Genomic DNA, 52,670 nt, shown 5'->3' with positions numbered 1-52,670 from the left:
CCTCATCCACCACCAAATGGTGCGCATACCTGGTTGATACAACTGTGCACAGCTGCCATTGGAGAGAATAGAGAAAACAATAGCTGCTGTCATATTCAGAGAGATTGTCAAATTATTCCTTATAGATGGTACCTATGTCTGTCAGTCCACTGAGTGTCCGTACAGAGTGGTGTTCTTGTACTGCTAGAAATTACCCTTGACCTGCTGTCAGGCTGCTTGCCTGCCTGAGAACTCCTTCTCAAACAAGTAGCTGACAGGTATTCTGGAAACAATACAACTCAATCTTTAAAAATATATTTCCCAAAAACTTCTGTGGCTGTTTTTATCTCAACGTCCTTTCTTACTCTAATACTTTCCCATTCCAATTGTAAAAAATAAAAAGTTTTCAGCAAAAGTCTATTTCTCAAGCAAGAATTTTGCTAGGACTGTCTGGGAGTGGTCTGAGTGAGGAGCCTAATTGGAGGGGCCAAATGGGAGGGATATGTAACCTGAAAACGATGGTGTTATTGGCAGAGGTTTCGAATTCTCTTTGTTATTGGTCTATGAACTTATACTGCCTGGGGATGTCACCCATCAAGCCAAAACTCCACACATGCCAAACATACAGGATTAGAAGGTCCTGTGTAAATTATATTTTCAACCAGCAACTATCAGGAAATAACACTGATCACATTTTTCACACATTTAGTGTTAGTAACATGTATGTGATACAAATCACAGGAAAACCCCATTTGATTGCACTGGGCCTTTAAAGAGTACTTCTGTCATCTATCCTATGCTGTCTGTCTGTCTCACTTTGTGTTGCAAGCCACTTTATTCACCCAAATGCTTTTCTATGTTGTCATTTCATGAAAGCAGTTCCAGTTGGACAACTCTTCCCGCTGACACAATCTGCAGTGTGTACAGATTCCTCACATTACCATTTCCTGAAAGACACACATTTCTTGAAATTTCTAATGTAAAAGTTATGAAAGAACAAAGCATGACTAATAATGACTATACTTCCTGGGCTGTTTTCCCAGACACCGATTAAGACTAGTCCTGGAATGCACTTTCAATGAAGATTCTCCATCGAAAATGATTTTTATTTTTTAATTTGACCTTTATTTAACCAGGCAAGTCAGTTAAGAACACATTCTTATTTTCAATGATGGCCTGGGAACAGTGGGTTAACTGCCTGTTCAGGGGCAGAATGACAGATTTGTACCTTGTCAGCTCGGGGGTTTGAACTCGCAACCTTCCGGTTACTAGTCCAATGCTCTAACCACTAGGCTACCCTGCCGTCCAGGACTATAGGCTTAACCTGGGTCTGGGACATCATCTCCAGTAGTTTTACAAATGATATCCTTTGTAGTGGACTTCAAGTACAGTGCAGCCTTGAGGTCCTGCAATACTGAGTTTTATAAAACATCACAGGAAAAATGCGAAAAATGCTTGGAAGAAAAAGCTTACTCCATTACTGGGCATCCTTTACCATAACCAGGAGTTATATTGACGGAGGAAAGGTGACGTTTCCAACACCTTCTATTTCTGAAAACTATTATGAAAGAGTTATTTCCTGCCTAAAGCCTACCAGTGTTTCCCAAATGGATCAGTCAGGAGCCAGCCAGCCAATTCCTCTTGGGTCCTCCTGGTTTGGGTGTGGCAAGAAATATGGTTAGAGAACCACTGACCTAGTCCCACTTTGATCTTCTATATACCGTTACCAAAGTTCATTGTGAAAATTGTGCCTTGGTTTATGATTAGAAATGATTCAATTTCTAGGACATAGGGTAATCTATAGCCTGGTCCCAGATATGTTTGTGCTCCATGACAAGGAGTTGACATTATTGCACGAACAGATGTGGGATCAGATTAGGTAATCTAGTGTTAAAAAATAGTGATGAGTTCTTATTAAACAGAAGGGGAAATGTCTGCAAGTGCAACCAATGATCCAAGGAGAACCCTCTTTATTCTAACATCCAGTCATTATTCAACTTCTTTATCATGCCCTGGATTTATTATTTTCCTATTAGATTGTAGCCTAATATTTCCGGGGCTGTACTTTTCATTGCGTATGTCACACTGCGCTTCAACCCACTCCAATGCCATAGTCGGATGGGCCCAGCATACATTTATTGGAATGCAATGGCTCCTTTAACCTATTCCATTGATTGGTGAGTGTCTCCCATTAAAGCTCAGAAGTGTGTCCACTGAGAAAGGAATAAGAAGTCCCTCAATGCCGGCCTGCCTCCCTACCAGGCCCTTGGCCCTGCCCTCAGGGAGTGGCGGCTTCACCAGCGCTTCATTTAGGCCTGTGTTCTCTTAGCCACCTTATTTGCTGTAAATAGCAGCTCATTATCGCGGGGCAGACAAGTGCACTGTCGTTACAGCTCGATGCCTGCGTTCAGCCCGTCTGCGATTCTGGACTGGGGGGGGTCTAGGGGGTTGAGGGTGCAGGGAGTGGGGGATGGTGTCCCGTGGGGCCCTATCTTGGGCTCTCAAACTGTCAGGGTTCAATGCGAGAGTTTAGTTTGAGGATTTAAAACATTTTGTCACCCTATCCTGTTGCATCCCGGCAAATGACCTTTGCAGTTGTCATTTAGTTAGAGACAGATGTGGTCGCAGTTTCCTTAAGTCACCCATAGTCCTGTGTGATGCAATTCATCCAACAGAGTTTTATACTTCTTTAACTAATAGCCTAGTCACCCTATTTTGTGACATCAATAAAATAATCTCCCCATCTCCCTTTGTATCCTGTTGGAACATGTCTCACATACTGCTGATGTGATATGTGACACAATGGATTAGACAAGGTAATGGAAACCTCCCATGTTTCTAAGCATTCTCTGTAAAGTTATGTCAAGATGTCTTCACCAATACATTGTCTGACGAGATATTCCAACTTCTTACACAGAGTAGTCTAGCTAGTATCTTCTACAAGTAATCCTATGCCTATCTTTATCATGAGTGGCAAAACCTTTAAAATATATAGCACAAACTAGCATAGAGGTAGGTGTACAGTAATGTGTATAAACTGTGATCAAACATCTACAGCAAGTCTTTGTGTCTGGGTATAACATCCCTTATTCATCAATGAGCCAATTCTGTGTAAAAAGTGGTAAATGTCAAATGTATTTACATTGCAATTATATTACAGCATAGGTACACATAATTACAGTGCAGGTATACTGTAGGCCTATTTACATTGTTACTGTACACATAGTAGATCTGTAGGCCTTTTAGAAGCCCCTTTTCCATAGGCAAGGTTCCAAAGAGTGTGCAAAGTTACTGTGGAAATTAAATAGGTCCATTTTTTTCAATTGCTCTACAGCTAGTGATACTGGTAATACATAAATATCATGTGAGCAGTGTTAGGGAAGGTACTCTGAAAATATACACTGAACAAAAATATAAACGCAACATGTAAAGTGTTGGTCCCATGTTTCAAAAGCTCCTTGAAATGTGCCATATGCACAAAAAGCGTATTTCTGAGGCCCATTGTGAGGCCTTTTTTTTTTTAAAGGTATATGTGACCAACAGAAGCATTCATTGTTCTTCACCTTTATATAACTTTGTAAGCAAGTCAGTTATGAACAAATTCCTATTTACAATGACGACCTACACCAGCCAAACCCTCCCCTTACCCGGACGACGCTGCGCTCAAGGCTGGTTGTGAAACAGCCTGGGATCAAACCAGGGTCTGTAGTGACACCTCTAGCACTGAGATGCAGTGCCTTAAACCACTGCGCCACTCGGGAGACCCTAGAATGTATTACCAGTTGTTTTTTGTTTTTTTCACCTTTATTTAACCAGGTAGGCTAGTTGAGAACAAGTTCTCATTTGCAACTGCGACCTGGCCAAGATAAAGCATAGCAGTGTGAACAGACAACACAGAGTTACACATGGAGTAAACAATTAACAAGTCAATAACACAGTAGAAAAAAAAGTCTATATACAGTGTGCAAAAGGCATGAGGTAGGCGAATAATTACAATTTTGCAGATTAACACTGGAGTGATAAATTATCAGATGGTCATGTGCAGGTAGATACTGGTGTGCAAAAGAGCAGAAAAGTAAATAAATATAAACAGTATGGGGATGAGGTAGGTAAATTGGGTGGGCTATTTACCGATAGACTATGTACAGCTGCAGCGATCGGTTAGCTGCTCAGATAGCAGATGTTTGAAGTTGGTGAGGGAGATAAAAGTCTCCAATTTCAGCGATTTTTGCAATTCGTTCCAGTCACAGGCAGCAGAGAACTGGAACGAAAGGCGGCCAAATGAGGTGTTGGCGTTAGGGATGATCAGTGAGATACACCTGCTGGAGCGCGTGCTATGGGTGGGTGTTGCCATCGTGACCAGTGAACAGAGATAAGGCGGAGCTTTACCTAGCATGGACTTGTAGATGACCTGGAGCCAGTGGGTCTGGCGACGAATATGTAGCAAGGGCCAGCCGACTAGAGCATACAGGTCGCAGTGGTGGGGGGTATAAGGTGCTTTAGTAACAAAACGGATGACACTGTGATAAACTGCATCCAGTTTGCTGAGTAGAGTATTGGAAGCTATTTTGTAGATGACATCGCCGAAGTCGAGGATCGGTAGGATAGTCAGTTTTACTAGGGTAAGTTTGGCGGCGTGAGTGAAGGAGGCTTTGTTGCGGAATAGAAAGCCGATTCTAGATTTGATTTTAGATTGGAGATGTTTGATATGAGTCTGGAAGGAGAGTTTATAGTCTAGCCAGACACCTAGGTACTTATAGATGTCCATATAGTCTAGGTCGGAACCATCCAGGGTGGTGATGCTAGTCGGGCGTGCGGGTGCAGGCAGCGAACGGTTGAAAAGCATGCATTTGGTTTTACTAGCGTTTAAGAGCAGTTGGAGGCCACGGAAGGAGTGTTGTATGGCTTTGAAGCTCGTTTGGAGGTAAGATAGCACAGTGTCCAAGAACGGGCCGGAAGTATACAGAATGGTGTCGTCTGCATAGAGGTGGATCAGGGAATCACCCGCAGCAAGAGCAACATCATTGATATATACAGAGAAAAGAGTGGGCCCGAGAATTGAACCCTGTGGCACCCCCATAGAGACCGCCAGAGGACCGGACAGCATGCCCTCCAATTTGACACACTGAACTCTGTCTGCAAAGTAGTTGGTGAACTAGGCAAGGCAGTCATCAGAAAAACCGAGGCTACTGAGTCTGCCGATAAGAATATGGTGATTGAAAGAGTCGAAAGCCTTGGCAAGGTCGATGAAGACGGCTGCACAGTACTGTCTTTTATCGATGGCGGTTATATCGTTTAGTACCTTGAGCGTGGCTGAGGTGCACCCGTGACCGTCTCGGAAAACAGATTGCACAGCGGAGAAGGTACGGTGGGATTCGAGATGGTCAGTGACCTGTTTGTTGACTTGGCTTTCGAAAACCTTAGATAGGCAGGATGGATATAGGTCTGTAACAGTTTGTGTCCAGGGTGTCTCCCCCTTTGAAGAGGGGGATGACTGCGGCAGTTTTCCAATCCTTGGGGATCTCAAGACAATATGAAAGAGAGGTTGAACAGGCTGGTAATAGGGGTTGCGACAATGGCGGCGGATAGTTTCAGAAATAGAGGGTCCAGATTGTCAAGCCCAGCTGATTTGTACGGGTCCAGGTTTTGCAGCTCTTTCAGAACATCTGCTATCTGTGAAATCCAGAGATTAGGGCCTAATCCTAATTTATTTATTTATTTCAATTGACTGATTTCTTCACATGAACTCAGTAATATCAATTAAATTGTTGCATGTTGAGTTTATATTTTTGTTCAGTATGGTTTACCAAGCTATCTATCAAATGTATTTATAAAGCCCTTTTTATATCAGCCGATGTCACAAAGTGCTATATAGAAACCCAGCTTAAAACACCAAACCACAAGCAATGCAGATGTAGAAGCACAGTGACTAGGGAAAACTGCCTAGAAAGGCAGGAACCTAGGAAGAAACCTAGAGAGGAACCAGGCTCTGAGGGGTGGCCAGTCATCTTCTGGCTGTGCTGGGTGGAGATTATAACAGTACACGGCCAAGATGTTCAAACATTCATAGATGACCAGCAGGGTCAAATAATAATAATCACAGTGGTTGTAGAGGGTGCAGCAGGTCAGCACCTCAGGAGTAAATGTCAGTTGGCTTTTCATAGCCGATCATTCAGAGTTAGTGACAGCAGGTGCGGTAGAGAGAGTCGAAAACAGCATGTTCGGGACAAGGTAGCACATCTGGTGAACAGGTCGGGGTTCCATAGCCGCAGGCAGAACAGTTGAAACTGGAGCAGCAGCACGACCAGGTGGAATTGGAGTCATCAGGCCAGGTAGTCCTGAGGCATGGTCCTAGGGTTCAGGTCCTCAGAGAAGAGGGAGAGAGAATTACCAATTACTTTACACTGAAAGAAGTCTAGCTACACTAAATCTACCCTTAAAAAGTGACAGTTCCGGATTTATCTACTTCCCCAGAGTTAGATGAACTCACAGATACCATGTTTATGTCTCTACATCCAGTAATAAGGAAGTTAGAAATAGTTGTGTGAGCCAATGCTAACTAGCGTAAGCACAATGACTGGAATTCTGTTATCTACTAGCATGCTAGCAATTACTATAGAATCAGTAATTGCGCGAACGCCAGTTAACAACTTCCTACAAACTGCAGGCAGTGACATAAACATGGTATCCAAGCATTCATCAGACTGAAGTACATACACAAAGGGCTTCATTGCCAAAATCCAAACGTATCAGTTTAATAAAAAAGATAATTTACTTAACCAAAGTTACTTTGAAAAAGGAAGTTCACTAGATTCAAACTACTTCGTGAAAAACTCATATGTAAATCTTAAATGTCATAGACTACAAATTGCAAGAACATATCACTTTGGGGTCATATGTTAACAATGTATTAAACACTAAAACAATGTGTCAAGTGGGAATTTGGCAGGTCTGATGTCGAAAAAGAAAGGAAATGACTGCCTACTTAATCCATATTCTCTTGCCTTTTAGCAAAATAACTAGTGTGTAGTTCCAGTAGTTAGCTACACTGCTACATGGCAAAACAATTTGTATTAACTACTGAAACCAGATTTGAATTTAGTTCAACTACTGCAAAATGTAGTTGAATTACATGTAATGTTACTTCACTTCACCCAAACACTGCACTTGGTCATCGTCCTTTTCGTCATCAGCATAAACTAAATGAGTTTCTGCGACCAGAGCGAAATATGATCTCCATGAAAGCGCCAGCTGTCACGAGACTAAATCAAAGATGATATATTATATGGACAAGATAGCCAAGTGACCGCTCTAACAATGAACATACACGCCCTCAATAATTGAAGAAGGGCGAGATCAGGGGTGACTATTCTAGCCAATGAGAGGGCAGATACGCTTGTGAACAACAAGGTACAACTGTCGTGGTCGTTTTTATCAAAGTTGCCGTAATGCCACGTACATTTCCTTATATCAGTACAAAGTATTATGTTACAAACTTATATTCGGTCAAATAAGCCTCACGTAATTCAACACTCACTCGTGTACCTCGATACAAACAGGACATAGCTTAACGCGGACAGATTTTTGGGCGGAGTAAATGCTCTCGCTTCGCCTCTTCCTCTCTGACTAAACTGTTCCTGTGAGTCACATGACAGCTAGCGAACCTCCTGACTCCTTTCTGTCGATTGTTTTCTTACTCGGATATTATTGCTAAAGGAAAATGGCTGCGGAGATGGAACCGCCACCACTGGGAGATGCAGGACAGACTGACTTCAGGGAAATAGAAGATGGAGAAGGCTTTTTTGTCAGTACTGTCACTACACTAGAGGTAAGAGTGATCCGAGACCGAGGATTGAAAGCAACTAGGGGCTTGATGCTCATTGATACAGTACTAGACGACAAGTAAAGTCAGGCGACCTTCCGTTGTTGTGAGCTAGATGCTGCTAGGCTTATGACACGGTTGTGCTTCGGGTGTTAGTTTCTTTAAATGAAAATCATGCAACAAAGTAGCCACTACAGTTTATTATGATCATGAATGATAATCTGTAGCCAGCTCACTATCCTGATGATGGCCAATAACGCATACTGGGAGGGCGTTTGTTCTTGAGATTCAGCCGTGCGTCAGAAAAACGCAGAACGTCTGCGCTGTTTACTGGTTTCCGGGTTTTCAATAGATCAGGGGATAATCACATGTGTGGTACAATTTTAAATTCATATTATTTGTTTAAAATGGGATAAACCAACAATGGGACACTAATTGGAGTTCTAGAAACATTAGCTTGGTCTTTAGCCGAATTTGTTGCTGTGCAATTTATATTTGATATTTTAGTTATTTAACAGACGGTCTTATGCTCTTAGTTGTAAAATGCTAAAAGCCTAATATTCTACAAACGTTTAGAAATATCTCTTTGGAATATCACCAATTATGGGAGAGTGCACGAGCCCAATCCTAGAAGTTGACTCCCTCTCTGAAATGTAGACCATAATCTCCCCGTCAGTCATACATTTCCCTTGTGAGCTGTGAATTTACAGGTGTAAGTCAGGTGCGTGTTTATTGCATAGATGGTCCTTGGAAATTTCCAATAAACAAATGAAAAATGATGAGCATACATGTTAACTAAGTGGAGTGGGACTAAGGTTAAGAGTAGTCTCCATTGACCACTGCCTCACCCCCCACACAATTCTTCTTATTATTATTATTATATATATTTTTGTATTATTAATGTTCTGTCATATCTTTTCTACTATCAAGGAAGTGGTAGGTTTTTGCCCCAACTTAGTTTGACAACTTATACTTTTCAAAAGCTAAAAATGTTGATTGAATGTGAAGCCTGAAGGCCCATCAGATAAGACACTTACAGCTTCATTGTGCAACATAATCTGGATGTGTGCAGCAAAAGTTCAACATTCACCTTTTGCTACCCTTTCCGTCAAGCCATCTATGCGTGCCATTTGATGCATACGTTTGATTAATCCAACCTATGCACTACACAGAATGCACCGCAACTGCCTCTGCAACGCAATGCTGCAAGGCAAACGCAGCATTCCTTTGGAAATGAATGTACTTCTGGTGTACCAAAACGCAATGACACTGTAGGTGTGATCGAGGCCTTCTTAACATGTTAAACCTACAGCGTCATTCCGTGAATGTCGAACTTTTGCTGCACACATCCAGATCATGCTGCATACCATTTTGCGCAAACACGCTGTAAGTGTGATCGAGGCATACGGCTTTGCTGCTGCTGTTTCTTTGCCTGTGGTGGACTTTAATTTTGAACTCAGCAGCAAACAAACATTGATGCCAAGGAGAGTTTCCTGGTTTCTCTTATCCTGTGCTGAGTAGTAGGTGGAGGAAACCTCCCATTATCAGTCCCACTTCCGCTCCTTTCTCCTTAGCTCAGCTTTTATTTACGTACACTCTAAAGTGTTCTTGAATTGTGACGGTGTCTTTTACTTTTAGTTTTGTACACCAACTGAAAATAACATTTTTGGTTATTGAAAATAAATTTCACAGCGGTTTAGATGGCACAATGATACTCTACATTATACATGGCTTATTTTTTATTTTTTTATCACAAACTGAAATTAGGCAAACTATTAGAATTTTAGCAACCAGGAAATTGAGTGTTCTGCATATTGCACCTTGAAATTAATTTAAAACAATATTTTCCTGCCCATTATAATTCCTCCTTTTTAAAGTATGGCTGCTCATATCCTATTTCATTGGAACCTGACATGTGTTTTTTTTGTGTTACTTTCCAATAAAATAATGTTGTCATCTGAGGACGTGATGATGCAACAGTTTCAGTTGTTGTACTTGGTTCCTGTAGGCCCATATGCTAGTTTGTTTCCAACATGTCACATAATAGGCCTACACTGAAATTAATTGTTTTTTAAGTTAACATTGGTTTAACCTTTTATCTAGGCCTATGTTCCCCTAATAAGATTAGTCTTAACTGATCAGATTTCTTTCGGTCTTTGGGCTTCTGTTATTTTTATTACGTTTGTGCTTTTCTGCAGTCTCCAGAACCCTCATCTCCAGATCCACCCAGCATGCCTGCAGAAGGCATCAGCACAAATGGACCTAAGCAAGAAGACATTTCATTGGATGATGACCCAGAGGATCTGTTTGCAGGTATTCCCATCACCTATGATTAAATGCCTCTCCTCAGTTAACTCTATTTAAAGGGATAGTTAACCTAAATTACAAAATGTCCTATTGGTTTCCTTACCCTTTAAGCCGAGTGCCGCAGGATTTTGTTACAGCTAGGCACCACACCTGACCAACTGAGCTAATTGAGCAGTTCAGTGATTGCCTAAATTCAACACACCTGGTCTTCAAAAACTGTAGCACTCCAGGACCAGGGTTGCCTACCCCTGCTGTAAGCAGTCTATGGAAGATAAGACACCAATCTATTCTTTTTGGGTTTGTTTACCTGGCCACTGTCTTAAAATGCTAACTTTTTTTGCACTTATGGTGCAAAACCAATCCAAGTGGATATCCCCTAGGGGTCATTCCATTTGATTTTAATCACTTTTTGACCGCAGCCCTTTTGATTTGAATGAAACTTTATACATATTTGTCCATGGTATAAATGCAAATGCAAAATAGCTATGCACAAGGACTACTTTTAATAATTTACACAGAACATTTACAAAAACAGATTTACTTGAACAGTGCAGCTGCAAAGCATGGTAACAGAATGATGGCACCAACAGCACAAACTGTCATTCTGTTACCAAGCTTTGCATCTGCACTGTTCCTCAAGTGTTTTTGTTAAATTTCCTGTGCGAGTTGTTAAAAGTAGTCTTTGTAAATTGCAGTGGTCTGAAGTAGAGGTCGACCGATTAATTGGTATGGACGATTGATTAGGGCCGATTTCAAGTTTTCATAACATTCGGAAATCGGTATTTTTGGGCGCCGATTTGCCAATTTTTTAAATTTAATTTAATTTTTTAATTTTTTATTATATACCTTTTATTTAACTAGGCAAGTCAGTTAAGAACACATTCTTATTTTCAAAGAACTGTGGGATAACTGCCTCGTTCAGGGGCTGAACGACAGATTTTCACCTTGTCAGCTCGGGGGATCTAATTTTGCTACCTTACCGTTAACTCGTCCAACGCAATAACGACCTGCCTCTCTCGTTGCTCTCCACAAGGAGACTGCCTGTTACGCGAATGCAGTAAGCCATGGTAAGTTGCTAGCTAGCATTAAACTTATCTTATAAAAAAACAATCAATCATAATCACTAGTTAACTACACATGGTTGATGATATTACTAGATATTATCTAGCGTGTCCTGCGTTGCATATCATCTGACTGAGCATACAAGTATCTAAGTATCTGGCTGAGCGGTGGTAGACAGAAGCAGGTGCATAAACATTCATTCAAACAGCACTTTCGTGCGTTTTGCCAGCAGCTCTTCGTTGTGCGTCAAGCATTGCCCCGAGATGAGGCTGGTGTAACCGAAGTGAAATGGCTGGCTAGTTAGCGCGCGCTAATAGCGGTTCAATTGTCACTTGCTCTGAGTCTTCTAGTAGTTGTTCCCCTTGCTCTGCATGGTTAACACTGCTTCGATGGTGGCTGTTGTCGTTGTGTTGCTGGTTCGAGCCCAGGGAGGAGCGAGGAGAGGGACGTAAGCTATACTGTTACACTGGCAATACTAAAGTGCCTATAAGAACATCCAATAGTCAAAGGTTAATGAAATACAAATGGTATAGAGAGAAATAGTCCTATAATAACTACAACCTAAAACTTCTTACCTGGGAATATTGAAGACTCATGTTAAAAGGAACCACCAGCTTTCATATGTTCTGAGCAAGGAACTGAAATGTTAGCTTTTTTACATAGCACATATTGCACTTTTACTTTCTTCTCCAACACTTTGTTTTTGCATTATTTAAACCAAATTGAACATGTTTCACTATTTACTTAAGGCTAAATTGATTTTATCGATGTATTATATTAAGTTAAAATAAGTGGTCATTCAGTATTTGTTGTAATTGTCATTATTACAAATAAATAAATAAAAATCTTCCGATTAATCGGTATCGGCTTTTTGGGCCTCCAATAATCTATCGGTATCGGCGTTGAAAAAAAATCATAATCGGTCGACCTCTAGTCTGAAGTAGGGCTGTGGCATTCGTGACATTTTCTCAGCCGGTGATTGTCATGCAAATAACTGCCAGTCTCACGGTGATTGGCTGGTCATTAACATAAACAAATTTAGCGTCTCCTGGCTTCCACACATAGCCTTACAAGCCTCTGATGCAGGCCTTTGGAACATGTACTTTTGAAAATGTCCAATTAATCCTTGTAATATAACCTACACCATCTCAATAAAGCCATTATTTATTTTAGACAGGTCCAAAGAATTATGATATGAAGAAAATGTATTCTATTTCAGATTAACAGAATAGCATACTCTGAGTTGTCCTTATGTTAGGCCCTGATCTGGCTATGCTAGTTCATTTAGCAGACAAGATTTGCTTAGAATTCCATGGTGTTATTTTATAGTATGAAGAATACAATTAAACATTGCTGAATAACAGATGAGTAGGCTCTCTATTAGCAAAAGCACTAGGCTATGTCAATCTACTGTCCCCCATAGTACAAAAGTTGACCTATTCTGTGCTAGAAATAAATATTTCCAGCATAGTCTGGAACAGTTGTGGGATGCGATAGATCCCAAATTAATACAACCACTAGCATCAAAAACATGTTTTAAACAATGAGGCTGATGCAACAGATGAGAACGTTAAGCATAAAATGTTGCTAAACTGTTAGGCTATTTGTTTACATAAGCACAGCAATACACACACAGCACATATGTTCCATTAGCAGGAAAACACCATTCTCAAAAGTGACCACAAATGAGATTATGCATTTAATGCTTTTATTATAAAGGTGCATTTTTATGTGGAAAATTATCTTTCCCAAACTTGAAACTCACGCGCTGTGCATGAATGGCAGTTAGGCTCTACACCCATTGTAAAGCAAATTAATGTGCTTCATTTTAAGAAATTTGGCCACTTTAGTTGTGATACAAACCTTAGCAAGTTTGGTAGGTTACTAATGACAATCAGCAGCATCAGAGCTTGGAGAAGCATAATTACCGTGACTAAAAGGTAATGTTGTATTTGACTGCCATCATGACTCGTGACCACCGGTGTGGCGGTAATACGGTCACCGTAACAACCCTAGACTGAAGTAGGGCTGGGTGATATATCGAATTAATTTTATTAATTCAAATTTGTTTTTGCGCAATACTCCAAATGTCTATTGCAGAATCTAATTTTCATTTGTATTTAATGTTTTTATGAGTTTCTGTCCTTGTTCTCATGTTGTCTTTTTGTTTTCGTTCGCTCCTTCTGTGCTGTGCATCTTCCCATTTACACCAGAGATCTCTATATAATGACGAGATGCTCATGTCTCCGCCCTAACAATGGGAGTCGTTGTGAGAGAGAGCTTTCCACTTTGTGCAGATAAGGGGTATACAATTTAAAATAAATTGGAAATATAGTTTATTTATTTATTCTCCTATCATGATGGAACAGTCTCCAACCCTATACCCTAGACACCCAACTGAGCAACCCATACACTAAGGAGTAGTCCTTCTCTTTTATGTGCCTGAAATATATTTTTCATATTAAGGGGTATACAATTTAAAATAAATTGGAAATATAGTTTATTTATTTATTCTCCTATCATGATGGAACAGTCTCCAACCCTATACCCTAGACACCCAACTGAGCAACCCATACACTAAGGAGTAGTCCTTCTCTTTTATGTGCCTGAAATATATTTTTCATATTTTTATTTCACCTTTATTTTTGGTCCCATTTGAGACCAAGGCCGCTTTTTCAAGGGATCCCTGAATTAACACAATTTATCAAATGTACATCATTCAAACATAGTGTAATAAAAGCATACAGTGCTACAAGCAATTTAAGGTATTTTTCACACAGTTTTGAGTTACTGTTCAAATCCGAGTTTGACTATTTGTTGTTACATTTGTATTTTTCTTCAGGGGCGGCAGGGTAGCCTAGTGGTTAGAGCGTTGGACTAGTAACCGGAAGGTTGTTAGCTCGGGGGTTTGAACTTGCAAGGTACAAATCTGTCATTCTGCCCCTGAACAGGCATTGAAAATAAGAATTTGTTCTTAACTGACTTGGCTGGTTAAATAAAGGTTCAATTTAAAAAAAAATTGGTCTGGTTGGTTTCTCATTGCCAAATGTCAAATGAACAAAATTCCGAAACAAAACCATGTGTCTATGCAGGTCATTTGTTTAATGGACAAAAATACTCAAGTTAAATCCATTTATGATTGATTGTCATGAAGCATCACTTGTCTTCCAACAACATGCAGGAGTAAATAGTTCAATAGCTGCTCTAACTGCGACGTGAATAGGACTATAGCCTATATCAGTAGCCTGTATCCCCGGTATAGCCCCCGTCTCCTCTAATCTGCATCGGATGAGTTCATAAATGTGCTGGTACCTACAGAATATTTCAGAGATCTAAGGTTATAAAAAAGTTATAATGCTGCACAACCAATAATAATGTGCAACTCTGGTTCTTTTCCTGTGTTTGGTCCAGTCTGCGTTCGGGCCGAGACCACTCTTTTTGAACAAACCACAGTGCGTTGTTTAGTGTGCTCCCAAGTGCAGATGGTGTTCACACCAGTCCAAACGAAACAAACTAAGGGTGTGTGAAAGCCCCCTAAGAAAGAAACACATTCCTCAACAATGAGGTCCTCCATTAACAACCTTAACTTTACTAGAGGCACCAGAGCATCAAGGTGCAGAGAGCTCTGCAGATCATTCCATACACGGGTTGCAAAAAACTAAATGCAGATTTACCTAATTCTGAAATAATCAACGGGACCTCAAGAGTTCGTCATCCCTGTGATCAGGTCTGGTGACTACATTATGTCTGTAATTCTCCCCCACGATGAATAGATCTGTCTCCGTTCGTTCGTACGTACATTAATCACACGAGATATCTCAGACACCGCTGGCCTGATTTGGACTCAACTTGGGTGAATGATGCATCTTGCCATAGAGGACCGGCATTTACACTGATTGGCCCAAGGGGGGTGCTATAGTAATCAAATGAATTTTGAACAAGCATATCTCCTGTCCTGTTAGAGCTACAGTCATGAAATGGTGTACGAATATGCAGCCCCTCATGAGCAACGTGTCCTATAAGGACCTATAAGCTACGCCCATTAGAATTTCAGCAAATTAGACTTTGTCTCCCACCAAACTATGAACAAACATTTCTCCTGTCCATGTTTGAGCTACAGTCATATCATTTTGTGCATACACTATATATACAAAAGTATGTAGACACCCCTTCAAATGAGTGGATTTGGCTATTTCAGCACACCCATTGCTGTTTGGTGTATAAAATCACACAGAGGTCTGTCCATAATAAAGCGCTACTCTGCATTCTTAACAATCAGGCCCTAGTTTTGTCGCACCTGGACTACTGTTCAGTCGTTTGGTCAGGTGCCACAAAGAAGGACTTTAAAATTACAATTGGCTCAGAACAGGGCGGCACGGCTGGCCATATATATATATATATATATATATATATATATATATATATTTATTTTTTACATCTCAACCGTCATGGTAAGTTATGCAAAATGGGTCAAACTTGAGCTTCTCTATCTCCTAAATGTTTTGGCATTCAGGTCCAAATAGTTTCTTTCTACCATGGGCAAATAGGTACAGTTGAACTCGGAAGTTTACATACCCTTAGGTTGGAGTCATTGAAATTCGTATTTCAACCACTCCACAAATTTCTTGTTAACAAACTATAGTTTTGGCAAGTTGGTTAGGACATCTACTTTGTGCATGACAAGTCATTTTTCAAACAATTGTTTACAGACAGATTATTTCACTTAGAATCATAAAACACGGGACGAGATGTTAAAAACTGTCCATTGTGCCAATAGATGGAATGCACTCGCATGAGATTTGCCGTGATGTTGACAAGAGTGGCATGGGAGGTTTATTTCTTAGACTGGGGTAAGATGTCGATTTTTGGGACACATCCTCAGTAGTGTGCCTTCGAATCAGTGGGTGTTTCGGCCTTTAATCACTAAACACCCTCATCAAAGGTGGCCAGCTAAAGGGTGATCAAGCCTTAGCTTGTGTCCCATGCCCAATTAAGATGTCCCACGGGACTATGCAAGGCAGGGGCGTCCTCTTCCCTGAGCCAGCCATACAGCTGGCCGCATACCTCATATGCCCTCCTCAAGTTGGAGGGATCTGAATTGGGTTCTCAGGTGGGGGTGGGGGGTCATGAAGTTATAGCCCAGCAAGGGTCCTTCCGTTTGATCCAGATCCACTGGCTGCCTCTTTCAGCTGCTTGAGAAACTGCTCTGACGGTCTGCCGCAGAGCCTGTCCATGGATTCCAAGTTCTTTCAGCAACCTGATGATGGAAGAAGCCACGAATCCTCTGCATCCCACTTAAACTGGCCAGACTTTTGCATTCCAGCCACGCTGAGTTGCGTCTGCTGCCAACTCTGTGTAACGCAGTTTCTTACGCTCGTAGGCCTCTTCAACAGAGTTTTCCCATGGGATTGTGAGCTCTATGATGTACACAGCCTTTCGTGAAGGGGACCAGAGTACCATGTCTGGCCTAAGGTTGGTAGAAGCAATCTCAGGTGGAAAAATGAGTTGCTGGCCAATATCGACAAGCATCTTCCAGTCCCGGGCCATGGCTAGGTGTCCAGTTTCTGGCTTTGTAGGAGGATACTTGGGCCTTTTCTGTCCCTCCCGGATGAATGTTGTCGTTTTGACGGGATTGCTTGTTTTTGGAGGTAATGAATTGGTTGCACTCCTCTTGGTCTCAATTGCTGCAGCCAGGCTCTTGAGGACCTGATTGTGCCTCCAGGTGTAGCGGCCTTGTGAGAGGCTGGTCTTGCAACCTGTCATTATATGCCTGAGAGTCGCTGGAGCTGGGCAGAGGGGGCAGGTCGAGTCCTCGCCATACCATTGATGTAGATTTTTTGGTGATGGAAGCACATCATAAACAGCTCTTATGATGAAGCTGATGTTGCTTGCCTCCATTTGCCAAAGCTCACTCCAGTTGATCTTTCTCCTCTCCAGGCCTTCCCACCGCGTCCATTGCCCTTGTTTAGCAAGAGAGACAGCCTTTGCACTTCTTGCAGTCTCCTCCTGTCTGCGCACCTCCTCGACCACCAGCTTCCTGCGTTCAGATGTTGTTGCCTTATGGAACGTTGGTTTGCTTGCTGCCAGGCCAAAGCCTCCTCTTCCATGCTGGATATTCCCCACAATGTCTTGGTGTCTCAGGGCTGATGTTGCTTGCAGCACAGCCTTGGATGATGTCCATTTCCGTCCAGTTTGTAGGGGAGGTGCAGCCTTGCTAATGGTCTGGTCTTTGGAGTCCTTCAATGTCATCTGAAGTCTTACTTTAGAGCACTTGTACTCCTCCGTTAGACTTGTAAGAGGTAGTTCAAGGACCCCTTTGCCATAGAGGCCGATGTTACTCAGGCATCGTGGGACACCCAGCCATTTCTTCACGTATGAGGTAATGGTTCGCTCCATCTTCTCCACTGTTGTTATTGGGACCTCATAGACGGTGAGTGGCCACATTACCCGGGGGAGAAGTCGAAACTGTAGGCACCAAAGCTTGAGCCTCCCAGGCAGTAGGGTCTTGTTGATGTTCTCAAGACCGTCGGCGATGTCCTGCCTTACTTGCTGCACTTGATCTTTATCCCGGAGGCTTTCGTTGTACCATCTACCCAGGCTCTTGATGGGTTGCTCAGACACCGTTGGTATCGGGTCATCTCCAATGCAGAACCTCACATCTTTAAGCTGTCCCTTGACTATGGAGATGCTTCGAGATTTGCTTGGCTTGACTTTCATCCGGGCCCACTTGATGTTATCCTGCAGTTTTGCAAGTAGCCGCCTGGTGCATGCTGCAGTGGTGGTCAGTGTAGTCATGTCATCCATGTATGCTCGGATTGGTGGGAGACGGAGCCCTTCCTTAGTTCTCTCACCGCCGACCACCCATCTCTATGCCCTGATGATGACTTCCATGGCCATAGTGAAGGCCAGAGGAGAAATTGTACAGCCTGCCATTATGCCTACTTCCAAGCGCTGCCATGTTGTGAAGTCAGGTGTTGTGAAACACAGTTGCAGGTCTTGGAAATAGGCCTTTACCAGTGTAGTGATGGGTTCTGGTACGTGGAAAATGTTGAAGGATTCCCAGAGGAGTTCATGGGGAACTGAGCCAAAGGCATTGGCCAGGTCGAGGAAGATGACATAGAGGTAGGTCTCTCTTGTCCTTCTTAGCTGTTTGGATCTGGTACCAAATCATACTAGTATGTTCCAGGCAACCAGAGAAACCAGGAATGCCTGCTTTCTGTACAGATGTATCAATGTACTTGTTCCTTTCCAGATAAGTGGACAGCCTCTGTGCTATTATACTGAAAAAGATCTCCCCTTCGACGTTGAGAAGGGAGATTGGTCGGAATTGACTGATGTCTGTCGCATCCTTCTCTTTCAGGATTAGCACACCACCAGCCCTTCGCCATGCCTTTGGTATTATTTCCTTCTGCCACACTATCCTCATGAGCCTCCAAAGAAAGCGTAGAACAGGGCGTTCTTGTAGAGCTTGTATGGTACTCCATTAGGCCCAGGAGCCGAGGCCGCTCTTGCTCTTCGGACAACGTTCTCTACTTCCCTCCATTTTGGAGGGTCAGTGTCCAGATTGAATTCTGGTGGTTGAATAGGTGGGATGTCATGTGGGATGACTATCTGCTCATGCCTTTTCATGTCCTGGTGGACCTTTTCCAGATGTTCTTCCAGTTCAGGCTTTGGAGTTTTTAGGATTCCGCACTTTTCCTTTGCGAAGAGATCTTTGACAAACTTAAAGGTTTTTTTATAGAACCGTGTTCTTGAGTGTTCCTTCTTCCTACGAAGTTTACTTAAGTTTTCCGCTCTTCGCAAGGTTGCCAGCCGACATTTAATGTCTGCTTGGAGTAGCATGAGACCTTCTCTCTCTGCATCAGAGGCCTTCTTCCACTGCTTCCTCAGCTGCCTTCTCTCTCTGACAAGTATCTCGATCTCCTGCTGCCTCCTAGATTTGGCTGGCGCGGGAGGTGTCTTGCCACTTCTCCTTTCGTTTACTCCAAAGCGCTCTTCTCCGTAGTGGTATATAATTTCTCCCATCCTTTCAAGCTTTTTCTCTGCTGTTCCTACCTGTTGTTCCAAGATTTTTGTCAGGTCGTTGTTGATTGTTTTCCACTCTCTCTTTTCAACAGCTTTGGGCCACTTCACACTCGGTCTGTGCCCTTTGATCTTTTCCTCTTTATATAATTCACTGCATCACAATTCCAGTGGGTCAGAAGTTTACATACACTAAGTTGACTGCGCCTTTAAACAGCTTGGAACATTCCAGAAAATGATGTCATGGCATTAGAAGCTTCTGATAGGCTAATTGACATCATTTGAGTCAATTGGAGGTGTACTTCAAGGATGTATTTCAAGGCCTACCTTCAAACTCAGTGCCTCTTTGCTTGACATCATGGGAAAATCAACAGAAATCAGCCAAGACCTCAGAAAAGAAATGGTAGACCTCAACAAGGCTGATTCATCCTTGGGAGGAATTTCCAAATGCCTGAAGGTACCACACTCATCTGTACAAACAATAGTACATTATTATAAACCCCATGGAACCACGCAGCCATTATTCCGCTCAGGAAGGAGACTCGTTCTGTTTCCTAGAGATTAACGTACTTTGGTGCGAAAAGTGCAAATCAATCCCAGAACAACAGCAAAGAACCTTGTGAAGATGCTGGAGGAAACGGGTACAAAATTATCTATATCCACAGTAAAACGAGTCCTATATTGACATAACCTGAAAGGCCACTCAGAAAGGAAGAAACCACTGCTCCAAAACCGCCATAAAAAAGCCAGACTACGGTTTGCAAATGCACATGAGGACAAAAATCATACTTTTTGGAGAAATGTTCTCTTGTTACGTTTGGAGGAAAAGGGGGAGGCTTGCAAGCCGAAGAACACCATCCCAACCATGAAGCACAGAGGTGGCAGCATCCTGTTGTGTGGGTGTTTTGCTGCAGGAGGGACTGGTGCACTTCACAAAATAGATGGCATCATGAGGGAGGAAAATTATGTGGATATATTGAAGCAACATCTCAAGACATCAGTTAAAGTTAAAGCTTGGTCACAAATGGGTCTTTGAATTGGACACTGTCGCCAAGCATACAAATCCAAATTTGAGGCGAAATGGCTTAAGGACAACAAAGTCAAGGAATTAGTGGCTATCACAAAGCCCTGACCTCAATCCTATAGAAAATGTGTGGGCAGAACTGAAAAGGCATGTGCGAGCAAGGAGGCCTACAAAACTGACTCAGTTACACCAGCTCTGTCAGGAGGAATGGGCCAAAATTAACCCAACTTATTGTGGGAAGCTTGTGGAAGGCTACATGAAACGTTTGACCCAAGTTAAACAATTTAAAGGCAATGCTAGCAAATACTAATTGAGTGTATGTAAACTTCTGACCCACTGGGAATGTGATGAACGAAATAAAAGCTGAAATCATTCTCTCTACTATTATTTTGACATTTCACATTCTTAAAATAAAGTGGTGACCCTAACTGACCTAAGACAGGGACTTTTTATGAGGATTAAATGTCAGGAATTGTGAAGAACTGAGTTTATTAATTTATTTGGCTAAGGTGTATGTAAACTTCTGACTTCAACTGTCCTTTAAGTTTTGTTCAAATAAGAAGGTGTGTGGTCAGAAAGTGATTGGTGTCAAATGGAATATAGCAATTTTTCACATTTCATGTCCAAATCATCCCAAAGTGTAAAATTCATTGTTTAGCTCAATAAAGTTATTTTAAGATGTTTTGTACTTGAAACAAGAGAAATGCAAATTATAATTTGGGTGAACTATCCCTTTTTAAAAATAAACCGTTTAACTCAGAAGCGTTTGTATTACGCTCTTCAAAGGTTAAACCGTAGCACTACGTGAATACCATAATTCTCCAAGTGTTTCCCTTTCCATTTGGAGTCATCACTTGTATTTTGTTTCTCAAGTGTAATGTTTTGTTTGTATCATTCTCTATTCTTTGTCTGTATTTCAGAAGCAACAGAGGAGGTTTCTCTGGATAGTCCAGAGAGGGAGCCCATCCTGTCAGACGGTCCATCTCCGGCCATCACCCCAGTCACCCCCACAGCTATGCTCACCCCCAGGATGGGCCTGGGCACTGCCGAGATGTTTGAGAGATCCCTGGATGAGGTAAGTAGTTGGGTTAAGTTGGCCCTAGATTCTGATCTTGGGCCAGTTTTGGATTTTCCCAAATAATGGTTAAGGTTCGTATTGGGGGAGGAGATGCTGATCCTAGATCAGTACCTTGGGGAAACTTCACCATGGAGCATTCTCATAACACAAAGGTCAAGGTGGACTTTTAATACCACCAATGTTAGCCTCCAAAGCATTTGTAGTATAAAAGGTTCACTGCAAGGAGAGGTTGAGAGTGCAACTTTCATTTTATTTTTGTTTCCTTTTAGATTGAAGAGGACGATAGTGGTGACACCTTTGACATGCATATAGCAGTGTCCGATCCAGAAAAAGTTGGTACGTTTAATACCGTGTTAATGTATTCATATATTAAAGGGATACTTTGGGATTTTGGCAATGAAGCCCTTTGTCTATTTCCCCAGAGTCAGATGAACTCATGGATACCATTGTTATGTCTCTGTGTTCAGTCTGAATGAATAAGAGGTGGTTTTGCGAGCCAATCCTAACTAGCGTTAGCTCAATGACTGGAAGAAAATGCTTTTTTTGTTTTTGTTATTAATGAAAAATTAAACACCAACAAGTATTCACTCCCCTGGGTCAATACAATCTTTTTTGGTAAGTCTCTGAGAGCGTTTGCATACCTGGATTGTGCAATATTTGCCCATTTTATTATTTTCTTAACTCTTCAAGCTCTGTCAAGTTGGTTGTTCATAAACATTCATTTTCAAGTCTTGCCAAATATTTCCAAGTACATTTAAGTCAAACTGTAACAAGGCTACTCAGGAACATGAACTCTCTTCTTGGTAAGCATCTGCTGTATAGATTTTAGGTTATTGTCCTGCTGAAAGGAATGAATGAATTTGTCTCCCAGTGTCTGGTGGAAAGCAGACTGAACCAGATTTCCTCCAGTCCTTGCCGATGAAAAACATTTCCACATCATGATGCAGCAACCACTATGCTTGGAAATATAGAGAGTGGTACTCAATGATGTGTTGTGTTGGATTTTCCCAAAATACAACATTTAGGACATTTAGTGCCTTTTTGCAAACAGAGTGCATGTTTTGGAGTATTTTTTTTTCTCTCTACAGGGTTTCCTTTTCAGTCTGTCATTTAGGTTAGTATTGTGAAGTAACTACAATGTTGTTGATCCATCCTCAGTTTTCTCCCATCACAGCCATTAAACACCTTAACTGTTTTAAAATCACCATTGGCCTCCCTGAGCGGTTTCCTTCCTCTGTGGCAACTCTGTTAGGAGGGACGCCTGTGTCTTTATAGTGACTGGGTGTATTGATACACCATGTAAAGCCAAATGAATACATTTACCATGCTCAAAGGGATATTCCTTGTCTGCTCTTTCTATTTTTACCCTGCCAATCGGTGCACTTCTTTGCGGGGCATTGGAAAAGCTCCCTCGTCTTTGTGATTGAATCTGTTCTTGAAATACACTACTCAATTGAGTGACCTTACAGATAATTGTTAGTGTGGGGTACAGAGAGGGGGAAGTCATATATAAATCATGTTAACCCCTATTATTGCACACCGAGAGAGTCAATGCAACATTATGTGACTTGTTAAGCAAATGTTGACTCCTGTGTTTATTTAGGCTTGCCATAACAAAGGGGGTGAAGACATTATTATTATCATTATTAATTTATATAATTTTCTTTTCATGTTGATATTAATGCCGCATTTTGTGTAGGTCCGTGCGGGGGGAAAACAATTAAATCCACTTCAATCCCATTTTGTAACGCAACAAAATTTGATAAAATCCAAGGGGATGAATACTTATGATATACATTGTATTATTCTCTCAAGTAGAAAATGAGCGACAATGCTGTTGTATCGAGGAGAGAATAGTTAAACCAATCCTGTGACTTTGGTTTACGCTAATATTTATGTTTCTTCTTTAAGGGGATGGAATGAATGCTTACATGGGATACAAAGTAACTACAAAGGTAAGGAAAATATCTTCATATTCTACTTTTTCTTTTTTTAATCACTTGGGACAAGTTCAGAGTAGGGTTGCAAAATTCTGGTAGCTTTCCCCAAAAAGTTATCAGGGAAGGTTACCGTTGAAGTTGATATTAAGATTATACACATGTACTGCACATTCGTATCCACACTTTGAGTGGGGTATACTGTATGTTAGGTCAGAAGGCAACAAATATATTGACAGTGTTAATAGGCATGGTTTTAGTACCCATATTTGATATCACTGTAGTTATTATTTGTAAACTGTATCATGAGGTGACTCAAGACAACAAAGTGATTCCCTTTTTTTTTAGTACCTGGTACAAAAGTATATTTGTGTTAAGTTTTTATTATTAGATGAATCGGTCGATTCTTTTAAATGTGTTTTTGGACAGATTTGGCTCATTAATCTAAATGGTCTGAATAATGATGATCCACACTTCTTTGAAAATACATATAATAATTTATCAAACCTACAAGCAATACAAGACTATTGTTATGGTGGGAGATTATAATAGGGTTTTAAATACCTCAGTGGGCCGTAAAGGAAATCACACTACAAACTATCACCCTTATGCTCTTATGGAAATCACGAATATCGTGGATATATTGGAACTAGTGGATGTATGGAGGCTGAAATATCCTGACCTGGTGAGATATACATGGAGGAGGATTAATCAAGCTAGTCGTCTTTCTTATGTCATTCTCGCTGGCACCAAAACATTTTTTTAAAGGTTTTGATAGGAGACCGAATGAGATCGGACAGTCAAATAATTGGCATATATATATATTACTCTTACAGAATTTCCATATGGGCACAGATATTACAAGTGTAACCAAAACCTATTGCATGAAAATGTTTTTTTTAACCAGCACAGAAGAATTGATAACTGACTTTTTCCGACATAAAAATATGCAATGCCTTCGGAAAGTATTCAGACCCTTGACTTTTTCCATATTTTGTTAAGTTACAGCCTTACTCTAAAACAGATGTTTTTTAAATACTCCACAATCTACACACAATACCCCATAATGACAAAGTGAAAACAGGTTTTTAGAAATTTGTGCAAATCTTTTTTTTTTTTTTTACAGAAATACATATCTACATAAATATTCAGACCCTTTGCTATGAGACTCAAAATGCATCCTGTTTCCATTGATCATCCTTGAGATGTTTCTACAACTTGATTGGAGTCCACCTGTGGTAAATTCAATTGATTGGATTTGGAAAGGCACACACCTGTCTATATAAGGTCCCACAGTTGACAGTGCATGTCAGAGCAAAAACCAAGCCATGAGGTCGAAGGAATTGTCCGTAGAGTTCTGAGACAGGATTGTGTCGCGTCACAGAACTGGGGAAGGGTACCAAAACATTTCTGCAGCATTGAAGGTCCCCAAGAACACAGTGGCCTCCATCATTCTTAAATGGAAGAAGTTTGGAACCACTAAGACTCTTGATTGAGCTGGCCGCCCAGTAAACTGAGCAATCTGGGAAGAAGGGACTTGGTCAGGGAGGTGACCATGGTCACTCTGTCAGAGCTCTGGAGATCCTCTGTGGAGGTGAGAGAATCTTCCAGAAGGACAACCATCTCTGCAGCATGCCACCAATCAGGCCTTTATGGTAGTGGCCAGAAGGAAGTCACTCCTCAGTAAAAGACACATGACAGCCCACTAGGAGTTTGCCAAAAGGCACCTAAAGACTCTGACCGTGAGAAACAAGATTATCTGGTCTGATGAAGCCAAGATTGAACTCTTTGGCCTGAATGCCAAGCGTCACGTCTGGAGGAAACGTGGCACCATCCCTACGGTGAAGCATGGTGGTGGCAGCATCATGCTGTGGGGATGTTTTTCAGCGGCAGGGACTGGGAAACTAGTCAGGATTGAGGCAAAGATGAACAGAGCAAACTACAGACAGATCTTTGATGAAAACCTGCTCCAGAGTGCTCAGGACCTCAGACTGAGGCAAAGGTTCACCTTCCAACAGGACAACGACCCTAAGCACACAGCCAAGACAACTCTGTGGTGGCTTCAGGACAAGTCTCTGAATGTCCTTGAGTGACTCAGCCAGAGCCTGGACTTGAACCCGATCAAACATCACTGGAGTGACCTGAAAATAGTTGTGCAGCAATGCTCCCCATCCAACCTGACAGCTTTAGAGGATCTGCAGAGAACAATGGGACAAACTCCCCAAATACAGGTGTGCCAAGCTTGTAGCGTCATGCCCAAAAAGACTTGATGCTGTAATCGCTGCCAAAGGTGCTTCAACGAAGTACTAAGATAAGAGTCTGAATACTTATGTAACTGTAATATTTCAGTTTTTTTATTTTATAAATGTGCAAAAATGTCTAAACCTGTTTTTGCTTTGTCATTATAGGGTATTGTGTGTGTGTAGGGGGGGGGGGGAAACAATTTAATCCATTTTAGAATAAGGCTGTAACGTGACAAAAGTGAATGGGTCTGAATACTTTCCGAATGCACTGTACATTATAAGTTGTATTATTTGTGATAAGTTTAAAAAGAAAAATTAAATTTTCCACTCTTGCCTTGTCAATGTCTTCTTCCTCCTTCTTCTAGACCTCTATGACCATTTTCAGCAAGAATGAAACCACTGTAAGGAGGAGGTTTAGTGACTTTCTAGGCTTGCACAGCAAACTAGCCTCCAGGTACCTGCATATAGGATACATAGTCCCTCCCGCTCCAGAGAAAAGCATTGTGGGTGAGTGAAATCTGCATGGATGTGAATTGAATTGAATAAGGTTTTATTGTTGTTCCATCAGCTAGTTTAGTCATGTATGTCATGAATTGTGGTAGCAAAACAGCAGAGCTGATATTTCCTATAGTAGTGTGTAAAGAGGGCAGTCATTTTGCCTGGGCAACGTTGTTCATCTACAGGAATGACTGTGTGTAAACATTTGTATATGTCTTCATCTACAGGAATGACTAAGGTCAAAGTTGGGAAAGAGGATTTGTCTTCTGCAGAATTTGTCGAGAAGAGAAGATCAGCCTTAGAAAGGTATCTATGAACATACAAGAAACCCTTCTCAAAATCAATAGTTTTTCAGTACTTCAGACCTACTGCAAACATGTAACCATTCCATCAAATCATTATTCTGCTGTTTCATTTGTTTTGGCGATCTTTACGACATACATCCACGCCTGTCCTCCAACAGTGAATGATCCTCGCCACGCAGCTCATTTAATGCCCTACATGTCAGATGAGACAGCTCTCATGTCTTACACAAAACGTTTACGTGAAAAGCCCCTTCAGTCTAAAGAGCATTCTTGTTCTGGTCTTTTGTGGCTTGAAAGGTTAACCTAGAAATATTAGGTAAATAATTATCACAGCGCTCCAGGGATTCGAGGCTGTCAACACGTGAATGGGGGGGGGTTTCCTCCCGAGCTTCACACCGTATCCTCTGGACAGAGCTGTCCAACATTTTCGGTGTTCAGCCCGAGGATGACTACTGCTGCCCCATCCCTGGTTTTAGCCCATTCTGATGAATCGAATAACAATTTACGTTAAGTGAGGCCCTGACATTTCTCTGCCCTTTTTATCATCTGCCCATTGACTGACATGAAGGTCAGTGTTTACAAGTGGACAGGGTGTCCGATTTATACACCTCACTGTTAAAGAACTGAATCCTGATGGCCAAAACAATTCATTTTAATTGTAACATAAGGTATTTTAATATATATGCATTCAAATAACTTACTTCAAATTAATTGTTTTGGCCATCAGGATTAGGTTCTTTAACAGTGAGGTGTACAAAGCTGACACCCTGCCCACTTGTAAACGCTGACCTTCATGTCAGTCAATGGGCGGATGATATATACAGTTGAGGTCGGAAGTCGGAACACTTAGGTTGGAGTCATTAAAACTCGTTTTTCAACCACTCCACAAATTTCTTGTTAACAAACTAGTTTTGGCAAGTTGGTTTGGACATCTACTTTGTGCATGACACAAGTAATTTTTCAAACAATTGTTTACAGACAGATTATTTCACTTATAATTCACTGCATCACAATTCCAGTGGGTCAGAAGTTTACATACACTAAGTTGACTGTGCCTTTAAACAGACTGGAACATTCAAGAAAATGATGTCATGGCTTTAGATGCTTTTGATAGGCTAATTGACATAATTTGAGTCAATTGGAGGTGTACCTGTGGATGTATTTCAAGGCCTACCTTCAAACGCAGTGCCTCTTTGCTTGACATCATGGGAAAATCAAAAATAAATCAGCCAAGATCTCAGAAAAAAAATGGTAGACCTCCACAAGTGTGGTTCATCCTTGGGAGCAATTTCCAAATGCCTGAAGGTACCACGTTCATCTGTACAAACAATAGTACGCAAGTATTAACATCATGGGACCACACAGCTGTCATCCTGCTCAGGAAGGAGACATGTTCTGTCTCCTAGAGATGAACGTACTGTGGTGCGAAAAGGGCAAATCAATCCCAGAACAACAGCAAAGGACCTTGTGAAGATGCTGGAGGAAACGGGTACAAAAGTATCTATATCCACAGTAAAACGAGTCCTATATCAACATAATCTAAAAAGGCTGCTCAGCAAGGAAGAAGCCACTGCTCCAAAACCGCCATAAAAAAGCCAAACTACGGTTTGAAACTGCACATGGGGACAAAGATCTTGCTTTTTTTGGAGAAATGTTCTCTGGTCTGATGAAACAAAAATAGAACTGTTTGTCCAAAATGATCATCATTATGTTAGGAGGGAAAAGGGGGAGAACACCATCCCAACCGTGAAGAACTGGGGTGGCAGCATCAAGTTGTGGGGGTGCTTTGCTGCTGGAGGGACTGCTGCACTTAATAAAATAGATGGCATCATGAGGGAGGACAATTATGTGGATATATTGAAGCAACATCTCAAGACATCAGTCAGGAAGTTAAAGCTTGGTTGTAAATGGGTCTTCCAAATGGACAATGACCCCAAGCATACTTCAAAAGTTGTGACAAAATGGACAACAAAAGTCAAGGTATTGGAGTGGCCATCACAAAGCCCTGACGTTAATCCCATAGAAAATTTGTGAAAAAACGTGCGTGAGCAAGGAGGCCTACAAACCTGACTCTGTTACACCAGCTCTGTCAGGAGGAATGGGCCAAAATTAACCCAACTTATTGTGGAAAGCTTGTGGAAGGCTCCCCAAATTGTTTGACCCAAGTTAAACAATTTGAAGGCAATGCTGCCAAATACTAATTGAGTGTATGTCAATTTCTGACCCACTGGGAATGTGATGAAATAAATAAAAGCTAAAATAAATCATTCCCTCTAGTATTATTCTGGGGGGGTTACCAAAGCCAATTTGAATTGGATGACAATTTTGAGTGATAGTTCCATATTGCAATATTATTTTGGATGCTATTATATCGATATTTTGTCTCCACATCCCAGATTTTTTTTTTTTTTTTTTTTTTTTTGCTAGGTACCGTTAGTTAACACTAGTCTGCTGTACCTGCGCCAAAACTCTGGTGTTTTTTTATCCTATAGATAGCTTGTTCTCCATCTTCCTTTTTTAAATGGTGAGCCATGTTTTAAGCACAAGGATCAAAACTAATTTTCTCATGTGCTTTCGTCTCTCTGTAGCAGAAATATAGAGAGCAATCTGTTTGGAACATCAAATTGCAATACATATAGAATTGTGAAAACCAAAATACATATTGTATTGGCACCTAAGTACATTTACATTCATGTAGTTTAGCAGTCCCTCTTATCCAGAGCGACGTAATGTAGTGAGTGCATACATCTTTGTATTTTTTTCATACTGGTCTCCCTTGGGAAATGAACCCACAACCCTGGTGTTGCAAGCAACATGCTCTACCAACTGAGCCACACAGGACCAAATATTGTGATATGGTATTGTGAGGTCCCTGGCAAATCCTAGCCCTATTTAATATTTTTTCATTAATTGTTACCTCTGCACTGAGCATGGTAATGATTTATCTACACAATGTAACCTTTTCTTTTATGCTCAATAGGTATCTGATGAGAACAGTGAAACATCCCATCCTGCTGAAGGATCCGGATGTCATGATGTTCCTGGAGAGTTCAGAGGTAGCGTTTAATCTCAATCTGTGTACGACATCCAATTGAGAATTAATTTTTAAAAAGCACATGTTTTTGTTATTTTGTGGTGATATTTTTCCCCTTTTTCACTATCCTTTAATAAAGCCAACTTCTGGAAATAGTTTGGGATAAGCTCAAGAACATATGTGACCTTTGTTTTGAAAATGGCCAGGGTCACAGCAACATGTTCCAATGAAATTACTGTATTAATCCAGATGTAATGAAATGCCACTGTAGAAAAGAAGGATAAATGGCTGAAAGCAATTGAAAGCTATTTTTGCCCATTGTTCCTCTGAGAGTTTTCCCAGTAAATGGATTAAATTAGATTCTAACAACATTGAAATGTATGGGAGTGGAGAAAACCCCACACAGCTCCTGGCGCGGGGCTCCCTCTGGGATTGGGTCGGAGCCCTAGCCTGTTAACCGGTTTGTTTGCACTTATTTGTCATTTTATCCCAGCTGCCGAGAGCGGTTAGCACCCAGGCGCTGAGTGGGGCCGGAATATTGAGGATGGTAAACAAAGCTGCCGACGCTGTCAACAAAATGACAATCAAGATGAATGAATCGGATGCGGTAAGGGCTGATTTTTGGACTTGAATAATGAGACGAATTAATGAGGCTTTCCACTTGAATTCTAAGATTGTGTGAGTGAAAAGAAGTAGAGGCACAAGCCAGGTGCTGCTCGGGGGGTGGTCCTTTCCTTCCTTACTGGGAAAAGCTATATTTTTATTTTCCACTTCATTGCAATTTATTAACTGCCTTTATTTTTGATACGCTTGTCATTCAAATGTAAACTGTAAAATCATTTTTGGCATTGGATAGCTTGTGGATATGGGGCCTGTCTTACACCGTCAATGTGTTGAATGTAAACCTAGCATCTCGCACAGGGTGACTCAGTATGTAAAAAATAATTTCACATTTAATGTGTTCATTTATTTATAAATCAATAATTGCAAATGTTTTGAAAACATACATAGTTACTAGTTACTATCATTACTTATTCATACTATTATAATTTAATTCTGTGGAGAAACTTTATTATGTTTCAGCTTGATTTTATTTCTGTGAGTGTCAACAGTGGTTTGAGGAGAAGCACCAGCAGTTTGAGAACCTCGACTTGCAACTCAGAAAACTGCATGCTAGTGTGGAGTGTCTGGTCTGCCACCGGAAAGGTAATCCTCCCATCAGTCCTGACCCTGAGCCCTAGTTTAGAGACATACTCTAGACATGTAAGGCCACATTCTGCTCTTTTAAATGCACAAGCAGTGCCTAAAATATCTGCAAATCTGCAATTACTCCAAAACTTGATTGCACCACGTGTAGTGCTTTTTCACAAACTGCCAGTAAAATTCTTCCTATAATGTATATTTAATATACTACAGTTGAAGTCGGAAGTTTACATACACCTTAGCCAAATTAATTTTAACTCCGTTTTTCACAATTCCTGACATTTAATCCTAGTAAAAATTCCATGTCTTAGGTCAGTTAGGATCACCATTTTATTTAAAGAATGTGACATGCCAGAATAATAGCAGAGAGAATGATTTATTTCAGCTTTTATTTCTTTCATCACATTCCCAGTGGGTCAGAAGTTTACATACACTCAATTAGTATTTGGTAGCACAGCCTTCAAATTGTTTAACTTGGGTCAAACGTTTCATGTATCCTTCCACAAGCTTCCCACAATAAGTTGGGTGAATTTTGGCCCATTCCTCCTGACAGAGCTGGTGTAACAGAGTCAGGTTTGTAGGCCTCCTTGCTCGAACACGCTTTTTCAGTTCTGCCCACAAATGTTCTATAGGATTGAGGTCAGGGCTTTGTGATGGCCACTCCAATACCTTGACTTTTGTTGTCCTTCAGCCATTTTGCCACAACTTTGGAAGTATGCTTGGGGTCATTGTCCATTTGGAAGACCCATTTGTAAGACCAATTTGTGACCAAGCTTTAACTTCCTGACTCATGTCTTGAGATGTTGCTTCAATATATCCACATAATTTTCCTCTCTATTGATGCCATCTATTTTGTGAAGTGCACCAGTCCCTCCTGCAGCAAAGCACCCCCACAACATGATGCTGCCACCCCCGTGCTTCACTGTTGAGATGGTGTTCTTCGGATTGCAAGCCACCCCCTTTCTCCTCCAAACGTAACGATGGTCATTATGGCCAAACAGTTCTATTTTTGTTTCATCTGACCAGTGGACATTTCCCCAAAAAGTATGATCTTTGTCCCCATGTGCAGTTGCAAACCGTAGTTTGGCTTTTTTATGGCGGTTTTGGAGCAGTGTCTTCTTCCTTGCTGAGCGGCCTTTCAGGTTATGTCAATATAGGACTCATTTTACTGTGGATATATATACTATTGTTTGTACAGATTAATGTGGTACCTTCAGGCGTTTGGAAATTGCTCCCAAGGATGAACCAGACTTGTGGAGGTCTACAATTTTTTTGGGGGGGCTACTTTATGTTGATTTTCCTATGATGTCAAGCAAAGAGGCACTGAGTTTGAAGGTAGGCCTTGAAATACATCCACAGGTACACCTCCAATTGATGATGTCAATTAGCCTATCAGAAGCTTCTAAAGCCATGACATAATTTTCTGGAATTTTCCAAGCTGTTTAAAGGCACAGTCAACTTAGTGTATGTAAACTTCTGACCCACTGGAATTGTGATACAGTGAAATAATCTGTCTGTAAACAATTGTTGGGAAAATTACTTGTGTAATGCACAAAGTAGATGTCCTAACCGACTTGCCAAAACTATAGTTTGTTAACAAGACATTTGTGGAGTGGTTGAATAACAAGTTTTAATGACTTCAACCTAAGTGTATGTAAACTTCCGACTTCAACTGTATATATCGTGTGCTGTCTAATTCTGGACAATATCTGGTGTTACAATTATCAAACAATTGCCATGTATAAATAATACAATTCTCAATTGAACAATGTTGTTATTTTGTTAAAGGCCCAGTGCAGTCAAACACGTGATTTCCTGTGTTTTATATACTGTATATTTCCACACTGAGGTTAGAATGATACTGTACATGTTTGAAAGTTTGATAATACCCGTTTTAGTATAAGAACTGTTTGAAAAGACTGCCTGAAATTTCAGTCTGTTTTGGCGGGATGGAGTTTTGGCCTGCCTGGTGGAGTTACCAGTTAATAGACTAACAAGAAAGCGCATTCCAAACCTCTCTGCCAATAACAGCTAGTTTTCCTCTCCTCACTCAGACCACTCCCAGACTGTCCCTTGCTTGAGAAATTGCTCTTTGCTAAGAAGCTGTTTTTCTTTATATTGTTTTAAATTAAAACAATCACCGTAAGGTACTTAATTGTTAGCCAGAAATGATTTGATATTGAGATAAAAATGGCTGCATTGGACCTTTTTAATTGTCTTGCACATTATTTGTGAACCATTTTAAATTGGACCACTTTGCAATTCTTCACCTATGAACCTGCTCTCTTTCTGAACAATGTCATGATCACTTTCTCTTCCTTTCTCTTCTCTCCTCATCTTCAGAGCTGTCGGTAAACACGGCATCCTTCGCCAAGTCGGCAGCCATGCTTGGGAACTCCGAGGACCACACAGCTCTGTCGCGGGCCCTGTCGCAGTTGGCCGAGGTGGAGGAGAAGATCGACCAGCTGCACCAGGACCAGGCTTACGCTGATTTCTACCTGTTCTCCGAGCTGCTGGGGGACTATGTACGTCTCATCACTGCAGTCAAGGTATTCACTGGAGACCTGTACCACTGTGCTGGAATAAAGCACTGGGGAACAGATATATTCTGTGTGGGCCTCACATTTCTTTATCTGTATTATTTTTTAGCCCTTACTGATATTCTCAGGTTTAGGATGTGCGTATCACCTTCTTTTTTTGATCATTGGACACCTAGCACAGTCCTATGAATGTATACCCTTACCAAGGTTTCATTATCTGCAATACATTTCCAATGTTCTTTAGTTGTTGAATTTCACCTAGAGTAAAATAACTTACACACCAGCCTTCTACTGCTATAAACCTTGTTGCAGGCCCTAATTCTGCTTTTCAACATTTTGTCTTGGCTGTTGTAATAAAGGCACATTCCCATTTCGATTCCTTTTAATGTGAGGTTAGCAGTGAACCTAAACGTATGCTTTGTCTCTTTCCGTAGGGTGTATTTGACCACCGGATGAAGACTTGGTCCAAGTGGCAGGACACCCAGCTCTTGCTGCAGAAGAAGCGTGAGGCTGAGTCCAAACTCCAGTTCGCAAACAAGCCAGACAAGCTACAGCAGGCTCAGGACGAAATCAAAGAGGTAAGCGAAAAGTGCACCTCACTAACAAGCAAACAGACATTTTAATGATACGTGTGCTCAAATAGGCTGGATAGAATTGCAAGAGAGGGCAGCTATATAGTGGCAGGACACCCAGAACAAAAACATAAACGCAACATGTTTCATGAGCTGAAATTAAAGATCCCAGAAATGTTCCATATGCACAAAAAGCTTATTTCTCTCAAAATGTTTGCAGAAATGTGTTTACATCCCTCTTAGTGAGTATTCTTTTGCCAATAATGGCATAGTTATTTAACTAGGCAAGTCAGTTAAGAACAAATCTTGTTTTCAATGACGGCCTAGGAACAGTGGGTTAACTGCCTGTTCAGGGGCAGAACAACAGATTTGTACCTTGTCAGCACAGGGGTTTGAACTTGCAACCTTCCGGTTACTAGTCCAATGCTCTAACCACTAGGCTACCCTGCCGCCCCAATTAAACATCGTGATCATTGCACAGGTGCTCCTTGTGCAGGGGACAATAAAAGGCCACTCTAAAATGTGCTGTTTTGTCACACAACACAATGCCACAGATTTGTTTTGAATGAGCGTGCAATTGGCATGCTGACTACAGGAATGTCCACTAGAGCTGTTGCCAGAGAATTGAATTTCTCTACCATGTTAATTTCTCTACCATAAGCTGCCTCCAACATCATTTTCGAGAATATGGCAGTACATCCAACCGGCATCACAACCGCAGACCATGTGTAACCACGCCAGTCCAGGACTTCCACATCTGGCTTCTTCACCTGCGGGATCATCTGAGACCAGTCACCCAGACAGCTGTTGACACTGTGGGATTGCAAAACCGAAGAATTTCTGCACAAACTATCTCAGGGAAACTCATCTGCATGCTCGTTGTCCTCACCAGGGTCTTGACCTGACTACAGTTCAGCATCGTTTCCGACTTCATTCGGCAAATGCTCACCTTTGACAAGTGTGCTCTTCACGGATGAATCCTAGTTTCAACTGTACCGGCGTCTTGTGGGCGAGCGGTTTGCTAATGTCAACTTTGTGAACAGAGCGCTACATGGTGGGGTTATGGTATGGGCAGGCATAAGCTACGGACAATGAACACAATTGCATTTTGTTGATGGCAGTTTGAATGCACAGAGATACCGTGACGAGATTCTGAGGCCCATTGTCGTGCCATTCATCCGCCGTCATCACTTCATGTTTCAGCATGATAATGCTTGGCCCCATGTCGCAAGGATCTGTACACAATTCCTGGAAGCTGAAAATGTCCCAGTGGCCTGCATAATCACCAGACATGTCACCATTGAGCATGTTTGGGATGCTCTGGATCGACGTGTACGACAGCGTGTTCCAGTTCCCGCCATTATCCAGCAACTTCGCACAGCCATTGACGAGGAGTGGGACAACATTCCACAGGCCACAGTCAACAGCCTGATCAAGTCTATGCAAAGGCGATGTATCGCCCTCATGAGGCAAATGGTGGTCACACAAGATACTGACTGCTTTTCTGAGCCATGCCCCTACTTTAAAAATAAAAAAAGTTATCTGTGACCAACAGATGCATATTTGTATTCCAGTCATGTGAAATCCATAGATTAGGGCCTAATGAATTTATTTGAACTGCAACTCATTAAAATCTTTGACGTTGTTGCATGTTGCGTTTTATATTTTTGTTCAGTGTAGTTAGTTACAAAATGTATTCAAGAAGTTAGTTTTCATGTTGACAACATTAAAATGGAATTGAGAATAGTATCTGGATGCTACGCAATCAAGCGGAGTCTAACCCAAAACCTAAGCTTAATTAAATTCACCTCCTAAAGCTTTATTTCACATTCCATTACTGACTGGAAATTCAGGTACTCCTGAAGGGGTGTTTAAACTTGAATGTAGCATGTTAACCCCAGTTGCTCTCCTTGATTTGGAATAGCAAGCCAACCTTAGTGTGTCGGTTGTTTTGGTAAAACAATTACTTGAGTTTATTATGGCATTCATCTCTAGATCTGTTATTTGGGCATCAGCTTGGAAAAACTGGTTAAAGAGTCACAAATGATTAGCGTTAGCTTATATTGCTATATGATCAGTTTTGACATGCTTACAATTACGCCATCATTACATGTTCCGCTACTCAACTTAAATGTCATTAGCTTTATGAGAACACTATTTATTTCTCTCCTTTTCCTCTCCTGCTACATCTCCTCCCTATGTGTATTGCCATCGATTCAATTGTTAAAACGCTTCTGACTTGTAGGCACATACTTTACACTTTATTTTAAACATAAGTAAATATTTGCATTAAATATGAGAAACCTAAGAAATACTTTGCTTAGGATGTTTGTAACAGACAAGGTGAAAAATCTATCTATGCCCTTGAGCAAGGCACTTAACTATAATTTGCTCCAGGGGGGGCCTGCTATTATGGCTGATCCTGTAAAACAACACATTTCACTGCACCTATGTGACAATAAAACATATTTTTGTATTATCCATGTACTTACTAATTTACCAAATCTTGAACCATACTGCCCCCTCTGGTCAATAATAAGTATTCCAAAAAAGGACAATAAGATTCAGGGGGTGGTAGATTAATCCAGACATTTTGTCATAATGCATGCTACTGGAGATATTCACAGAGGGGTTGTTTTTTTAAGTTGAATATCTCCCCTTTCTGTATTGGGCATTGCATGCTAACCAGGGTGACTCCTGTAACGGCTACTACCCTCTTAACTGTTTGCTTTGATCAGTGGAATGCCATTCCTCTATAGTTCACCTGTGTTTGGCAACAGTGGGTTCATGTTTGAATTATTTTAAGAACAAAACATTTTCAGCCTCTTTAATTTCTGCATTTTCCCTGCCATGCCTCTACCAAGGAGATTGAGGAGGTAGGACCCTGGGCTTGGCTTTTTTAATTTACTTTTCTTCATCACTTACAGTTCCCTCCATTTCACCACTAAACTGCACCCATTGGAGTGTCTATCTAGTGTCACATCAAAAGACTATGTTTGGCTGGTTCATTTGAAACTTATAATGATATCAATACACAAGTGATCACTTTGGGACTAGGGCAGGGTTTCCCAAACTCGGTCCCGGGACCCCAAGGGGAGCACGTTTAGTTTCCCCCCACCCCCCCCTGCACTACACAGCAGATTCAAATAATCAACTAATCATCAAGTTTTTTTTATTTGAATCGTCTGTACTATTAGGGCAAGAAACAAAACGTGCTCCCCTTGTGGTCCCAAGGACAGCTTTGGAAATGCTGGACTAGCGGATGAGGATTTGACAAAGTGAGGGTTGAAAACCTAATGAACTGAATATATAAATGGACTGTGCAAATTGGCACAGCATTGTGCAAACTGCTTCATGTGACTGTCTTACACTATCTATACGAACAGGACTGTTTCGTATTTGCAAGCGTAAAAATGGGCTTGTCTTAAATTCAAACTTTTTTTTACTCCAACTTAATATGCATTGCTTCACCATTAACTTGGTATTGTCAATCATCTCCAGTGAATAGTGAGTTTACTTTACCCCACAACTCCTGAGAATTTGTCTATCCTCATTACTAGTAATTACTTAATACCTTTTTTACATTTTTTTTCAAATGCAATTGACTAATGGATAATGTATACAGTAGTAACTGACCAGTAACAGTTAATTATGCAACAGGTTAGTGTATAAATCCAGTACACCAGTGTAGAATACATTTGTACACTTGTGTACTTGTTTTGGACCGTGGACTTTCTTAGTGGAGAGAACTTGTCATTTTGTCTTTGCAGTTGGAGGGGAAGGTCCAGCAAGGTGAAAAAGACTTTGAGCTGATTTCCAAAACCATTCGAAAAGAAGTGAGCCGATTCGAGGTATGGTGAACACGATAAAACACCTTTTATGTATTTGGTTTCGCCCCAGAATATGGGCATCATGTGGATGGGAGGGGCCTGTTAAACTAAAGTTTAGAAATAAGACAAGTGCAAATGTTTACCCTTATTGGTAGTTTGATGTTTCCATAAACACTGAATTGTTGATTTGTGATATCAGGACAGCCCTAACTAAAATATATATATATATATTTTTTTTTTAAATACTGCAGTATTATGATAGTTTTGATAGTGATTTATTACACCGACCGTATGTGTTCTCATCATAATGTTATTTTGTCTGACCTGTGACTATGTCTCTCTTGTTACAGAAAGAAAGAGTGAAGGACTTCAAAGTTGTCATTATTAAATACCTGGAGTCGCTTGTGCAAACACAACAGCAGGTACAGCATATCTGGGTTTGGATTCCTATTGGTAGTGTAGTGGGAGAGTAAAATGACATAACTACACACACACACACACACACACACCACTTGCACCAACTTGTAACAAATGTCATAATTTATGTTTCATTACGAAATGTATTAAAATATGTTGACAATTCAGTGATTATCTTGCATGTTTTCCCAGAATTCTACATACTATCTAATTAGCATAATACTCTACTTAGAATAAAATATGCCTGAAAACATACTTTGAAATAATATACTTCCTTAATATACTATTTGAAAGGGAAATAAACATATGGGCCCAATACCACCTAATGTTTTGCTGTTAGATTTTTTTTTATACTGACAATAGACATTCATGAACTTCATTTTCCTAAGGATTACCTTAAAAGTCTAACGCATGGTCATGTAGCTAATTGGATTCTCGCTGTATTTTCCCTTTTGCTCCACAGCTGATAAAGTATTGGGAGGCGTTCTTACCCGAAGCCAAAGCTATCGCATAATAACTGGATGGCCCGCCTTGCCTGCGTTTTTGCCAACCATAGCACCCCTGTCTGATGATCACACATTTTCTTATGTTTACGTCCAGATCACGCCTTCAAGAGAATGCATGGAGAAACAAAATACACGTTTTGACATGCATAATAAAACCACTTAATTTTGGTGGAGAATTGCTTTGTTACCCTATGATTTCACCTGAAAGAAGCACCTGTCCCATTTCTGTTGAGAGATTAACCGCACGAGGACTGTGATAAGCCAGGGACTTCGCACTCCCTCATTGATCAAACACTACTACTCTGTCTTATTTACTACCAGTATGATTTGTGCATTTAATAATTGCCACCTAATGTGCAATGGTTGACGATTTATTTTACTAGATTTTTTTGTTGTATTGTTTAATTTGAAAGCCTTTTCTTTTGACTTTACATTCCCGTGCCGCAAATGTTTGAGTACTTTAATTGTAATAAAGGAATGTATCTCGGTGTTGGTTGTGATGTTTTGAAATGGTGTTGTCGTTGTGCATATCACTTTGCTGACAGGCCTTGTCTTTGTACTGTACACAAAGGAGTTTTCGGTTACTACGGTGCTTCATACGCATTTCATGCGGACCACATAATAGTTTTTGAGGAGAGCTTGTTTATTTTCTTTAACAGTTCCATTCATTCTCATTAAAATATACTTTAATACACTAACAGTGTACATGTTATTGAGACATACACTGAGTGTACAAACATTAGGAACACATCTAATGTCTTCTCATGACCGACTATCCAGGTGACTATCCAGGTGAAAGCTGTGATCCCTTACCTGTTAAATCCACTTCAACCCGTGTCGATAAATTGGAGGAGATTTAAGGATTTTTAAGCCTGGAGACAATTGAGACATGGATTGTTTGTGTGTGCCATTCAGAGGGTGAATGGGCAACACAAAACATTTTAATTGCCTTTTCAATGGGACATGGTAATAGGTGCCAGGCACACAGGAGTGTGCTCACGCTGAACAGTTTCCCGTGTGTATCAAGAATGGTCCTCCACCCAAAGGACATCCAGGCAACTTGACACAACTGTGGGAAGGATTGGAAGTCAACATAGGCCTGTAGAATACTTTTGACACCCTGTGGACTCCATGAATTGAGGCTGTTCTGGGGACAAAAGGGGGTGCAACTCCGTATTAGGAAGTTGTTTCTATTGTTTTGTACACTTATTGCTAGAACTACCAGTTTGTTATAAGCAGTGGCCAATTTACAACTTGATTTTCTTTTACTGGCCAATATTACGTCTCTTTGTAGCCCAACAACTTTATACAGAACACAACCATCCCGACATGTCCTGTCCAGTGTTTTGAACTGCATAATACGTCTTCAAAGAGGCTGTCAGAAAGTCCAGTGCACATGACTTTGCATTGTCGCTGTCATATTGACAAGCTGTCTTATTAATGCATTGCTTTAGGTATCTGTAAAAGAGGAAATTCATATGTGAGGCAGCCCATTATGAGAGACACGAAGTGAGTCCACTCCTTAAGGGCCTTTGTGTATGGCACCATGTCACTATTGACACCACTCAATTTTGCGCTCTTGCAGGGAACCACAAAGCCCAGTTTCACGAGAAACTCACAGGTGTTTTCAATAGCACACACATTCCTACCCTTTATCAGGATTTGATACAATGCAGGAGACTAAGCTGTTGAAACAGGAAACACTCCAAAATCATATCGGGGGTGTATTCATTATGCCGATTCTGTTGCAAAATGTTCTTAAATTGACAAAACGGGGAAGGACCCACCTGAATTTCTCCAATAGAAACTAATTCGTTTGGACTAATGATTACAAGTTGTCACGTACTGTACTACTTATACTACATCTTGAATTAAATATATCCACCCATAGTTAGTTTCAGTGGGACATGTAATGCCACCTCATCAAACGTTTGGTTGATTCAACCAATTGTTAGTTAAACCGGTTAGTTAGGATATTGTTTGTTGGTGAGATAAAAGTCAGGGCCAGGGTTGGGAGTAAATTCCATTTCAATTCAGGAAGTAAACTGAAATTCCAAATTTGTACTCCTAGAGAAGCATTGAAAATGGAATTGTAATTTCAGATTCCCTTCTGACTCTTGTAAAGAGGAACGATACCTGCTGTGCACACACACACACACACACACACACACATATAACATGTACACACATGCACACTGATGCCGCACACACAAACTTACACACTTTCACACTCACCACATATGCTACGGCTACATTCTATTATCTATCCTGTTGCCTAGTCATTTTACCCCTGTATGTACATAGCTACCTCAATTACCTTTTACTCCTGCATATTTACTCGGTACTGGTACTCCCTGGTTATAGCGATTTTTACATATTATTATTCACTATGTATTTATTCCTCGTGTCACTATTTGAATGTTTTATTCAAATTTGTATCTTCATCTTTAACTCGCCATTTTTGGAAAAGGACCTGCATTTCACTGTTTGTCTACACCTGTTGTTTACGAAGCATGTGACAAATAGAATTTGATTTGATTTTGTATGAACCTTATCTCATTATAGGATTTTGTCGTACTGTTTTGTAGTATTGTCTCTCTCTTACTGACACACCCTGTGTTCCATGTAGGAACTGCATGGAACATGCATCAATAGCCTCTTCTTATTATCAAAAAGAAGGAAAAATAAATTGTGACAAGATTGAGCTACTCAAAACATATTTTTATATGTGATTGTTTATGGGGAAAAAACTATTTCTAGCCCACTGTATTCAGTACTCTGGATATGATATCCTGTACATTTGTATTTAAAGTTGTAATTTGCTTTTAGTTAAATGCAATTACATTTTTATGTAAATAATGTATTGTTAATAAATCAGCTGTTTGTAAGAGTGCTGTTTGAGTTGCACTGTAAAGGAGACACAAAGTGATCGCATGGATTATTCTAGAAAAGCCTATTCTGCATCCTATAGACCAAAACTTATCCTGACATCGGAGGCATTCAGTGCAGGTTTAGAATAATGTAGGTACATTTATTTTACCTCATCAATTACACAAAAACACTCTGAATGTCTCTCTATTTTCCCTTTGTAGTTTTAACATTCCTCAGTATATGTACACTATGAGGTAAAAAAAAAGAGCCGAATGAACAAAAAGCTACAGAACAGATAAAAATGTTGTCTAGCATTGGCTTTATTTATCATATCTCCAAATAGCAATGTAATGGTGTGTTGTGGTCAAAATACAGTGACCTTTACTTGATCAAGTACACCCTCAGCCCACAGATAAGAAGAGCAATATAATAGAGTACACTGAAAAGAGTGTACTGTAATTATTTGTGCCCTGTCAAGAGAAGGCCCCTGGACCCCTAGCGATTCAAATCTGAGAGCACTACGTACAGCAGGAAACTAACCCTTGCCAACATGAGACAAATATCGCCCTGCTCCTGCGACATGGCTGAAATTGCACCAGTTTGTCATGCACACTGCTGCCAGCTCTCCCAAAATATAATTTGCTTGCAAATGTGAGCCCCCTTTCTCCCAGATCTCTAGCAGTCGTCCCAGTGGTTAGACATTTGTCTTTCCACTGTCACTATCAGTGAGCAATGATTACTCTCTGGGCTTTGATTTTTCTATACGGTTGTGCTGATAAAGAGATAATAAAGATAAAAATATTTGAAAGCATCTGATTGTACTATTTTGTAATTATGCAGGATTGTGGACATGATGTAAAATAAACTGTTTCCCATAGTGGTTATTTTTGGTGGTCTTTGTGTAATCTGCCTGCTTATGCCTTTTGGTTTTTCTTTACATATTTTAGTCAAAGTTGTACAGGGTGATCATTCATACCAAAGTGTTTGCTCAGTCGCTTACATGACATTCACGCTTAAATGATGTGAACGACATAAGTTTTATAAACAGTGTTACTCATTGTGTATTTATTATTACTTTTATTATTACGTGTTATTATCTTTCTATTATTTTGTATTTTCTCTCTCTCTCTCTGCATTATTGAGAAGGGCCGGTAAGTAAGTGTTTCAGTGTTAGTCTACACCTGTTGTTTCAAATACAATTTGATTTTTGATTTTAGTATTTTTTTCTGACTTTTAGTGTGAAGCAAAGAGTATGTACCACAGCTAACTCACTGATATATTGCATGATATTAGGGTTTCCTGATTTTGCAAATTTCTATTAAATCTGTCTCGAGTTCATATACTAAAGGATAAGGGAGGGCTGAAGTTCAGTGCCCAATCGTATTCATTTCTTTCTCTTATCTGTTGATAGTGGGGCTCATGTGGTCTCGGTTGATCCTTTGCCTGCTCATTTTGTGGCTGGAAGAGAAATGACTCCCCATTGCGCTCCCGTTAGTTTCTGTGTCTTACCACCTAACCTTAATTCCACAGCTCAACACTGAGCATGTGGCCCTCTGGCGTCAGGGACTCCGGGTCATTCGAGTCAGAGGAGATGAGGCCTGATAACTAGAAAAGTGCTCAGATGAGCAAGTCGTTCTGTTCTGGTTCAATGCAGAAGATGTGATATTATCCATGGGTGACTATTAAACTGGGCTCAATCTGCACTTCCAAATGAGGGTCACTGTCTGCAAGTGTGGACACAGCATTTAAAGGAGTTGAAGTGTTTTGTTTAAGGGCATTTGAACCTAGAGTGCTATCACTTTAGTCAAAGTTAGAGATTGCCATACACGAGGTGCTTCTTATCCTATGGGGTGAATAATATACATTAAAAGGAGGTTTCAAAATGAGGGAAAAGTGGCCTTAGGGGTGGGTCGAACAAAGGTTGTGCAGCCACTCCGAATAATATAATAGTATTTTGTTTGCTAACAAACTAGAATATGTATGTGAATTCAGATTACTTCTCAATTGCTTATAGCAATATTGTCAACTTGGCCATTTACATGACCACTAGATCTTCGTTAAAGCACTCTCCCTTGTTTTTAAGATTCCTTAAAAAAACATTGATTGTCTTCACAGAATGACTTACTGTCCAAGTGGTAATGATTATGCAGATACCACAACCTTTACGTTTGACTTGAGTTCCCATGGGTACCAATGCCACTGTCTTGTTACAAGCATGTCTGTCCCCTTGTGCTTAGTTTGTTTTTTTTATTTCTCGTTCATATTATCTATTCAGTTCTTTATTTGTAAAGTAGTTGGGTGTACCATTTTGTAGGACGCGTGGAGGAGGAGAGATATTTATTTAATGTAATAAATGTTTTTGAAGGACACAAAGTGAATTTCAATACCACAATGTAAATGCTTTAGTGATGTAGCTATACTTCTCCCTTGTCCTTTTGGTGACATTCATTGTTGATTTAATCATGCTGAAAGTCCTTGTGGAACATTGACAGTGGCCTTTTCACAATATCTCTGCTCTTCCTCCGGGTTAGGACTGTTTTCCTTTCATATTCAGTTTTTTCTGCGACTTGATTTTATTTGACAGAAAATATTCCTGAGAACCACAAAAGCCATTGTGAATTTCAGCAATGGCAGACATATTGATCCTGCGCATTTGCATACATAAATCTATTGGCTATCTGACACTTGCCAATATTTTCCCATCTTGAGAGCTGTGGTGCTGACTCCTGCACAGCACATTATCATTTGTGATGGGCATTTTATGGACTCTGACAGTTTTCCCTCACTGTCTACTCATGGCAATATGAGCAGTTAACTGCTTTTCCGCTCTTTCCATTGAAATGAATGGCAAAACAATAGAGTGCAGATGTTATAAAATTCAGTTTGTTATTTTATTTTAATGGAACTTCTTTGAGAATCTGATTTAAGATATTGATCAAGTGCTTTTATTAATGTCACCAACAATCAAAGCCATTATGAATGCGTTGAGAAAAGATCATTTGCCTCATTGTGAGCGGTCCAAAATCGAGTCTCCTGCTGCCTATTTTCTTTGTTCGCTTCGGGGAAAGGTCAGAACTGCAAATGGAATTAATTTAATTGTGAGAGGGTGCAGCTGGCAGTGTCAAATGGCTTGGGCTGGAGTTCTTCCCATTTCATTAACTGGCCACGTTCCAATTCCTGGCCCTGTAAATGCACTGTGACATCCAAGCATTTAGTATGCAGGAGATTATGAATGGGCACGATTATCAGTTAATAGCTCTGATGTGCTAGGAAGCCGCTCCCATCAACACCTATACAAACCAATCAGCAGGGTCTTTAAAATGATATAAATACAAGTGGCGTGATGTAATGAAGTTGTGTTCTTTAAAGCACTCTGGTGGGCAGCATAATGTCTTGGTTGGTAAGTGCCTATCTCAGATATAACCTCATCTGCTCCCTTGAATAGTTTTACACGGATCAATAAACAGTTTCCCCTGGCCTTTCACTGGTGTCACTTGACACTGAGGGATGGAAATTTATGTCAGAAACTAGCTTGACAGTTTTCCTTTTGCTACTTTGGAAATTACTCAAACGTTGACGGCTACTGCGGAGGTCATTTTCAAACACAAAGTTCCTTCCCACTGGGCACAAACTAGTTGAATCAATCTACATGGAAAATACATTGGATTTGAAAAAAAGTAAATTGTGGTTTTGAGGGTAAAATTTCAAACACAGGATAATGTCATCATGGTAACCAAATTTCAACACAGACAAACCTTGTATAAAATATGTTGAATTTGTACATTTAAAAAAACGTCAGATCTTCATAGTTATGTGAACTATGTGGAGGCTGCTGGCGGGAGGACGACTCATAATAATGGCTGGCAAGGAGCGAATGGAATGATCTATCTACAGCCACCCTTTGGTCTTCTATCCAGGGTATTAACCAGGCCCAGCCCAGCTATGATATTTGTCACAGGCTATTACCAATGTGCTATCATGAGAATGACTGAGAACTAATTAGACCACTTAAAAACTAAATAGAGTCACTGTTGCTATCAAAGTCTTTCCAAAGGGTATAGGTTTAATGGATCAATTAAATGTGACCATACATTATGACTCATATATAATCAATGATGCTATTTAGGACTACAGCTCCTTCAGAAAGTATTCACACCCCTTGACTTGTTCTACATTTTGTTGTCTTAAAGCCTGAATCTAAAATGGATTAAATTGTGATTATTTGTCACTAGCCTAAACACAATACCCCATAATGTCTAAGTGAAATTATGTTTTTCAAAATGTTTACAAATTAATTCAAATTGAACCCTTTGTTGTGGCAAGCCTAAATAAGTTCAGGAGTCAAATTTGGCTAAACAGGTCACATAATAAGTTTTATGGACTCACTCTGTCTGTAATTATAGTGTTTAACATGATTTTAAATCTCTGTACCCAACACATACAATTATCTGTAAGGTCCCACAGTCAAGCACTGCATTTCAAACACAGAGACTAGGGAGGCTTTCCAATGCCTCGCAAAGAAAGGCACATATTGGTAGATGGGTAATAATATATATTTTTAAAGCAAATATTGAATGTCCCTTTGACACCGAGTCACTATGAAGATACAGGCATCGTTCCTAACTCAGTTGCTGGAGAGGATGGAAACCGCTGAGGGATTTCACCATGAGGCCAATAGTGACTTTACAACAGTTACAGAGTTTAATGGCTGTGATAGGAGAAAACTGAGGATGGATCAACAACATTGTAGTTACTCCACAATACTTACCTAATTGACAGAGTGAAAAGAAGAACGCCTGTATAGAATACAAATATTCCAAAACATGCATCCTGTTTGCAACAAGGCACTGAAGTAATACTGCAAAAGAAATTGGCAAAGCAATGAACTTTTGTCAAAAATACAAATTGTTATGTTTGGGGCAAATGCAATACAACACGTTACTGAGTACCACTCTACATTTTTTCAAGCATAGTGGTGGCTGTATCATGTTATGGGTATGTTTGTAATTGTTAAGGACTGGTGAGTTTTTCAGGATGAAAAATAAACTGAATGGAGCTAAGCACAGGCAAAATCCTAGAGGAAAACCTGATTCAGTCTGCTTTCCACCAGACACTGGGAGACTAATTCACCATTCAGCAGGACAATAACCTAAAATCCAAAGCCATTCTATACTGGAGTTTTTTTCACCTTTATTTAACAAGGTAGGCTAGTTGAGAACAAGTTCTCATTTACAACTGTGACCTGGCCAAGATAAAGCAAAGCAGTGCGACACAAACAACAACACAGAGTTACACATGGAATAAACACGCGTACAGTCAATAACACAATAGAAAAAAATAAAGTCTATATACGGTGTGTGCAAATGGCGTGAGGAGGTAAGGCAATAAATAGGCCACAGTAGCGAAGTAATTACAATTCAGCAAATTAACACTGGAGTGATAGATAAGCAGATGGTGATGTGCAAGAAGAAATACTGGTGTGTAAAAGAGCAGAAAAGTAAATAAAAACAATATGGGGATGGGGTAGGTAGATTGGATGGGCTATTTACAGATGGGCTATGTACAGCTGCAGCGATCGGTTAGCTGCTCGGACAGCTGATGTTTAAAGTTAGTGAGGGAAATATAAGTCTCCAGCTTCAGTGATTTTTGCAATTCGTTCCAGTCATTGGCAGCGGAGAACTGGAAGGAAAGGCGGCCAAGGGAGGTGTTGGCTTTGGGGATGACCAGTGAGATATACCTGCTGGAGCACGTGCTACGGGTCGGTGTTGTTATCGTGACCAGTGAGCTGAGATAAGACGGAGCTTTACCTAGCATAGAGTTATATATGACCTGGAGCCAGTGGGTCTGGTGACAAATATGTAACGATGACCAGCCGACTAGAGCATACAGGTCGCAGTGGTGGGTGGTATAAGGGGCTTTGGTGACTAAATTAATGGCACTGTGAGAGACTGCATCCAGTTTGCTGAGTAGAGTATTGGAAGCTATTTTGTAGGTGACATCGCCAAAGTCGAAGATCAGTAGGATAGTCAGTTTTACAAGGGTATGTTTGACGGTGTGAGTGAAGGGGGCTTTGTTGTGAAATAGGAAGCTGATTCTAGATTTAATTTTGGATTGGAGATGTTTAATATGAATCTGGAAGGAGAGTTTACAGTCTAGCCAGACACCTAGGTATTTGTAGTTTCCCACATATTCTAAGTCAGAACCGTCCAGATTAGTGATGCTAGTCGGGTGGGCGGGTGCGGGCAGTGAACGGTTGAAGAGCATGCATTTGGTTTTACTAGCATTTAAGAGCAGTTGGAGGCCACGGAAGGAGTGTTGTATGGCATTGAAGCTCGTTTGGAGGTTAGTTAACACAGTGTCCAAAGAAGGGCCAGATGTATATAGAATGGTGTCGTCTGCGTAGAGGTGTATCAAGGAATCACCCGCAGCAGGAGCGACATCGTTGATATATACAGAGAAGAGAGTCGGCCCGATAATTGAACCCTGTGGCACCCCTATAGAGACTGCCAGAGGTCCGGACAACAGGCCCTCCGATTTGACAAACTGAACTCTGTCTGAGAAGTAGTTGGTGAACCAGGCGAGGCAGTCATTTGAGAAACCAAGGCTGTTGAGTCTGCCGATAAGAATGCAGTGATGGCCTCCCGGGTGACAGAGCCTGGGCGCGAACCCAGGGACTCTGATGGCACAGCTGGCGCAGTGGTTAAGGACGCTGTACTGCGCTGTACTGCGCCAGCTGTGCCATCAGAGTCCCTGGGTTCGCGCCCAGGCTCTGTCGTAACCGGCCGCGACCGGGAGGTCCGTGGGGCGATGCACAATTGGCCTAGCGTCGTCCGGGTTAGGGAGGGCTTGGTCGGTAGGGATGTCCTTGTCTCATCGCGCACCAGCGACTCCTGTGGCGGGCCGGGCGCAGTGAGCGCTAACCAAGGTTGCCAGGTACACAGTGTTTCCTCCGGCACATTGGTGCGGCTGGCTTCTGGGTTGGATGTGCGCTGTGTTAAGAAGCAGTACGGCTGGTTGGGTTGTGTATCGGAGGACGCATGACTTTCAACCTTCGTCTCTCCCGAGCCCGTACGGGAGTTGTAGCGATGAGACAAGATAGTAGCTACTACAACAATTGGATACCACGAAATTGGGGAGAAAAGGGGGTAAAAAATATATATATAAAAAAATGCAGTGATTGACAGAGTCGAAAGCCTTGGCCAGGTCGATGAAGACAGCTGCACAGTACTGTCTTTTATCGATGGTGGTTATGACTTACCAACAAGACAGTGAATGTTTCTGAGCGTTATAGTTTTGACTTAAATCTACTTGAAAATCTATGGCAAGACCTGAAAATGGTTGTCTAGCAATGATCAACAACCAATTTTACTGAGCTTGAATAATTTTGAAAAGAATAATGGCAACTGTTGCACAATCCAGGTGTGGAAAGCTCTTAGAGACTTACCCAGAGAAACTCACAGCTGTAATCGCTGCTAAAGGTGTTTCTACAAAGTATTGCCTCAGGGGTGTAAATACTTACTGCATGTAAATGAGATGTTTCTGTATTTTATTTTCAATGAATTTGCTAAAAGTTCTAAAAGCATGTTTTCACTTTGTCATTATGGGGTATTGTGTGTGCATGGTTGAGAGAAAAAAGCGAATTTAATCCATTTAGAATTCAGACTGTAACACAACAACATGTGGAATAAGTCAAGGGGTTTGAACACTTTCTGAAGGCACTGTATATAACATTTGCAAAGTCATCAACAGCTTTTGTTTCAATTCCACCCAGAATTCAACAAACAATTGACAATTACAATCGGTATAGGGTTTCAAGCTCTGGTTGATTTCAAATTGTAAGAGATTTAGTGATATTGAATTGTGTTTGGTTGTCAACTCAACCAAATATCAACATTTGAATGAGTTGTAGACTAATCCAGTTTGTCTACAAATTAATAGTTTATATCTCTCCATCTCAGAGTTTGATTTGAATTAGTCAAATTATACTTTGACTTAGATTTTTGGTTGAGATGGAAATCGTGAATCCAACACATCAATTATTAATTTGTAGACAAACTGGAATTAAAGCCAGACTAAGTCAGTGGCACAGATTTAATCTTTCTAAGCAGAAGATACATCTCCTTCAAATGTTTAGTTTTGGTTGACAACCAAACACAATATCACTTTTGAAATACAATAAATAGCCTAAAGGGAAAGCTTTTTTACAAACAAATGTACCATTGAACTGTAACGGTCGTCGTATGAAGAAGGTGTGGACCAAAAAACATAGAAACTGAACATAGAATGCCCACCCTAGTCACACCCTGGCCTAACCAAAATAGAGAATAAAAACCTCTCTATGGCCAGGGCGTGACATGAACCTTAAAATGAGTAACACAACCATGGCTAAATGTTGAGGTTACTTGCAACTATACATTTCTTCTTATGTAATCGTATAAAGCATGTTCAAGATAGCATGCATAGGTCATCGCAGGTCTGTGGAGATCTTCACAATTGCTGTATTAATCTGTACAGAATCTCGAATGGCATTGATGACTCGTATCATGTACTTTTACTGTAATCCAGGTCATTTGGTTCTGCTATTATATTAATCTGTTGTATAAATAAACAAAATATCTGACATTGTATTCCCATTTCAATTTTGTTGTGTTTTTAAATGGTTGAAAGCAGAGTGAAAGAGAGTGACAACTGAACCAAAAATCAGACATTGTTTTTCCATCGGAATTTGGTTGTGCTTTTAGAATTGATAACACATTGGAAATTCAACAAACTTTTTTGTCGTCTTTTTAAGTGGGTGAATATAGGTTGTTGATCAACGTCTCAACCAAATATTACCCAATTGTCCACGTTGAAATGACATGGTGTGCCCAGTGGGTAGTCTCTGTCGATGGCAGCAAAGTTCTTAGAAGTGCACGACATGACAAATCAACACCTTGCACATAAAGCGTATGAAAATGTCTACATCAGTATCAGTACATGAATAATGTGATGTTGTGAATGATGTATATAGAGAGGCATAATATCATAAATGAAAAGCTGAGCTGTCGTCAACATAAAGTGCCTACCATTCCTCATAGATGATGGTCTAGAGAGAAGATGTATACATTTTTGCAGGGAGGACCAGGGCAAGTACCAAGCATCTATTTTGAATGTAGTACAATAGCTTGAGTGTGCTTATGGTATCATCCCCATTGTATTGACTAAAACAATTCTGTCTCATGTCAAAGACTTGAAGACCTACTGAAATGGTGTCATTCCAACCAGTTTTGCCCACTGGGTCAGAGGAAGAACCATGCTCAGACCACCTCAACTCATCAGGAGATTGGACCTGACCAGCAGAGGAACTTTCCGCTACACTCGCATTAACATCTGCTAACCATGTGTATGTGACCAATACATTTGATTTGATTTGAACTTGAGGGGGTTCAGGGGTAACACATTTTTTACATTTTTGTTTGTCTTGTCTCAGGATTGTTTTCTTTTCATGATGTTTTTGTTGTACCCATTTAGTTTGGAAGTGTTGTATGTTCTGTTGTCTTGGCGCATAAATCGCATTGTACATACAGTTGTATACTTCGATGACAATGCTTCGTAAAAAAAAAAGACAATTTCTGGTCTCTGTCCATCCCTGATTTTTTGCAATACTTTTACATGTTCTTCTAATAAATGAATTTGCATCTCTTGCAGTTCAATACTGCAGTAATCTGTAGATGCCAGTCTGAGTTTATCCTTTCATACAGTAACATTTAATTGTACATGTTTGACCAATGAATGTCTGCGTCATGCAATGTAATATAGCTATTACTTTCACATCATCGGTTGGCTTAGTATTGAATTTCTTTTTTTTTGGTAAATACCCTTAAACGCTAAATTTGAGTAACATAAATTGATAGTGCCAGGTGATAACAAGGCTAGCAGGGAATTGTACCATCGTATTGTGTTCTCCACACCCCATTCTGTCTGCTTATTAAGATTTCAAAGATACGAACACTAGTTCAGTAATTGCTTTCTTGAATCTGCCTTTAATAATTACACTTAGAAAAGCTGTAGTGAAAATTAGAGAGGCAGAGACTAATGGAAAACTAGATTTTTTCACTGAATTAGAGAGCAAGACAATCCATATATTGACAATCCATCAAGATGAAAGAGATCAGGAAAAGTGTTTTAGACTGTCCGAGAGAGGAAGGCAAACTGGTTCTGATGCAGTGTGGCATCTGCTGTGAGGCTCGCCGCCCAGGAGAGGAGGAGAGGAGATTCAGTGCAGATCAGACAGAGGAGGCATCAGTGTGTGTCTCACATCGTTCACCGAGCCACTTCAAGGGCCGCCATCCTCATCTTGGCCCAGATTGCAAAGTGTTCAGGGTGGGTGGGGTGTGTCGGTGGGTGGGAGGGAGGGCTGGGGGCTGGGGGGGGCTGATTGAACCTTTTGTTTGATGATTCTCCTATTAGAAATCAAAATGAAAATGTAAATGTGGTTGTTAAGAAAGTGCATTTCTCTGGCTATTAATAATTAACTAAGTTCTTGGCAAATGATAGCTTACGTCAGGGATCATCAACTAGATTCAGCCACGGGACGATTTTTTCTTGAACGGATGGTCAGGGGGAATGGAACATAATTAAAAATAATTTATTGACTGCAAATTGACCTCAATAATCCCAATTAGATATAATATCTGACTTAAACATACTCATTTCAAACCTTTCTCACATTTCTTTATGATCATCTCTCTATTATGTTTGGGAATACTTTGGAACAGATTTCCCAAATTGAAATTATTTGGAGCTGATTCGCTGCTGTTTTTACGTTATTTTATGGCCAACAATTTAAAAAAAGTATATATATATATTATCTTTGTTTGCTCAGAAAACTTGGGGGGTCAAATAAAATCATATTTGGCCTGCAGGCTGCCAGTTTGGGAACCCTGGTTTAAGCTTAAATTCCCACATCTTTACAATAAATATCAGAAAAAAATGTATCAAACATTTAAAACATATACAATCGACAAGGATAAATTATAGTAATTTTCTACTTCAGAATGTTGGACAAAGGACAGAAAATAATAAATACAATATTATAATATGCTGTAACAAAAACAGACACTACGATTTTGAGTCATGTATATGTCACTGTCCCTCTTTCCTCAAACAGTGTTTTTGTTTGGAGGCCATCCATCATTTTCAGATGTGTATTTTTTTCTACCAGTAACACACTGAAGACAAAACGCAGATAGACAGTACATTGTGACTTACAATCATGTCAAATTCATTGAGAAAAGGAAAATGGACATGAACAGACCAAATAAAGACCAACATTTTCATTGTGTAAACAATTTCAATAGAGGATATACTGTAGATACCCCATACATTAGGGCCTACATACTTTTTGTTCTCAGTGTGTCATTGTTAGACACAAGAGTCGG

At 40.5% G+C, this 52,670-nt stretch overlaps 1 protein-coding gene across 1 annotated transcript; it reads left to right on the top strand.

Annotated features, from left to right (window-relative positions):
* The first annotated feature begins 7,622 nt into the window (after window positions 1-7,622).
* snx2 (sorting nexin 2) lies at window positions 7,623-38,868 on the top strand. The gene is made up of 15 exons (XM_029638658.2): window positions 7,623-7,807; window positions 10,000-10,114; window positions 21,137-21,291; window positions 21,564-21,630; window positions 23,206-23,249; window positions 25,840-25,981; window positions 26,200-26,278; window positions 29,258-29,333; window positions 29,805-29,918; window positions 30,424-30,517; window positions 32,858-33,063; window positions 33,489-33,632; window positions 37,397-37,477; window positions 37,807-37,878; window positions 38,337-38,868. Exons 1-15 carry the CDS (start codon window positions 7,700-7,702, stop codon window positions 38,385-38,387), a joined length of 1,548 nt encoding a protein of 515 aa, XP_029494518.1. The 5' UTR covers window positions 7,623-7,699; the 3' UTR covers window positions 38,388-38,868.
* Window positions 38,869-52,670: the final 13,802 nt, after the last annotated feature.

Source organism: Oncorhynchus nerka, linkage group LG27 (genome assembly GCF_034236695.1).
Source record: "Oncorhynchus nerka isolate Pitt River linkage group LG27, Oner_Uvic_2.0, whole genome shotgun sequence".
Lineage (NCBI taxonomy): Eukaryota > Metazoa > Chordata > Actinopteri > Salmoniformes > Salmonidae > Oncorhynchus > Oncorhynchus nerka.
The sequence above is the reverse complement of the archived record's forward strand: the minus strand, read 5'-3'. Positions and strand labels throughout refer to the sequence as shown.

Coding starts and splice junctions, on each gene's coding strand:
- snx2 (XM_029638658.2), top strand. CDS start 7,700: ATGGCTGCGGAGATGGAACCGCCACCACTGGGAGATGCAGGACAGACT. Junction 23,250..25,839: donor GATACAAAGTAACTACAAAG/GTAAGGAAAATA, acceptor TCCTTCTTCTAG/ACCTCTATGACCATTTTCAG. Junction 29,334..29,804: donor TGTTCCTGGAGAGTTCAGAG/GTAGCGTTTAAT, acceptor ATTTTATCCCAG/CTGCCGAGAGCGGTTAGCAC.